This window comes from Triturus cristatus, chromosome 2_1 (assembly GCF_964204655.1).
Source record: "Triturus cristatus chromosome 2_1, aTriCri1.1, whole genome shotgun sequence".
Lineage (NCBI taxonomy): Eukaryota > Metazoa > Chordata > Amphibia > Caudata > Salamandridae > Triturus > Triturus cristatus.
In genome coordinates, this window is record NC_140581.1 from 1083555683 (window position 1) to 1083627771 (window position 72089).

Genomic DNA, 72089 nt, shown 5'->3' on the forward strand with positions numbered 1-72089 from the left:
ACGCTGGAATTAGGAATAGTATTATTTACTATTCCTACTCCAATTTACGAACAGTAGGGAAGGTGTTGGAATTCATTTCCAATACCTTAGCACCCACTACAGCAAGTCGTTCTAATGACTTACGATGTAAATATATTGCGTACTAACAACGCGGTCGTTGTAACAACTGCGTTGTAATAGTACTGTGATGTAATGACAGCGTTTTAAACGCTGTTTCCCCACTTGCACGTATGGGACCTCAGGTACTACTTGAAATTTGTAGCCAGGTGTGGCAGGTCCCCAAAACCATTTGAAATTCCAATACTTCTCTCTCCTGTAGCGCTCATGCACAGTACTAATTAGAGAAATCCAGTAGAAGTGTGTGCGCACAGCCCAACAAAAGTAATCCTGAATATTACTGGCTGCTCTAATAAGTGAGAGTGGAGAAGGGCTCAGAGTTGGTGGACCCCACTTCTATCCTGCTTTAACACCTGACCTTGTTGCTATCTAATTCTTACATGGTGGGAGTTTTGTGGGCTACTGGTGGTGGCAGAGTCAGATAATCATGATCTCGGACTTCTGTCATCTTGGGATAGATGGATGTGGAAAGCTGGGTTTCGCAGAGGGAGGACAGACTCCCGTTCTAAGGTTTACTTTGAGGCTTGAGTATTGTTTCTGCTCTATAGAAACAACTCAGATTCTGTTCTTTTCACACTCCAGGTGGCCATTTGTAGAAATAGACATAGCCCAAGAATCACTGTAACATCAGACTGAAATTTAAGAACTGGTTCTTCCACAATTGCAAAATATTCATAGTTTTGAATAACTGTATAGAAAGTTTCTTTTTCACATAAACAGATATTGCATATATAAAGATCGATCATGTTACTTGTATCATAAATTATATCCTACTTAAAGTATTACAAGCACGCTGGCTTAGAATGTAAATTACCTGCCCAATTTGAAGAATTTGTAAAAGGTGCAGTTCAACATCTTAATATGAGGTAAACAAAAAAGTGATGCATGGGATGCTTGAATTAATCTCAGCCACTGGTAATTACTCAGAGCAGCACCCTTGTCCATTGTTATTTTGCCCATCATGCAACCTTAGATCAGATCCAGATATGAACAAATATAGCCTTGATCCTGCTTGTTAGACCTGGCATCCTTGGCATTGTTTTCTTCATTATTTATTTGCCTTTAGACCTCCTGTTTTGATGACCTTATTTTTGCTGGCTTTAGGACTCTGCACACTTTACCACTGCTAACCAGTGCTAAGGTGCTAAAGAGCGTGTGCTCTCTCCTTAAAGGTATCACTACCGGTGTCCAGGGCATGTACATTACATGCTGCTAGTTGGCTTGCAACCCTGTCTGTGCCACCCACTTGAGCAGCACTGTAAACATGTCTCAGGTCTGCCACTGCAGCCTGTGTGTACAGTTTTAAACTGCCATTTGGACTTGGCAGAAATAACCTTTAGCCAGGGAAAGGCTCTGGACAGCCCAGTGGCCAGGATGCAGGTATTTAAAAGCTGACGCATGTGCTTTTCAGACCTACATGTCCTGGTAGTGAAAACCACTTAAATTCAGTTTTACTACTGTAAGGCCTGCCTCTCTAATAGGAGAACAGTGGAGTTACTGTATTACATCTAGTCAGTGCTAATGTGTAAATGAGTGCAGGTAACCAGTTTATGTTTGGTGTCTTTGGAATTATAATGAAAAATCCTTTCTCATGGTGAAGTCGGATTTTAAATTACAATTTTGAAAATACCACTTTAGAAAAGTTGGCATTTTCCTACCTTAACTATTTAGTGCGTGTAGCCTGTCTCTTGGTCACATGGCTGCATGTAGCTAACAGTTGGGCTTTGTGTATTCCTCCTAGACAGCCTCACACAAGATATAATGTAGTGTGCTTGGGTGGACCATCACTGATAGGATGGAGGAACTGCTGGGTACAGCCCTACTTACACTTGAATAGGTTGTGTCCTACCTCCACACAAAGGGCTGCATACCCCCTGCAGTTAGTCTGGAGCCAGTACCAGGAAGACAGGATGCCCGTGGACTTCAAAGGGAACCTCTAGAAGCTTCTCCCATTTCAAAGAAGGCCTAGATAAAAAAATATTGGACCCCAGACACCAACTCTTCAGTACACTTCTGGACCTGTGGATACTCTACCTGGAAGAAGAACTGCAGTGCAGCTGAAAGTACTGCCACTCTGCTGGACTGCTGCTTTGCAGGACTGCTGATCTTCTGTGCTGACCTGCTGCCTGTTGCCCTCTTGCCTGGGTGAGATGGACTGGACTTGCATCCGATGAGCTCAGGACCCCAGAGTGACTTAAACCTCAGGGACAGAAGGCTCCAAGAACTTGACCCCAGCACCTGGACTCTGCCAACAGTCAGTACTACCCAACCAAGTAGTGTCTCCCCAGTCCTGGACCCTTGGAAGTGGGCCTAAAGGTGCTTTGCCAGCCCATCTGTGGATCCAGCAGAACCGATGCATCTGCTCTGCTGCGCAGCACAACCCCGAACAGAATTGATGCATCACCTCTGCAGCGAGGATTCTCCAGCGACAAGATTCTGCTTCAACCTCACATACTGCATTCAAACCGTAGTTTGTGAAACTTCTCTGTTCCAAGTCCTTGCATCACAAATGTCATGTTGAAGGCAGCCTCGACGATGACACAGGTTTGTGCATCGCAGCCTCACAGCTCTTCAGGATTAATTGATCACCTTGACCTCGCAACACTTCCTGGACATCGAACTTCACACTGCAATCCCTCATCAACACATCCTCGATGACGATGCAGGACCCTGCATCGCAGCTCCTTGAAACTTACACACCTCCTCTGCTGAGTGACAAATCCTTGACGCAGGACCTCGCAACGCTCTGCAACCAGGACTTAAGGGATTCTTGTTCAGCTGGCTTAACTGGGTCCTTGTCGCCGGCCTGTTCTCCATCAAAGTTGGCCTGAACTAGTGACTTTGTACAGGCTCAGTGCGACCAGATATCCACTAAATGGCCTTTGGTGCTTTTTGGTGCTGTATTGAATATAGCATGTTATAACGCATGCTATTACATCACGTACTATTACAACGCGGTCCTTAAAACAACCGCATTGTTAGTATGCAGTACCTTTACATCGCAAGTCATTACAAAGACTTGCTGTAGGGGGTGCACTGGACTTATTCCTACACCAGTTTTTGCAACAGCAGGGAAGGTGTTGGATTTCTTATCCAATACCTTAGCGACCTCTACAGCAAGTTGTTCTAATAACTTGCGATGTAAAGGTACCACGTACTAACAAAGCGGTCGTTGTAATGACCGTGTTGCAAAAGCACTGCGTTGTAACAACAGCGTTGTAAACGCTGTTTCCTGCTATATTTATTGAAATCTTTAAAATTGCTTATCTCCTGTTATCCTGATTGAAATTTTTGTCATTTTGGTCCAAATTCATTTATTAAAATGTACTCTATTCTAAGTTGGTGTGGGATTTCTCATCTGTTGTGTTCCCATAACTGTTTAAAGTGCTGCATTAATACTTTACACATTGCCTCTAAGTTAAGCCTCACAGCTCCGTGCCAAGCTTCCAGAGGGCAGAGCACTGGTTAATTTGGGGTTTGTTTGTGCCTCACCCTGTCAAGGATTGTGGCTGCTGCTTGAGTAGGGTTTTACCCACTCAACCAGTCACCCAATTTCTCACACTGCTCCAATAGGAACAGTCCAGCTCGAACTGCCATGTTCGGTCCTATCTGACCCAGAACTTAGGCAACCCAAGACCAGTTTCACTCTAGCGGGGTCTCTTCAGTCAGGTTCAGTGGTACAGCGAGCACCGGGAGCACAACTGGGCATACCCGTAACACTAACGGTGTCACACTGAAGTAAACAAAAAAGGTGATGGGTGGGATGCTTGAAATAATCTTAGTCACTGGTAATCACTCAGGGCTGCATTCAAATCCATCAAAATGTTGCCCACCATGCCACCTCAGATTAGACCCACCATGTGCAAACCAGACTTGATCCGGCCCCAATAGGAAGGATCCAGCCTGACCAGCCAACCCAGATTCTCTCTAAACCACAACATACGCAGCCCAAAACACCTTTCACACTAGTTGGGGCTCGTCAGTCGGGTGCAGCTTGGTTCCAATAGCATGATGAGCATGGGACCCACATCTGGGCATGTCTGTTGCACTTACGGTGTAACAATGAAGTAAACAAAAAGTGATAAGTGTGATGCTCAAATTAATCTCAACAACTGGTAATAACTTGGGCCATATCCTAGTCCATTGTTTTTGCCCACCATGCCACCTCGGATTAGACCCAGCCATGTGTAAATCAGCCTCGATCTCGATCAGCAAGGGGTAGTATACACTAAAAATTATGGGGCATATTATCAAGCACAGCGTTAACATTATCGCCGTTTTAGCGGCAGAAAACTGCCGCTAAAACGGCGATAATGGGCTTGATAATATGCCCTGGAGAATTCCAATAGAAGCCCATGTTGACACCAGAACATGGGATTCTTTTGGAATTCTCACGGGCATATTATCAAGCCCATTATCGCCGCTTTAGTGGCAGTTTTCTGCCGCTAGAGCGGCGATAAATTTAACGTCGTTTCTTGATAATATGCCCCCATAATAGTTAATCAACTTTACACATTGACAGAATTAGTGGAATCACAATATTGATAATCCGGAGTTGCTCCACATACAGTAAATGAAACATTATGCAGCAATGTGGTCTCGGAGCATGCGCAGAACAGGAGCTCACTTGCCAAATATTTTAAGTAGCAAACAACACTAGAATGATGGCAGCCTGGCCATTTGCTAATGAATACGAGCTGTGGGTGGTTTGAGGCCGTGAAAGACGCTGGTTATCTCTCCGTCAAAATGGCATGTTTTGTGGCCCGAGGCAGAGGTTTTCATCACGAACACCACACAAAGAATCATATCATCGTGCACATGCTCAGCGGTGTCATTTTTCAACTTGCCCTTTATTTACATTTAATATTTTCAAGTGCGCTTAATTTTTGGGCTTTTCCTGACTGGCACGGCAGCCACATATTCTCCAAGCACGCCATGTTGTCTCCTTTTAGAGGACTGCTTGAGTACTGTCCAGCGGTCTGGCATCAAGCTCCACGGCTACCTCATCAAACAATGCAACAAAAAACAAGCTCCATTTCCTCGTTCTTAAACGTCTACCGTTTCCCGCTTCGCGCAGCTGACAATCAGATGTACAAATGGGCTGGCAATTAGTGACCTTGCTAAAGTGTTTTGAAAAACAATGATGGAAACCTGCGTGGGAGTGGGACAATGCATATGGAGATGCTATGGGGCATATTAAAAAGGCGGCGATATGAAATTATCTCCGCTTTTGCGTCCGTTTTCGGGCGAAAAGTGGCGATAATTTCGTCGCCTTATCAGCAAAGACACGCTATCATGTGTCTTGCTGACTTAGCGCCCGTTTCCAGCACGCTTCCGATCGCATCGCTAATGAGATGCAAAGGAGGCGTGCCTGACAAGACTCCCTTGGGAAAATATCGCGAAGGCAGCTTCGCGATATTAACAAGGGAGGGTAGCGATTTTTAAAATCGCATTAAGTATGCCTTAACGCAGGAATTTAACGTCTGTTAAATTCCTGACTAAGGCATACTTCACATGGGGGGTGGATTTTGTGGCTAAGACCACAGGCCCTATCATCTAGGATATCGCCGTTTTCCACCATGGCAAACGGCGATATCCACACTATCTCTGGAATTTTTATCGCCTCGGCGATGCGTGTTGTTAATAACGCGCAAACCGGGCGATAAATTCCAGAGATAGCCAGCGATAAATATGCACGTGCTAAGCGCGCTTTGCGATATTTATCGCCGGACCTTGATAATATGCCCCTAGGTGATAGACCTTGAAAGTCACAGTGACTGCTGCTAACTCAAACACTCTACCAACAATGAGGATAACTCTTCAAACTTTCTGAAAAAGTAATTAAAAAGATAAAATACAAATATGAGAACATGCTCTCTGTATTCAAAAAGATGTTCTACTTATTGAACAATTGTGGTGGTTAACAGGTCACCGTGAAATTGTGATTGGTCTGTTCCTTGACCCCTCATTTGAGTGAGTTTATATCTGATTGTGCAAAAGCCAATCCATTAGCTCTAAAGTATAGAACTGTGATGCACCTAAAGTTGAAAGAATGCCTTATGAAGAATGTCTTATTCTTTTTATTGTTCAATAAATTTTTATTGACTTTTATAATGAAAAGCAGTACAGCGAAAATGAGGAGGCAGAAGAAAAAGATACAATCTCCGACATCTGACAGTTGCACGATGTATACAATAAAGTGGCACTTACAAAGACAGATGATAAAGGCATGAAGTAACAATAGACATAAATCCAGTACATATGAAGCAATAAAAGCAGTTGGTTCCTGGTTCTGTGGATCAAATAGGACTGGAGAAAGTGAACCAGGTGGAACTGTCAGATGTATACCATCCACGAGTGTACCAATGATGACATAAATTAAAAAGAGAGAAGAATGGAAATGATGTGGAGTGGGGGTGAGTAGTAGGGCATGAAGAAGAGGAGAGTCATGTGATAATATGTGCATGGATGCTTGAGTCAAATTATAAGGAGAGGAATGACTAGTGGTCAGTAAGTGATTAAGGGGCTTATCAACAACAACCGGCGATAATTATCGCTAAGCGCACTTAGCGCTAGGATAATTATCGCCGGCTAGCGTTGATTTTTATCGCTGAGATAGCGTGCTATTAGCAACGTTTATCTCAATAGCGATAAAAATCCTCACGCTAAGTGGCTTACGTGAGATTATCGCTGGAAACCCAGCGATAATCTCACGTTAGCTTGTTGATAGGGACAGACAAACTTAGCCATGATATCCTCCTTCCATAGGATATCATAGCTAAGTCAGAAAAATACCAGACGTAAAAAAGCAGCGTTAACCGCGGTTAGCGCTGCTTTTTTTGTCTCTAACAGGGTTAGCGATATTCTTGATAATAGGAGAAATGTCGCTTAGAGACATTTCTCCTATTATTTTACTCTGGAACGCCCCCTTTGCATCTCATTAGAGATGCAAGGGGAAGCGTAGAGTAAAAGGGTGCTAACATGCAAATTTGCATGTTAGCACCCTGTTGTTGATAGAGTGCTAGTTTTATCTCTGCTTTTTTGGCTTTTAAAGCCAAAAAAGCAGAGATAAAGCCCTTGTTGATATGCCCCCATGAGACTTCCCTTTCGGAAGAAGGGTCACGAAAAAAAAGGTCAAGCATATTCCAAATACCCTGCGAGGGGGCCAGGCCACCTCTTGCATGAGATTGGTTATGTGTACTGCGTAGATAAGTTACTGAGGTCCACCAGGTATGATAGGACACATTATTGGAAGATTTCCAGTCAAGTAGTATAACTTTAGTAACAATGGTGAGGAAAAGTTCAAGAAGTGATATATCCATGGCCAGAAGATCAAATGGAGGGTCGGCTATCTGGGGTCCTAGGAGGATGATCGGAAGAGATAGTGGGATAGGCATTCTAAAAATGCTCTGAAGCTGTGAAGACATCTCCCGCAAGTAAGGTTGTAAATTAGTACAGGAGAAGAACATGTGTTCTTCGTCACCTGGGACGAGTCGCAGGCCCAGCATGTATCAGCGTCCATCAACTTTAATCGGAACAATTTTGCCGTTGTCTAATACATGCGTGCACTGCAAAGAGTCTGGTCTGGGTTAGCGATGGGGTCAGATTATTCTGGAGTAGTTGTGAGCCTACCCAGACCATGTGTCCGCATCTGGCGGAAGAAGGTTATTGGAGGGAAAATAAGAGGACCATTTCTGTTGTAGAGGTGCATATCGAGGACATTTTGAGGTAATGAGTAGTTTATAGAATTTTAGAGGCGGTGTGACCTTGTGAAAGAAACAGTTGTAATTACGGAATGAGTAGGGAATTAGAGAGAGGACACATTTTAATGTTCTTTGCCTTAATTTTGAAAACATTGTAAAAGTATAGATTAGACAGATTATGTTTCTGTTGCAAGGGACAAGAAGGGTAGCGAACCAGAGTTATCATATAGGTTAGAAATCGCTGTAATCCCTTTGAAAGTCCAAGCTCATGACAGTTGGGAGTAAATAGTTTCTTATGTTACCATAGGAATGCCATAGTTGAGGTACGGATAGTAGTTTTTAATATCGAGTCAATGGAGAGCATTGAGCTATAGTGTCCCTGAAAATTACATGTGACTGGGAGTAGGTATAGTGCGACATACTCAGGGTGGATGAGAGTGGCAAGGGGTGGCACATAGCGACCTCAACCCGGGCCAAATAGGTTTAAACCATCTTGCGCCATGGGAAGCCAAGTAAGCCATTTGATAAGTGGCCCAATCCGGGACGATGCAACAGCCCACTTTTCTTGGCATTCTCAATTTCTTAAGGCTAATGTGTGGTTTTTTATTGTCTATTGGTATATTGAGCGGTATAAATCACAGTGAAGCCATGATAAGCTCCCTTGGTTGCAGCACTTCCGCGTTCCTAGAGCTTCCCACGTAAACAAAGTCAGACTGACTTTGTTTACGTGGTACGCTTGAGGCCATTCTTGGACCAGGGGTTGTAAAAAATAATCAATGTAGTGATAAAACGGATCAATACCCCGACTAAGCCAGGACACATCGTTTACAAGGGAATGAGCAAATGTCACAACTGCGTCCAATGCAATAATGTCATCATTGGTAACACACTAAACCATCCACTTACTGGAGAAACTATTCAACTTCACCATACTTCTGATTGCAATTCCAACAGACTCATTTATTACATTAAATGCCCATGCGGCAAGTTATATGTAGGAAAAACTGAACGAAAAATAAAAGTGCGGATATCGGAGCACAAGAGCACAATCAGAACATTGAATAAACACAGCAGTTTGGCTACACATTGGAACGAAGAGAAGCACAGTATCGCCCAACTCAACTTCTCTGTGCTGGAAAGAGTTGAACAACGTCCAGATACAGATCTCACCAGGAGTCTCTTACAGAGGGAGACCTATTGGATCAAGCGCTTGGACACTCTGATAGACAAAGGCATCAATGATAAAATAGATTATGCTTGTTATTTATGAAGCATTTAATGTTACAGCTGTTTGTATCAGGATAGAATTGCATGTTCAATGTACGTGATTACCCATTTCCTTTGGGTTTCACTACTATGACCAGAGACCTCACCCATTCACCACTTTTGTTTTTTAACTTTTCTTCGGCGTCCTCTTTAACTTTGGACTCAACACTGTCCTACACTATTCGCCGTAGATTTCACTATCTTGTATCTTTTATTCATTCCGTTCCAGTTCTCTTCCATTCTTTTTTAAGATGGCGGTACTTTATGTATCGCCAAAGTCAGGGTTTACACTCCCAGTTACCCTTCTTCTATTTTTAGTGCAGCTCCGATATACGCGAGAGCTTCTCACTCTCGCCCTCATCAGTTTCCCCTGTTGGTCCTCGAACCAGCAGCCCCGGCAGGTTTTTCCGCCCTTTGGCTTCTAGATTCTTTTCTCGACAAATCGAGCTTGTCAACATCGTTGGTAAGACCTTATCCTTGATCGTTTCTGATAGTTACTTGTATAGATTGTCTTGAGACGACATCTCAATTGGTTCTTTTTTTAGATCGGATTTTCCGTTTTGAAGAGCTCTTTCACATCGTCGAACGCTAAGGTACAGGTTTCAGTTAGCTTCTCCTCTTTTTTTTCTCTGTTTCAACTTTCCACACTTTATTCAGACACTCCGTGGTGTTGGTCACTCCTGGTCATTATTCCATCACTAAACTTACCGACTCAGTCTTGTTTCACTATGTGTTTATTTTTGGAGTTTGACTATGTATTTGCAAATTGACGCTCTAACATCATTGTTATATTCATTCATAAATATATTGTTTATTTACTAGATACCAAGCCCCTGAAGAAGAGCCGTTCGGCTCGAAATGCATTGGGCATTTACAAAGCAAAGTTCTTAAGATTTGGATTTGTATGAAGTAAAGGATGGACACTGAATGAACTCATTTGCAATGAATAAATTGCGATAATTATTGACAGATTGAATTTTCATTTCATTTTTCACCTAAAGTTGTATTGATTTTGTTTAAACAAAGAACAGTCTTGTTCACAACACCTGAATTTTCCTAAAGGTTTTTACCTGTGAGCAAATGTGCGTAGAGACCAGGGCCCCATAAGCCCTACAATTGGACTGTTTGAAGATTGCCCTCAGGAGTGCGTGGGTCTCTGGCTTTTTTCGTAACACAAGAGCTTTTGCTCGAGTGAGTTTTGCATTTTGGGTAGTAGGATGCAGATATACCTAACGGCACCCTGAATAACATACATGAATCAAATTCTCTACTCAAATCTGCACATAACGAAAGAGGTGCGATCAGTACTCCATTACTACCCTGCATCTGTGAATTTTATATTGAGCGGCAATATCTCCATCTTATCCCTATTCAGAGAATAGCCTGATATCTTAGAAAAATATGTTGATACAAGATAGAATGGCGGTGATGGCGGACTCTGGGGACTGAATAAATATTAAAATGCAATCAGAAAGAGCACCTCATTCTTAAGACACTGTCAGTCTACAGGTCAATTAATTTTCCTTTCTCTGTTTGACAGCGCTCAAGTCAACATGTGTGTTAAGTTATGTGTTAGGATGATTTGTATAGCACACTAATCACCTGGGAGGGTATGCAGGCAAAACCTACTTCCGTATCATGTCTAGACTATCAAATTGCTATAATTTTGCGTTATTAGATTTTAGTGAGAGAATATAATAGTCTGTAATGTTTGGTGTAGATAGACTAGTTCATTTCATATCATGACATGCAAAAAACGCAGATGTAGAGGCAATATCGCTAAAACTGCATGCCCACTTAACTAATTTGAAGGCATATATATCTTACATATTTGAATCCACTGAAAAATAACAAAAAGTTACAATATTCATGGGCCAAGTCTCAGCAGACCCTGGCCCCACCTGCGTACCTAAAGAAGAGTCAATACGTTCAGACAAATTGGGCCTAATTCATAAACTGCACTTTGTAGTACATTGTGTCTTACTACAAGGCACAATAGAAACTGTGGGGCAGATTTACAAGCCCCTTGCGAGACATTTACGCCGCCGTTGCACCACTTCTGTGACGCAGCGGCGGCGTAAACCATGCACCATGTCGCACCTTATTTACAACGTGACGCATCTAGGGAGATGCTTCACGTTGTAAAGCCCTGCTCTACATTAAACCTGCGTCAGGTTTAATGTATGCAGGGTGGGCGTTCCGTCGGAAAAAGCCTCGGAAAAGTGACGCAGTGAAATCTACAAGATTTCACTGAGTCACTTTGCGACGCTGCTGCGTCAAAACCCTGCGCCTGCTTGAAGCAGGCGTAAGGCATGACGCAGCATGTTCGGCATGGGCAGCCCCTGAGCATTGCTGGAGTTGCGTCGTGCTTGCGACACGACTCCAGCAATGCACCGCCCTTATGCCACCAGATGCGCCATGCATCTGTTTAACCTAGCGCCATGATGCGCTGCATTGTAAATGCGGTGCATCTGTGGTGGCGCAAGGGTAAACTTGCATGACGCATCTTTCCTGGCGCATCCTTGCTGATTTGCAGGGATGCGCCAGGAAACATAAATCTGCCCCTGTATGTTTTACCCATACTTATGTGTGTGAATTCCTCTGCCCTGACTGCGGATCATTCACACATGTAAGTATAGATTTTTGTAGTAAATGTGGGAGGGACACAGGGAAGTGTACCTAACTTATCTTCAGATTTCATCATCGCGCCCCCCTTACCCCCGACAGCCACCGTAATGGAAAATGTGCAGCCGGCTCCTTTGCTAAAACCCGCCTCTGCACCACCCGTCACAGGATCTTCCAATAGGCAGAATCTATCTGGCACGGCCTCTGGTATTAATCAGGTAAAATCACCAAATGACGTAAGGATTCCCAAAGATAGGCAAGACAGTCAACAAGATAGGCGCAAAGTGGTCAATCTGCCTCCAGAGGCCGCTGCCTATTCGGTTGTCTTGAAGGGAGTACCCCCGGTTGAGGGAACCGTGCTGGAACCATACGATGCTTTACATAACAAGGTTACTAGTTGGCTTAATACCCACAGGTCACTTCCACCCAATACTAGGGGAGAAATTCTCATGGTTAGAAGAGTCCCTTGGATCGGCCACACCGACAAGAAATGTCCTGGTGACTGTATAATTGTAAATTTTAGGAACCCCAAAATTGTGTCCTATATTTGCAATTGGACCGGGAACAAAGGGTCTACATCTATTGAAGTGGTCCCCTTGTCATATTTTTATCCCAATACTTTTAAGCCAATTTTGACCATTGACAATGGTTGGACCCGGGTTGGACCGTCCATGGATGGCTACAGAGTCAGGCCCACCAGTAATGCTTCACGCATGAACCTTGGTAACCTTTTTCATCCCAATAGATACAGCTGTCTTGAACAGACGGATTGACTCTCCGAGGGTCAGGGGCATGGTGTATGCGAAATAGATATCGCCATTCAAGAATATGGCGCCCCCTCACGGGTGATTCTGACATCTATTAACCCCCACGGTGAAGAAACTGAATCATCTAAAACTAAAATTGTCTTGGGTGGTATTAATAATAAGTTAAAATTGCCAGTTCCAACGTTTCATAAATCAGACCCGAAGGAACTATCTACTGTGGAAACATTCCTGCCCAGTCTTACGACTGTACTTTTGGATGTTGCTCCGCCCAAAAGTGCTGGAAGTCTCCCTGACCCGCCTGACATCCCTCTAAAGGTTCTCTCCTGGAATGTCGCTGGCATTGCAAACAAACTTGACACGAGCGACTGGGAGTCCCTGATAGCTAACAGCGACATTTGTCTCTTTCAAGAGACTTGGGCAAGGGAGTCACTATCTAGAGTGGGGTATGCTGTGTTCGAAATCAATGCGACTTGGTCAGGAAGAGGGAGGCCCTCCGGAGGGTTGGCGATCTGGGTGGCTAGTCACATTGGGTGTAATGCGGAGTGTTTACCGACGCACTCGCAGGACATCCAGTGCGTTCTACTCAGGTGGCCTAACGCTTCGAGCTTAGCAATAATCAATGTATACTCCCGTCCCACCAAGCTGGCCATGGAATCTCCCACACTTGACGATCTCACCAGCTTCCTTGCCACCCTCCCTAATGACTCTAAGATAGTCTTGGGAGGCGACTTGAATTGTCATTTCGAGCCTTTAGAAGGCCTTAAGGAAGGAGCCCTTGTTGCGGAAGACGACCTCTGGGGCGTACCGCGATGTCAATCGCCATATGTTAAAATCTGGTCGCCCCTTGTAGTACAAATTCTGTCCTTAACGCTAAATTTTTCTTTAAGGGCATGCAATGGCCGCAGTACCTCAGATACACCCTCTGCATGTACTTTTAACAGGGTGAACCAAGAATCCAGGTTAGACTACATCTTTGTTGATATCAGTCTCTGGCCCACGGTTCAGGATTTTAGAATAATACCAAGAACGGACAGTGATCATAACGCACTCGTAATGTTTATGGCGCACCCTAAAGGTGCTGATCGATCACTCGCCGTTAAGCCCAGCAAAGACCCCGGGAACTTGATAATTAGTTCCAATAGACGCAGGATCAAATGGGGGAAATTGGCGAGCTCCGAAGAGTCCCTAAGCAAGATTTTCCGGCTAGCACTCCCGAAGCTAATAGAAACGGACAATCTAATTTCACAGCCAAGAAATTTGGAATTCAACAAGAAATTAGCCCACATACATGAGGAACTGGTGGCCCTTTTAGGTGAGGTCTTTTACCCAGTGTTACCCCCAAGGAAAAATATAACTCGAACTTCAACCTGGTATAATGCATCTTGTAAAAAGGCCAAGTCTGAACTCCTGAAGGGCGTCAAAAAAGGTTCAGACAAGAGCAAACTCGCTGAGCTAAGACAAATTTACAAGAAAACAATGGCAGCGGCCCGAGCCGAATGGGACTGGAATAAATGGCAGGATCTAACATCAGCACTGGAAGCGAAAGATCTGAGGAAATTTTGGTCCCTGGTAAATACTGGTATGCCAGACCCCAAAGCTGCAATTGAGCCAAATATTGCAGCATCTATATGGGAGGCCCATTTCGGCCAATTATACCAGGATCCACCCCTAACCGATGGTGGGAGGGACATGGTCTCCACTGTTGCTCCTGCCTTAGTACCAGCCCTAGAATTTACTCTTCCCGAGGTGGTAAATGTCATTCTAGCCCTTTCGAGGGGGAAGGCCCCTGGTCTTGACAGGTTGCCCGGCGATCTTTTTCGCTCATACACAGATATATGGGGTCCCTATCTCCTTACACTCTTTAATGCCATTCTGGGTGGGATGGAGATTCCTTGTACTTGGCTGGGGGCTGAGATAGTGCCCATTTTCAAAAAGGGTTCGCCTCTGCTCCCAGCCAACTACAGGCCAATAAGCCTCATAGACGTCCCCCAGAAAATATACTCGCGCCTTCTCCTAAACCACCTTATGGAGTGGATGGAGGAAAATAAAATTCTCAGCCCCCTACAAGCTGGCTTCCGGAAAAACACGTCCACCATGGATCAGATCTTCCGCCTCGTACTCCTATACTGGAAAACTGTCACCATTGAGAGGGGAAGGCTGTACATGGTGTTCGTGGACCTGAAGTCAGCTTTTGACCTGGTCCCCAGGAAGAAACTATGGGAGACATTAATGGGGCTGGGAGTTCCACCCCATCTTTTAAATGCCATTACTAGGCTCCATGAAAACAACTTTGCACAGGTCAGGTATGGAAGGACGGGTGCGCTGACATCCAAATTCCCAGTTCGTAGAGGGGTCAGACAGGGTTGTGTCCTTGCCCCGACCCTGTTCTGCCTCTACGTTAACAATGTAATTGCTTATCTTGACAAGGTTCAAGATAATGACGCCCCGTCCTTGGCCGGCAGGAGGGTACCGGCCATTATGTTTGCGGACGATACCCTCCTGCTGTCCAAATCCCCGATGGGGATACAACGGATTTTGGATGGCTTTGGTCTTTTCTGTAGCCAATATGGCTTGGAAATAAATACAGGGAAGACCAAATTTATGATATTCAACCCCTCAGCCAAAACCAGACCTAATCCATCCCTGAGTTCAGTTACACTGGAGAGAGTAAAAACCTTTCAGTACCTAGGGGTAACGCTGCATGAGAACCTATCATGGGAACCTCACGTAGCAATCAGTCGTATGAAACTCGCACAACTGTCTGGGGGAATTTTGAAGGTAGCAAATTCCTCCACCTACAAACCAATTAGCCCGGCAGTTGTAATGTACAAGTCACAAGCTAAAGCAGCCGCATCCTATGGTGGAGAACTCTGGGGCTACAAGGCGGGTACAGGAATTATTAATGCAGAAAACAATTTTTTAAGGCGTCTCCTGGCCCTCCCCCGAGGCACACCCCTCCTTCCCCTAAGAATGGATATGGGTTTACCCTCTATAAAAGAGGACCTGGAACTTATGCCACTAAGGTTCTGGCATAGGCTCTGGTCCACTGTTGAGCTTCTACACTATAGGCAAGAGCTTGCACATGTCATGAATCTGAACTCCTGCGACAAAATTACCTGGCTAGCCTCGATAAAGAAAGAACTCTATAGGTTGGGACTCCACGAACTATGGGACTCGCCAGAGCAAGGTTGTCTTGGGGTCTCCCGCAAACGTCTTGTGGGTATATACAGGGAACAATGTTATGCCTCCCTGGTCTCGGCATCTAACAAAGGGTCCTTGACTGACCGATTTCTGACTTTCAAGGACCATTATCAGTTTGAGGGATTTATGGACATTATTTTTCCCATTCTATCTAGAAAATTGTTTATACAATGGAGGCTAGGGACTCTCCCTATTAAAACTTTTACCCACAACTGGACAACAAAGAACGATAAAATTTGTCCAGGGTGCTGCAACCATGATGAGGTAGAAACCCACATTCTGTTCTTTTGCCCAGCATACAATAGACCAAGAAGATATTGGCTAGTCCCACTATGCAGAAATCTGGGCATTAGGAGTCATCAGCAGGTATACAGAATACTGAAAACGAACAGTGATCAGCATATAGTATTTGCAGTTGCAAAATTTCTAACGGCTATGTGGCATATAAGGTCTAACATAAATAAGAACTGTGTCGTTTAATGAATTCCATTTTCTAGATGCCCGTAACATTTGTACATTGATTTTACTGTTTTTATCATGTTTGCATTTTTCGTGATGTTTTAAATGTCTCGTGTGATTCTATCTTTTATGGCCTAATTGGCCGAAATAAAGAAATTTTGGATTGGATTGGAAAAGAAAAGGAGCAGGATTATCCCTAAAGAGAGGGATGAGACTAGGGAGGAGTAAGAGCTGTTTAAGGAGGGCAAGGGAGGAGCTTATGGAGGGACAACAACCCCCTATTGTTGTACTCCGGCCTTGGAGATACGTCAATTACACTTTTTGTAATAAGGTAGTAAGTTTACACTCAGGCTGTGAATTTAGAAAGTAGTAAACTTAATCCAAAGTGTGAACTTAACTCAAAATTGTAAGTTACCTCTGTGAATCATGCCCTCGGTGCTTTTTTTGCATTTCTAAGAATCAAGTGAAACTTAGATTCATCATGGAATACAAAAAATCACATGGCACCATAAAAAAATCTTATGACAAAACCGGAAAGTGCAGAAAACACATGAACATTTAAGAACCATTATTAGTGAGGGACTCTCAATAACGTGCAAAAAACAGCCTCAAATGGCAACACTATTACAGGCAGGCCTTTTACAGGAAGGAAATGTCAGAGAGAAGGCACTTGGGGGCCATTAACGGGAAGAGGCTTCAAAAAATGTGCGAAATTTAAAGAGTGCTGACATGGAAATAACATGATAGAGTGCAAAGCATGGCATGGCCGATCAATCAACACGGAAGAAAGTATATACGCTGCCAGACGGATCATGTAATATATGTACTAGAATGCACATGCCGAAGGAAGCACAACAAATAAAGTGGAACTGAGGATATTGCAGCATGTAAGAGCAGTAAAAAACCAGGATCACAGATATCTGATAGTGAAGCACTCCACGGAGAAGCATGCAGGAAAGGTTAATGAACTGATGTGTTATGATATCGAGCATGGCGACATATATGAAAGAAGAGTTTACTTAGAGTTCTCTTTATCTGAGGAAGTCTACCCTACAATGCAGAATAAGACTAGAGTTTGGCATCTAATCTTTTGATGCACTAGAAAGCAGTGTTTCCAACAATTACTTCATCAATTGCCTAAAAGTGCAAGAAAATACACTTAAGTGTTAAGTGGCGGAAGAAGCGGCTCAACAAGGGAAAAAAAGATATTTTAAACATGCTGCACACTATTAAGAATCGTTTCTATAAGTATAAATTGCCTGCCTTAAATTATAGTGACTATGGGGCATATTATCAAGACAGGCGATAAAATTATCGCCGCTAAAACGGCGATAATGGGCTTGATAGTATGCTCTATGGAATTCCAATTGAAGCTCAGGTTAGACGTCCTTCACATTTAACATGGGCTTCAATTGGCATTCCATAGAGCATATTATCAAGCTCATTATCTCCGCTATAGCGGCAGTTTTCTGCCGCTAAAGCAGCGATAATTTTATCGCCTGTCTTGATAATATGCACCTATGAAAGGGAGCACGGAAACAGCTGATAAAAAATGAAATTAAAGCATCAAGTAATATGGCTGACGTAGCAAAGGCTGCCACATACAGTAATTCCAAAGACACCATGGAAACGTTCACCGTGCAGCGGCAGGTTTATGTGAATTTTAACATGAAGCCTGCAACAAAAAAGTAATTTCTGCTCCTTATATGTACCATTTCACCATTTTGGAGCATTTTCTTTGTTTATGTCCAACTTCATATGAGTTTTGAAAAATGTCCTTAAGGCCAACGTGGAATTGGAAGGAATAAGAACGATACAACAGGCAACCCTTTTGTGGTTCAAAGGCTTCACCCCTAAACATGTTGGGATGAACAATAGGGGGCATTTTATCAAGCACAGCGTTAAAATTATCGCCGCTTTAGCGGCAGAAAACTGCAGCTAAAGCGGCGATAATGGGCTTGATAATATGCCGCAGAGAATTCCAATAGAAGCCCATGTTCACACCAGAACATGGGCTTCTATTGGAATTCTCTGCGGCATATTATCAAGCCCATTATCGCCGATTGGTTCAAAAAATGTGGGGGGGGGGCTGCCGGTCACTAAGTGGCTCTCATCCTGTTGTTCTGTTTTCTATAGTTATGTTCTGCCATTTTGCCATTTTTGTATTTTTATATTGTATTGAATATTTTAAGTATTTTTGAGGTAGGATAGAATTTGAATGAATGTTTGTTTAGCCTTTTATTGTATATGGTTTTAATATATACTTATGCAATAAATTATTACTACTACTAATAATAATAGTGTGTGCTCAAGCAATGAAGAGCAGAATCAAGATTGAAAAGACTTCTGGGTGCAGAAATCCCAAGAAGGAATAATTTGGAGGCTGAATTGTATCTGCACCTATATGTGATCCGGCAACGCCCGATGATTCAAATTAATAGTTAACAAAGGAATATTTAAAGTATATGGGGTGGAGAGAGCAGAAGATTGTATATACACACATCCGAATTAAACAAAAGCAGAACAATACTGCATGCTGAATTTGGAAACTGCAAAGTACCTAGAAATGGATTTTTTAGATGGCTCACAAGGAGAGGTGTGCACATGGCAGGAAAAGTCAGGACCTGAAGTTAAGGTTTGAATCAGTGCAACAATTAGGAGAGGTGCGAATGAAGCAACCATGAGCAGAGCTTACGTCAAGATGAGTACAGATCTATGGCAAGAGACATTTACATCCACATATGTGTGTGCTGCCTGTTTTGTTTTCCAAATGAAATTGAGCAAACAAGTTTTAAAGAATGCTCAAATGTTTTCGCACAAGGGAAAGGGGTTCAGTTTTGGAGTTATGTTTTTTGACTCTGTGCTCTTCAGTGGTTCGTGCTTCAGTGGCGTAACGAAAATTGAGGGTGCCCGCCACTTGAGGCTGTTGTTCGTCCATTCTCTTACTTGTGTATTAGTCACGGACTCTGAACGATTCAGTCAGCGTGCTTACATTTCCAAGGGCCATATTATCAAGGAACGGCGATAACATTATCGCCGCTTTAGCAGCAGGAAACTGCCGCTAAGCGGCGATAATGGCCTTGATAATATGCCCTTGTGAATTCCCATAGAAGCCCAGGTACTGGTGTGAACATGGGCTTCTATGGGAATTCAAAGCTAGCTTGGACAGGAAACCACAAAGAACAAAATGGGAAACCCTAAGTAACTGTACCTACTATATTATATAGAGGTGCAATGTCAAGACCTAGAGGTGTTAGATGCGTTGCATGTGGCTCCTGGAGACAGATTTAGTCCCAGTCATAATAAATGATCAAAGGAAATTCTTTTATACTCGACAAGATGGCGGCCGCTACTGTGGCCGAGTAAGCCGGTGTTGGCGTTCTCTCCCTCCCCTAGGAGTAATCTTTCTGTCTGACTACATGCTGTGAACTGATACCTGTTTTGACGGATGTTGCTGTGGCGGCTCTGGAGTCTGAATCACGGCTCTCGCTCTCGGACTTTGGTCAGTCGCATCCTTGGTGCGGGTCCACCTTCAAGTTGCTTCGTGTGGGCTCTCTCCTTACGTGAGTCTGTGATATCGTCTGGGATGCCGCCTAAGAGCCACACACGGGGACCGGCCCGGGGCGCTGCGAAGCTTGCAGCAGGAGATCAGCTGGCGGCCCCGGCCCGGCGTTTACCTTTGAAGTCGGCATCAGCGTCGGCGGTGTCAGCTGCTGCCGGGCCTCTGATAGCTACCTCATCCCCTGGCAGTGTCTCAAGATCCCAAGCATCGGTGTCGGCTTGTTTAAGCCTTGGAAAAGTATAGCAGGCGGGAGTCCTCCAGCCGTCGCCCCTGCCGATCCTGTTTCTGCTCTCCAAGTGCTCGGAGCCCAGGTGGTAGTTGTGGTTAATGATGCCTTTTCTTCTCCTGCTGCGATGTCTGGGAGTATTGTAGAGGGGCCTTCTGGAGGGAATCAGCCAGTTGCAGTACCAGTTCCTGGTTCAGATTCTACCCAGGGCTTAGTTCAGACACAACAGGGCATGCTGGGAGATTTAGTTGTTTCTGCCCAGTTCCCTAATTTGCAACAGGCTACTCCCTTAGCTGACCCTCTTACTCCTCGTTCTGCTCCTACAAATTCCCGCTGTCCCTCTAGTCCAGTGGTTCCCAAACTTTTGACTCCTGAGGACCCCCTTTGAGTCACCACTGGAAGCCGGGGACCCCCAAGCAATTTGTAGGATTTAAATTTCAAACATTAAAACAGTAATTTGAAAAAATTAACACGTGTGCACACAAAACAAATACTCAAATTACTAAGGATTTTAGGGGCATATTTACAAGTTTCTATTGCCATGGGAACGTCACTTTTTGCGATGTTCCTGTGGCAATAGGGGCTTATCCTTATTTACAAGGCAGCGTTAAGCCACTTATTGTGGCTTAACGCTGCCTTGTAAATAAGGCCCCCTTTCGTGCAATGCTTAGCGTGAAAAAGGTGGGCAGTGGCCGTTTCACTCCAACAACCATTGATTTTGACGCTGCCCTCTATTTACAAGGTCAGCTTAAATAGGAGACAGCACCAAAATTAAGACCATGAAAAACCTGGTCTTAACTTTTCAAAATGAGGAGAAATGCCTTATTTCTCCTCGTTTTTGCTTTTTCCAACGGAAAAAGCAAAACACCTTTGATTGTTTATGTTCAGGAAGGTGACCCTTCCTGCACATAAACAATCTTTAATAAAAATGACAATTTGTAACTTCCATGTGTGCTGCATTAGAAGCACACATAGAAGTGACAAAACGGCATTACAAAATTGTTCATGTGCAGGAAGTGGGAAGATAGCAGCATCAGGATAATGATAGACTGGGAATAAACATATGATGCTAACTTTTACCATGCAGTTTGCAAGCAGCTCTTTGATGACAGTTTATAGGACACTGCTAAATTACGATAGTCCCTTATGAATTGCACAGTGACAAAAGAATCTCTGTGACAAAATCAGTAACCCACTGACCTATGCACATAAAATACTGTTTTTTAAAATGCATTGTACACGTTCTTTGCAGTAGGCATATTAACCCTCTGTGTTGCATAAGATAAGTCAAGGCTGCCACTGGACAAAACAGTCATCTCTCTCCAGCAGGTAAATTAATCACTGGCATTTTCTTGACACGTTTATAGTTGCTCGAAAAACTGCTACTTTTACAAGGAACTTTGCAGTGCTTTTAAAACTGCTGCCTGGGGACTCCCTGGGAATGAGCCACGGACCCCTGGGGGTCCTCGGACCCCAGTTTGGGAATCACTGCTCTAGTCGTTGAGGTTGAAACAGATGTGGATAATTGTTTTTCACTTTCAGAACACACTGGTTCATCGGGAGAGGATTGGTGGATTGGATAAGGACTGGACAGAGGATGAGGGTAGTGACACTGGTGATTGGTGAGCCAATGATGTCCTGAATTCCGTGGGCGCTTCTAGTGGTCCTCCTACAGTTCGCAAGGCTCCTACGGATCTTGCCTCAGATACTGGATCACTGGCATGGGATTATTCTTTCTCGGCACAAGCTCCCCTTCAAAGTATTTCTCAAAATCCAGTGTCTTACCCTCAGGAATCTGAATCAGGCCCCCCCTCGGGGGAAATTTCACTAGCTACAATCTACCAAATAATTATGGCACATAGAGAGGAGACGCGACAGGAGAGCGCTGGTGCACAGGGGGTATGCCGTAGGGTTCAAAACTCTCTGCGTAGAGTTATGAAGATTTGCACGGACATTGCTTCCAGGGTTACGGAAGCTGAGTCTCGGATCTCTACTCTCAAGGACGATTTAGTTACTCATAAAGCCACCGTTGATTCAATTCAGTGACATCGAAGGGAAATTGATTGACATGGAGAATCGGGCACGGAGGAATAACCTTAGAGCGCTGGGGGTTCCTGAAGGTTTGGAGGGTCAAGATACATGCCAGTTCGTTATAGATTTATTTACGGAAGCATTTCCAGAGTTGAAGGAGTGGGACTGGCGGCTGGAGATTCAGCGCGCCCATCGCTTTTCCTTTAAAGTAAAACATCGCTCTGGTCAGGTAGGTAATAAACCATGTGCTATTTTAATATGTTTGCATAATTTTCTGGCACGAGAAAGGATTTTTGATGTGGCCAGGCCTGACAGGCAAAGATCTGGGAAGGGATGTCAGTTTTTTGTTAGGCCGTACTTTTGTCCAGCGACAGTGGAGCGGAGGTGGCAGCTCCGCCAACTGATCGCCCCTTTTCAGTTAAAAGGAGCACAAGTTTTTTTGCTGTTTCCCTCCAAACTTAAAGTAATTTTTCATGGCCAAACAAAATTTTTTGAGGCTGAGGTACAGGCTAAGGTTTACCTGGACACGTTATAATGACTGCTTAATGTATGCGGAAGTATTTTGAATTTTTGCAATAATAGCAGGTCCTGTTGTTTCTAGCTCCTTGGTGTCCTTTTTGCTTTGTATAGTGACTCTTGGGGGGGGGTCTCTGTCTATACCGGCTTCTACATCATCAGGACGTTGTTCCCTGTCCCGTCTGGGGGGAGGTTAGGGTTTGGGTGGGGGAGGTTAGGGTTTGGGTGGGGGGGGTGGGTTAGCAGGGGTGAGGGGTCGGAGGGTGGATGGGGGTTGGGTGCACGGAAAAAATAAGCTTGACGCTCATCTCTTGCTTTATGATAATCTTGGTTTAAATCAACAAAATAAAAGTATTTTTTCTTTAGGTATTCTTATGTCAAAGGATAATGGGTAAAATCTCTATTGCCTCATGGAATGTTTGTGGTCTCAACAACGCGAGGAAGCGTGCTTTATTTACACAGGTTATTTGATCCTTTCAGTTAGAGGTACTATGTCTGCAGGAAACCCATGTTCCTTGGAACAATAGAGAGTGTCTTAAAATCCCAGGGTTTGACCTGATAGTATGCTCTCGGCAGACTTCCATGACAAAGGGGGTGGCTATATTAATAAAGTGCGGGATAGGAGCATGCTTGAGACATAGTCAGGATGTGGGAGGTCGCTGGGCAATTGCGCAGCTTTTGATTAATGACTTAACCCTGACAGTGTGCACCGTGTACAATTCAAACTTTGATGATCCTGATTTATTAGACTTCTTAAATGTCGAGTTGGCTATGTGGCCCCAACCTATTTGTCTTTGCGGGGACTTTAATATTAATATGCCAGGAAACTTTAATATATTAGGAGGGCAGATTTATTTTGGTCAAAAACTTAGAGTTTATAGATCCTTACAAGCCCTTGTCCAAGAACATTTCATGACTGATTTATGGTTCTATCACTGCAAAGATAAGGAGGGGACCACCTATTTCTCTGCCCCCCACAAAAAAACGGTCCGACTAGATTATTTTTTTGTCTCGGATCAGTTAGTATCCTCTGCTTCAATTTCAATTCTTCCTAGAATATTGTCAGATCATAACCCTTTGGTTATTAAATGTAACATATCAGCAGATAGGAGTACTTTAAGGCCTTGGACTTTTGAGCGGAAGCTATTTTTGGATTCTAAATATATTGATCATATGAGACCTTGGGCAACTGAATTTTTGAATATCAATAGAGGCTCGGCCTCTATTAGCATACTTTGGGACTCACTCAAAGCTGCCATCCGTGGGGAAACTAAAAGCTTTTCTTTTTTTCGGCAGAAACAAATAAAAGATTAAATTAACCCCTTCAGCGCGGCGCGGATTTCCGCGCCACGCTGAAGATTCCGTGCGCGGGCGGGGCCATGACAGAACTGTTCCGTCATAAGCACAGCCCAACCGACGTGCATGACGGAACCGTTCCGTCAAGCGCGTCGAAGGGGTTAAGGATCGGCTTGAAGAATTACGCAGAGCTGAAATCCTACTTACCACCACAATCAGGGAGGGAGGGGACATTACCACAACTCAAACTCAGGTAGCACGGATTAAAGTGTCAGTGCAGGAGTTTTTTGGGCAGGACCTGATGGCCAAATACTTGCAGTTCCACTCGACAATGTTTGAGTATGGGGAGAAGTCTGGGCGGGTTCTTGCCAAACGACTTCAACAACGTGGGTTAGCCAACCGTATTACTAGGATTCAGGATCCTTTGGGAGTCATTCATGACACCCCTGAAGGGGTCCTATCAGTTTTTTCCGTATTTTATCGCTCCTTATATTCTGAGGATGCTATTTCGCATACACTGGATCGTGAATTTGCCGATTTTATTGAGGGACTGGACACAGTTAACATTTTGGACCATCAGAATATGGTTCTGGCGGCCCCAATCCAATGGGAGGAAGTGGTTTCAGCAATGAATTCACTGGCCAGTGGGAAGGCCGCGGGACCTGACCTTATCCCTTTGGAATTTTATTGCACATTTCGATCAGAAATACAGGAGGATTTTTTACGGGTTTTGAGAGATGCCCAATGAGGGATTATCCCAGATTTTTGGCGTTTCACTTCTATCATTCTGTTAAAGAAAAAGGATAAACCCGAGCTGAACCCCGCCTCTTTTCGTCCGATTTCACTAATAAATATGGACAGTAAAATCTATTCAAAGATTCTGGCGGCTAGATGGCTTTGGTCATAACCCCCTTGGTCTCTATTCGCCAGCATGGATTTATTCCCGGAAGGGACATGGCGGATCATGTCCGCCGTGTCATTGCCCTTCTGGATTGGGCCCAGGTTACCCATTCCCCTCTTGCAGCAATCCTGTTGGACGCCGAAAAGGCGTTCGACAGGGTAGCTTGGGAATTTCTATGGAGGGTTCTCCGGTGGAAGGGCTTCTCCCCGAATTTTGTTCAGGCTCTCCAATCACTCTATATTGCTCCTCAAGCATGTCTGTCAATTTCAGGGAACCTTTCAAGACCATTTGCAATAAACAGAGGCACTAGACAGGGTTGTCCCTGTTCACCTCCGTTATTTGCTCTATATATTGATCCTTTTTTGAGTACAATAGAGCTCTCTAGTAGGATCTTACCCTTCGAGATCAATGCGGTTGATTTTAAGGCATTAGCTTATGCTGATGATATTATAATCATAACAAGGGACGTGACATCGGCATTCTCCGCTATTAAGAATCTAGCGCAGACTTTTGGACGGCTCACAGGTTACAAACTTAACGTCCAGAAGACTCAGATTATCCAGTCATCATCTATGACACCTACGGAAATTCCGGTGGTACAAACTGCAACATATCTGGGGGTCAAAATTTCGGCAGCAGTAGAACAAATACCAGACATGAATATTCTACCTATTATTGATGCTGCTAATTTTACTTTACGCAGGTTAGATAACCTTCATCTTTCCTTATTTGGTAGAAGGAATGTGTTGAGCTTGCCGAAATTTTTATATATCTTTAGGACTATACCCCTGGAATTCTCACAGGCTAGCCTTAATGGCGCAGAAAGATGCTGCAATAGATTTATGTGGAGCTATCATTTGCCTCGAAGAGCCGCTAAATGGATGGTTCTTTCATTTGACAGAGGAGGATGGTCAGTCCCTAGTCTTTCTTTATTTTATTGGGCTGCCTTACTTCAACATCTGGCTTCCCCACTATTCGGTCTTCGCGGCTCATTTCCTTTATCCTGTAGTCCTTCTATTTTTGAGATTAGTCTAGGACAAGAGGCTAAGGGGCTGCTCCTCAAGGTCCTTGAGCTGAGCTATTATAAGAAAACTAAATTTAAGGTCATTATAGCAATGCATTCAGTTTGGAGGAAGATCTGTCGAAAATGGTCAATACCTAAAATAAATTTTTACACTCCACTGACTGCTGCTAGGCTGATACCATCAATCTTCCAAGACTCAGTTACAATTAGGTGGGGATCTCAAGGTATTCTTATGCTGGGGGGTTTACTCTATGAGGGTAAAATGGCCTCCTTTGCATTTCTAAAAGATAAATATGCTTTGGCTTCATGCGATTTCTTTAAGTATTTACAGTTACGTAGTTATATAGACCGTCTTGTTATCAATTCCCCTAACGCATTAAGTAAGAACTCTCTTATGGAGTTAATCTTAAGGAGGGCCCGTCTGAGCATTCTTTATCAAACTCTTTTAAAAGGTCTCCCTGACGATCTTTCTTCTCAGACGGTTAAACTAGAAGGTAAATTTGGAAAGGCAGATATAGATATCATCCATGCGCTGGACCTGTCTAATTCTGTATTAATTTCTGGTAGTTTACGTTCACAAAGCTACATGGCTATGTTTGATTTATATTTTACCCCAGCCAAGATTTCTAAATGGGGAGGAGGTGGCGTTCAGGGGTGTCCTAGATGTGGTCTGGCGGCAGCCAATGATGTTCATATGTTTTTTTCATGTGCTAAACTGCATAATTTTCTTTATGATATTCAAGTGTTTATTAATAATTCACTTAATATTCAGATAGAACTCTCCCCTGAATTAGTAATTATGGGGTGTGTGACGGATCCAAGCTTGGATAGATAAATTTTTGAATCTGCTTTTCTTTGTATTACAATGTCTGTAGATTTATTTTATGCATAACTTCCGAATGGATTAACCATTCACCCCCGTCTTTTTTGAATTGGAGGGCGAGAATTCTTGCCCTTTATAACTTGGAATCAGCAGTGTTCTTAAAAAGCGGGAGAAGGAGGCGGGATAAGGGTTTAAAGATCTGGGCCCCTTTTTCGGCTTGGTACAACAAGTAATATCGTTTGGGCCAGCTGTCATTTTTTGGTTGAGACTATTTGTAATTGTGCTTTTGACTGTAAATTCCTATTCTGTATTGATAGCCATGATTGTCTAAAGTTATGTGTTTCTCTTTTTGCTTTTTGTTATGTCAAGCGGAAATAAAACATTTTTTTTTTTTAAAAAAAAGGAAATTCTTTTATACTCATATACAGAAGCTATCACTAAATAGTAAGCATAGACAGGTGAATTTGTAATTGTTGCTTGCATGTAGCATAAACTGGATATACATCAGGCGACAGGGCTCACTGTGCCATAAGATCAAAAGTAGAGCTCACTGACAAGTCCTATGAATGCCAAAGCAGGTCTGGGATATTTTTTAAATATTTTTTGCAGAGTTTTATATAGCGCGAACTTGACCCGAATCCAATCAGGTATCAGAGCGCTTTACATAGCACCAGTTATGTTACATGAGGACACACATTCATTTTTTTGTTAGGCTCGGGAGATTAAGTGATTTGCACAGAATAACAGGAGGTTCGGCGTCACTACCGAGACTCTAAACCAGTTCCCCAGGTTCGAGGTCGAGCGCCCTAGCCATTAGGCCAACTCCTCTCCTGTGTGTTGCCTGCTGGATGGAACCTCCTCTCGCCGTTCAGGATGAACTATTACGATGCGGAGCAGAGTCAGTGCTGATTTATAAGGAGGGCCTTTGTCTACAGTGGCACAATAGCTGAAAACAAATGGGTTGAAATGTTACCAGAGTGATTGCCAGTGGCAAGCATTCCTCCCATCACCTTCTGTGTGACTGGTGGGGCATAAGTCTGCTGCCCCGCCATCCAATGCACAATGGAGAGAAGAATTCCTCCACTTTACATGAGATTGTGTGTAATTTCCAACTTACTGAGTAAAGGTATTCATAGAACGAAATGAAATGACTAATATAGAACTGACATCCTCATTATTCATGGCCTTGCTGGTTTACGTTAAAGATATATCAGCATCAGTGAGGCATTACACAGCATTGACCCTTCTGCTGGTGAAACGGATGATAGCAAAGGTCTGGGGTCGGGGACCTGGACCCATGGTAAAACTATGGATCAGGGATCTGATCTATTGCAATGATGCCGCAGGTGCCTACTCTGCAATAGAACCTGGTCCCTTCAGAGACCCCTCGGGGGTATATTGTCAAGAACATGTGATAACCATCGCAAAAGTAACTTAACGCAACTCTCAACATCGCAGCCTATTGCTGGAAAATTACTCCGTGTTAACTAAGTATTCACAACACGGCGGTACCATGCGATAGTCACCAGACAACACGTCAAATCGCCGTGATGAAATCAACGCCACGCCACAAAAATGCGAAACACGAATGCAAAAAAAGCTGCAATGAGGCCAATCGCGATACAAAAAGCTGCGAAAACCAGCAGCAGGCCTGCAAATCCCATGCATCTGGTGGGAAAATGCACTATAAATGCTACAAAAACAACACACCAGAAACAATCCAAAGTCTTTAGCAACATGTATGCACCCTGACCACGCACAGAGGCCAACGCGAACCCCACAAGCCCCACAGACCACCTGCAAGGAACAACGGGCTCGGGGAAGGCCAAGGGGAAGAGGAAGACGGGGTGCAGTCCGCAGCAAAACCAGATCAGCGTCACAGAGGTCACAGAACACAACCATCAACTGACCCACAATCAGACCACCGGGAATGCAGTCAGAGTATCGAGTAGGCCAATGGAGGAGGCCAAGAGGCGCTGGAATGGTGTGAAAATCTAAACCAGGCACAAAGCCGCTGCCAACAGGAAGGCAGCAACGACAACAGAAGGTGGGAGTCCTGCACCACAGGAGGAGCTGGAGGAAACGGAGGCCACAGTCAATAGTGTGGAGATGGTGCAAGGAGTCGGGAGTGCGGACACAGCTCAGGAGGACCTGACACAACATCAACAGGGTGAGTAAAGACCAGGGACTCAGGGGACGGGAGGAGATGGGCATAATGACACACATGCACAAGGATGTGTAGCACACTGCACACCCACAATGACCCTGGATCATGTCCCTCATCCCCATGGCACACTGCAGCACACACACATAGCAATAACAGCAAATCCACATTGATGACAATGTGGTACAATGTGCAACCCTGACACTGCAGAACAGAGGACAAAGCTGGCTCCGCACACGTGCAGAAACAGGCCTACTACATCTGACAGATCTGGAAACTGGGAAATTAAAATGTACACGTACAACCTCACATCCGTCATGTAGTCCAAATGTACACTGTCCGCATCTAAATCCTGCACCTCCGAAACATTCACAATGTACAATGTCATACAGTCTGCATGTAAACAAGAACAATGTGCCAACATACATGTCAACGCAATGTCAACATGCATCTCCCCTTCACGTTGCAGAGGGACACACAACACCTCCAGCAGAGCACAGAAGACCACACATCAGTGATGCCGGAATGGACCACCACACCTTCGACACCGATGCCCTACAACAGCTTATGGACATCCCACACAACCCACCACCAGGACCAAGGCAGCCAAGCTACTTAGAGGAGAACCCAGCCCCTGCAACAGACCACACAGCAAGAAGCACACACAAGCACGGCAGGCTCACAACACTTCACCGATCCACACATGGCACCCCAATGCCGGGTGTTAGAACGCCAAAGGAGGTGGCCGAACAGGTGCGGGTGTGGTCCGAACCCATGGAAGGCAAACTAGATCACAGACATGGGTGTCTATTACCCTTCAGGGACCACCTACACCCCACAAAGGAGACCTACACTGCCATACAGACACATGCAGATGCACATTCCCAGTACAGAACCACACCCAGGAGCATGCACATATCAGTCACACACACACGTTGGCTCTGCGTATGACGGCACAGTCCACTCCCCTTATGAATTGAGTGGGTGACGACAAAGCTACATGTCCGAGCTCTAACCCGCTGCCTGCGGTGACATGTCTGCGTCCGCTGTACACAGCGCAATGTAATGTCGTAGGGCCCAGGACCTCATGCATACAAAAAGACCACAGGGACACACGCAGATATTATGTTGAACTGGTTACAGGCACGTGCGCCCGGCCCCTTTATTGGCAGGGCCACATGTGCAGTGGCGCCTGTGCTGGATGTGTGTGAGGTGAGTATAAGCCAGCCTGCACGGAGTGCTTGGTGCTGGCAACAACTTGAACAGTGGACACCAGTGCAATGGAAACAGAAAACACCTGCATAACAGAGTCAACGGCTGAGCAACATGGAGGGAGCCGGAGCAAGTACAGAGGTCACCCAACATACAAACAGAAGTGTCCGTGAGTTTCAGTGCGCTGAGGTTGGGGCACTAGAGCTGAGCGTGCTCATGTGAAGAAAATGTCTAGGATTGTATCCCTTCTGGACATTACTGATGCAGCTGCAGTGGGGGGTGTCACACCTGCATCATCTTCCTTATCATCGTCCCAGGTCTCCCACACTGCCTGAGGTGACATTGCTGCGTGAGCTCTCCACAGCAAATAACCAAAACAGTAATGGACGATGATTTGTGGTGCATTGAGTTAGTGGCACCTGGAGTGCAGAGCAGGGGATCAGGCAAAAGATGGCATCCACGACAGGTGCGAGCAACTCTGTCAGTCTGCCAGTATGACAGTTTCAACACTGGCAGTTGGCCATTGGAGTTGGTCCTGGCGGTGGTGGCGTGTGCCTCCTGCGGTGATGTGATGTCCGGGCTGGTCAGGACACGATTTGATGTGTGATCCCTGGTGGCTGCAGTTGAGGCCGGCGGTAGCGGACAGAGCAGGGCCACAGACACATAGCATTGATGACCCCAAGGCCATCGCCTCCGAGGCCATCCAATGTCTCAGAAGAAGGGGTCCCGGAACTAACCAGCACAGAATTAGTGGCCCGGGATGCACAGCAGCCGGCACAGGCACACCACCACGGGAGGGCGACTTGCGGTCCACTGAAGTAGGGCCATGCAGACTGAGCAGGTCCTCATTGGAGGTGAATGTGGCAGAGGTTTGCGGGGGACAGTGGAAGGTGTCCTCCAGGGCATGATGCACAGGGCAGAAGCTATCCGGAAGCAGCATATGGAGGAGTGGAAAGCGACAGGCTTGTTGCCACCACCAATTCGGGATCAGCTGCATGAGGATGAAAACTACCCCCTAGTCCATAGACTCAGACCCCGCTAATGTACGACCAGAGAGTGTCCATGAATGATGGGGAACAGACTTACAGGCACCGGGGCTGAGAGGGGATGCAGTCTGCGATGATGCCGGTACACTGATATGAACCCTGGCATTGCCAAATCAAGACTCTGTGACCTACTGTACCACAGTGTAGGCCGGAGGCAGCGGGCAGCAGTGGGCCACAGCCACGTGTCATAGGCTTGTGAGTTATTAACACCAGGACAGTTGTCGGTAGTGTTGGATCACCTCCGTAACGATGATCCTTTTTTCCTCCTAAATGCAATGCATCATCCTCTTACGACTCTCCTTGCGTGCAATGATATGTACTCTGCCTTTGAATAATCGATGTTCAGTTCCAATTCTGTGACCTACTCGAGCGCATCATTGGCCGAGAGCAGTAGTCCACGTGGGCACACAGAATCTTGCAGCTGTGATGTACCACTAAGACCTGGTGGCACCACATCGAAGGGTGTATAGTGACTCAGTTCCAAATGTGGGACCTACTTGTCCGCTGTGCATGCCGGTGGAGTACATCAGCGTGAAAGGAGTACTGCAGGCCTTTGATGTGGAGGCCGTGAAGGTCTGACGAGTCTGACGAGGTCACAGGCCTCAGGCTTGGAGATTGCACCGGCACGTGGTGGGCCCTCTTTGACACAACGCCAGTGTCGACAGGTGGGCATTGAGGCCTGTATGTTCAGGGGCGGGCAGGACTGTTTCGGGGACCAATGTCCCGGGCTGCAGTAAGTGCACAGGATCGGTGGCAACACCGCTCACGGCATCAGCCTCATGGCTGGGTGAGAGGTGCTGCCCTGGCAGAAACGCTGGGCATTCCGGAAGAGAACCACACCCAGAGTCACATGCCTTTTATTCACACCCCTACGCTGGCCTGGCGTACACCGGGCCAGCCCACTTCGCTCACGCTTACTGGGGGGATGTAACATGCTACATTTCCACGATCTACCCCATTGGCTGGGGTGACATGGTTGCGTCCACTAGACTCCAGACACCAGCGGTGTGTGTCAGCATGGATGTGTGTGTGGTCTGCATACTGCAGTCTGGCCAGCACATCCACGCCACACTTGGCATTGTGTACAGTCTCATTCATGGGTCACTTGCCTCCTTCGCACATGCCTGGTCCCCACCTCTTCTGACATTCTGCTGTTGTGTGGCTGAGGTGCCATGCCGTTGGTGGCTAATGTACATGGCTGGCCCAGGTTCCCACGGTGGGTTGTGCTGGTATGTCTGGTGGCTGCGCATATTGTATGTGAGCTTGTGACATGTGCATTTGCTGTGTTGTGTGTTGCATGATTGTGGAGTTGAGGTGTGTGGTGTGTGCATTTGGTATTGGCCAACAAGCAGTGCATTTCCGTGGGTGCCATCCTGGTGGCGCAGGTCGTTGATGGACTGTCGGGAGGTGTAGGAATCATGCACACTGCCTGGGTGGTTGGCGGCAGCGTTGGCAGAGGAACCCCCGTGGTCCACTATTGCCTGCACATTGGTGGGATACGTGCACTTTCTGTTGCGCTTATTGTGTGCAGTGTTGCCATGTGCCACTGGTAGGACATGTGTGCAGTCAATTGCCCCCTGAAACGTGAAGGAAGCCAGCTGTGCCAGACACACCTTGCTTTGTCTCTGGTCTGTGGTAAGTATAGATAGTGGGGTACCAAGCAGATGGTGTCATCCATGACCGTTGTGGGGGACTTGGATTGGCTTGGCTGTGTGACTCCTCCGTCTCAGGCGGATGTTGGTTGGAGGGTACCAGAGGCCAACAGGTGCAGCACAGCCAGCAGCTTTGTCTGGGGTGGGATGTTGATTGTCTGCTGTTTTGGTACCATCAGCCTGTGGGCAATGGTGGTCAGGATGCAGAGGAGGATTGTCCCTTTGAGCATGTAGTGGGCAATGAAATTCTCTGGTGTTGGGTCTGTGAGGTTGGTGCATTTTCGGAGGGTCACTGTCTTTGTCTGTGCTGCCTCAGTTCTGGTCCGGGGGGGCTGTGGGTGTCTGAGGGGTTGGGTGTTTCCGGGGAGTGGTGGCGGTGGCTGTTGTGGCCCTTTTGGGTGTCCAGCCTGCATGTTCAGTGGCTCCATGGCATCTGTTGTTCTTCAGGTGTGGCTGTCTGTTGGGCTCCTATTTGTGGTGTAGGCTGCCGTCCGACAATACACCAGGTCAGAGCAGGTGTTAGTTTCCTACAGCTAACGCACCTTATCGCATGTTTCATGGTCTTTTTGCCAATCTGGCTGGTCGTTGAGAATGTTGCGGAGTGGTGTTGTCGTGGCTTTTGGCACAGAAACGCATACTCTGAATCTCATTAGCAATAGTTGCGGGGGTCATCAGTGGCGATGTTGTTTGCAGCTGCTATCGCGGGTAAACTGGTGCTATGGGCTGTTAACAGCAGCTTGTGAATGGGGCGATAAATTTATCACAACTTTGGCTGCAATAAAATGCTGTTAACTCGGTGATAGGTCCTTGAGAGTATGCCCCTGACTTTCTTCATGTTGTCAAGACTCATAAACCCTAGTGCTTGAATCCAATCAATTAAAATTTTATAAAAGGATAAATGTGCACGCTGCTAATTATGTACCTGCATCACATTATATAAGACACACCAATATAGATCAGTTGTAGGATGGGGTCATGGGGTAAACATTTTATAACTTGGTCCCTATCTTCTGCACCACAAGCTAAACATTAGAATCACACCCTAGATGTACACACAGACCTGCCAAAATCATGACAGTAATCAAGCAGTTTTCTGTGAAAGGCCAATTTTTTATTCTTTTTATTATTTTATTGATTTTGTAGATTAATTTCACAAACAAACAAAAAAGTTCAATATCGATTGTCGTTGAAGGATTTAAGGATTGCTATACATCAACATTCAGAAAAACGAAGGATAAAAAGAATGGGGAGGAAAAGAAAATGGGGGAAGGGTGGGTGTTCCACATGTGTATTTCTGTGCATTTGAATCCAGAGGTTACGATAGAGGCACGTTGCTTTATTTCTGAGGCGGATATTGAAGAGATAGGTAGTATTTGGGTAGCAAACATCATATCAAACACAATGGGGAATGTAATACTCTAGTGTGTAGATTGAATGGGCGGGTGTGTAGGAGTTCTGTATACAGGCCCATCTGGGTTAGGTGAGTATGGAGGTGAGCTGGCTGTAGCAGCCTTCTGTATCGGGTGTAGATAGTGGCCATATATATGTCAGATATCTTTAGGTCTGGAAGTTGGTGGCTGAAGTTTTGCATGGGGGGCATATTATCAAGAACAGCGTTAAAATTATCGCCGCTTTAGAGGCAGGAAACTGCCGCTAAAGCAGCGATAATGGGCTTGATAATATGCCACAGAGAATTCCAATCGAAGCCCATGTTCTGGTGTAAACCTGGGTTTCTATTGGAATTCTCAAGGGCATATTATCAAGCCCATTATCGCCGCTTTTACGACAGTTTCCTGCTGATAAAGTGGCGATAATTTTAATGCCGTTCTTGATAATATGCCCCTATATGTCGGTTTGCATATCACAGTATGAAATGCCTAATTATTGTTAACTGATGGTTGGAAGATAATGCTAGTAGTCCAATGATGAAATAAGTATTAGAATAACATTTTAAAAGTGAAGAAATAAATAAATAACCAGTTGATAGGTCCAACCTATTTAGTTATATCGTCCGTCATAAACAGGGCAAAAATATCAACCAGCTACAACCTATTAGTGTCATTTACAGAAAAAAGCCTATATTTGCAAAGATCTTGCCTTAGGTTTGGATCATGTTTTTGCATTCTTCAGCACACACTCACAGAGGAATAGCCTCCCAGGATAGCTTTTGTGCAGGAAGATACCCCTTCCTGCACAAAAGCTATCCTGACCATAATGCAGTAACCCTTACACTATGGTGCAATGGTGCTTCAGTTGGCGCTGGGCAGCAGAAAGGGCTCCAGCACAAGGAGGGATCAGAACCGCACCATTTGTTTGAAGATATGGCACAGTTCTGCTCTCTCCCTTTGTTGTAACGCAGCACAACAACTTTACTTGCTGTGCTGCACTGTGGGAATTCTTTATAAATATACCCAAAGGGTATTACAAAATGTAAAAGGATCTCCTGATGACATAATGTGGTGAAAATGCAAGATGTGCTTTAGAAATAAAAAAATCTTTTGTTCCGAACAGTTATCCCTGGGCACCTCTCTAGTGCTATGATTGATAAATAGATGCTATCACAGTCCATGCCACTCTGTATTAAACAATTATAACCATTGTTGGCTGACAATAGAGACCTGGATTTAGAAACCAATGTTAGACTACATGTAATATAACCAAGAAGAGTGATCAAGTAAGCTCCTGATTATCTAAAGTAATGGCATAGCACCAGCCAGAACAGTCATAAACTCAGTGGATTTAATGCTCTGCACAGTTATAGTTCATGAGGCTGTCCCCTATTCCCCACTGTTAGAAATGGGATTTCTGGTTGGCTAGGGCTTGCGCCAAAGCCAGGCAGAAACCACCACTCTAGTCAGGGCAAGGAAGGTACACGCCAAAGATAACCCCTGCTCACCCCCTTGGTAGCTTGGCACGAGCAGACAGGCTTATCCCTGAGGCGATGTGTAAAGCGTTTGCGCGCGCACCCAGCAACAACACCCAAGGCCCACCACAAAAGAAACTCCACACAAGGTATTATATAAAAATAACCTTTGTATTATACCAAAACACATTAGATAAAAACACACACTTTACAATGTGCCAACAGGCACGGGCAGAATTTACAAGGGATTATATGTACAGGGGACAGGGCCACATGGACCACTGTCAGGAATTAGCACTTTGTAAAAATTACACTTAGAACGTAGGAATAATACTTTAGAACATAGCACATACAATCACTGTAGCACTAAAAATAGAACATGTAGCACACAACCAGTAACTACTGGTATCAGGTAAGTACCACCTACGCAACCCTAACCACCTTAGGAAAATATTGCGCAGGGAACTAGGACCACACTAGCATCACCTGTACTAGGAGAAATCAAACAACCACCTAAGTATCACAATACCTGTAGGGGTCTAAGCACATAAACACATGATGCATAAAATACATTCAGAGGTGTAAACACAATTTAGGAAAGAAAATATCATGAAGGCATTGCGCAGGCGCAAAAAGTACATGTATGAAAATCACCAAGCACCCTAAGGAAGGGCACAACACAGCAAAACTGTCCCCAGGCCAACTGGCCTCTCAGGGGTGCAGAAATGACCAATAGCCAATAATGTCAGGGCGCGACTGCGCAGGCTGCGCAAGCCAGGCGCACAATGCACAACCTAAACGTTGCAGCTGCCCACTAAGTGCTGGGCAGCTGTGGAACTGAACTGGGGCACCACTGTGCCTTGAACCCCAGTATCGCAGTCACGTGGGGCCTCTCGGGACCCTCTAATACAAACAGTGCACCTTTTTGGAGCCTCGGGGCTCTAAACAACACAAGCCCCCTACGCCTCTGTGGCTCTGTAAACTACTGTGGGGCAAGGTGGGAGTGGCCTGCTGCCATCTGGGGCCACTCGAACACGGAAGAAATGCCCCGGTAACGTTAGAGCCCTCTAGGCTCTTAAGCAAATTGCCCCCGTTCGTTGGAGCCTTCACGGCTCTGAACAAAATGCCCCCCGAGTACGTGGGAGCCTCACTGGGCTCAACAAAACACAATCACCACGTTGGAGCGCCTCGCGCTCAGAAACCGAGGAAAATGCCCCCTTAGACGTTGGAGCCTTCCCGGCTCTAAAACAAAATGCACCCCGTTGGAGCAGTCCGCTCTGGAGCGGGGCCGCTCTGCTACCGCCTCTCCCTACCCGGACTCCCTTTAACTCTTACCGGCTGGGGGAGAGGTGGCGAAGGCAGGACTCCGGTCTGCGGGGCTTTCACTCGCTGCACTCGGGGAGGCGGGGTAGGCTCCCGTGCTCTCCCGTCTTCTCTTCTCGGTCCGGGCGCGGACTCTCCTCTCGCGGGGCTTCCCTTTTTGGAAGTCCCGCCCACGGAGTCCCCACCTTCCGGGTCGCGCTAGGCAGCGGCCCGGGGGAATCCAATGCGCGGCTCTGGCCGCGGCGGTGATTTTAACTTCACAAGAGGGGTGGGCTCCCTCGCAATAAGCAATATACGGCGGGGTGGGCACCCGCCGTAGGGAAATAATTAAATAAGCGGGGTAGGCACCCGCAAGCGCACCACAATGCCGGGTGGGCACCGGCCTCCAGAATAAAGCGCTCCTAGCGCTACGGCCAAAGTGAAAGCGCTCTAGAAGCGCTGGGGGCACCAAATAAAGCGCTCCTAGCGCTAAGGCAAATAAGAAGTGCTTCCAGGCGCTTTGAGGACACAAATAAAGCGCTCCCAACGCTTTAGGATAAAAAGAACCACAAAGTCCAGCAAAGTTCTTCCCTGCATGCAGCAGGGCAGGGGTGGGGGGCAAGGCTGGACCAAGAGCCAGCTTACTGGGCCTCCAGGCAGGGAGGTAGTCCAAGTGGCGGTCCTCTGGTCCAGCAGCAGCAGCAGCCCCCCTCAGGTAAGATCCTGGCAGAGAACAACTTCTGTGGGGACACAGCCTCATTTTTATACATCTTTTCCCTTTGTTCTGGGTTCAGGGTGAGGGGGAAAACCAGTCGCAGCTGGTTGGGGAGCACCCTTGATGTGCTCAGCCCCTCACTCTATTCACTGGCAGGGCTAGGGTCATCAGTCGCACCACAGGGGGCGGAGCCAGCATTGTGTGGGGAAAACCCTGCCCTATTCAGGACCCAGGTGTACTCCTCCCACCCATCTAGCTGCTGATCTCCCCATTCACCACTGGGTGACTCATCCTGACTCTGGGGAATCCCTAGCCCGTCACATGACCTCAACCAGCCAATCACGCGACAAGGCACACATTTCACACTGCACACCGAAGTGCCCACTTCTAGAAGTGGCACTTCCACACTAGGTACATGCACGCCGCACACATCATCGCGCAGCATTCAATCACACGAGTCCGCACATACCAAACTCGGGCCTGCACACCCCACGCATCAGGAACTACTAGGGACACATACATTCCCCATGCATTCCTATGGGAGGGCAGGCCTATCTCACCACATGCACTCAGAGTGCGCACGCACTTTACCCTGGGACACAGGGAAAGTGTGCAGAAACGAAAAATCACCACACCAAGTCACCAATAAAAAGCAAAAAAGTTCAGGGGTGAACCTGCCAGAAGGGCCAAGTCCAACACCCACCATATAGAGATTGTATGCCTCAGAGCACCTGTGATTACTCTGCATTCGCATTTCAGGTTATATGCAGAGTTGGGCACCCAAAAAAAAGTGGCCCACATTTGTGGTTCGCAACTTTTCAATAAACCTTCTGTGGTTAGTACCAGATGGCTAACTATGGGTTAGTCCTAATGTAAATAAAGCCTTTTAATAGCTTGTAGTGAATGACATAAGGCAGGACTGAAAACTCCATTATTCCATTGCATCTCATCTCCTCTTCAGGTCCATGATTCTCCCTTTGCCAATGCTCCTCCTCATATTCCAGAGTCCCCTCCTGGCTATTAGTGTCAAAAGTTCCTGCTCATTCAGGGGCTAGAGGAAGAGAATTACTTTGCATCATCTTATCTTTATTGCTCTATATACAAATATAATTCATACACATTTACAACCTTCACAAATGAAATATTTGCATGTTTTTGCATTTTGTTCTATCAAATAACATTTATGAACCCTCATATATGGGAAGTCCGTGAGTAGGAGATTCTCAGCAGGACAGAGAATTGAGACTATTACCCCTTTCCAAAGAGACAAAGAAAATTAACAAAGAACAGGGAAAGAAAATTAATTCAGCTGTAGGTCGACTGAGAAAAAAATCTAAGCAATTGAATACAGATAACATCTTCTTTTTTAGTTTTTTATTTGTACTCTTACTTAACACCAGGAGATACAAACAATATGGCAGATTTATGTTCCCTGGCATATCCCTGCAAATCAGCATGGATGCGCCAGGGAAGATGCGTCACGCAAGTTTACCCTTGCGCCACAATAGATACGCCGCATTTACAATGCAGCGCATCGTGGCAGAAGGATAAACAGATGCGTGACGCATCTGATGGCGGAAGGGCGGTGCATTGCTGGAGTTGCGTCGCAAGCACGACGCAGCTCCAGCAAGGCTCGGGGGTGCCCTATCTCTAACATGCTGCGTCAATCCTTACGCCTGCTTCAAGCAGGCGCAGGGATTTGACGCAGCATGGCCGGAAAAGTGACTGAGTGAAATCTTGTAGATTTCACTGCGCCACTTTTCGGAGGCGTTCCTGCGCCGGAACACCCCCCCTGTGAAGGTACGCCCACATGTGGCGCAAGCTTTACAACGTGACGCATCTCCTTAGATGCGTCACGTTGTAAATCTGCCGCAGCATGGCGCTGGCTTTGCGCCGCCGCTGCATCACAAAAGTGACGCAACGGCGGCGCAAAAGTGATGCACAGGGCTTATAAATCTGCCCCAATATATATCCAATGTAGTGTGTGCGATCCAAAGGGTGACAGCGATATAGCCTTTAATAAATCAAAAAAAGTTAGTGATACCAGCAGCTACCCATCTATCAAATAATGCAATCATCCTCCTCCCCATGTAGGTTCAGCAGGAAGCATCCAATAGCTTAAGTATGTGGGCTATACACATATCTCATGATACTCTTATATTGCTGGCCCATTTTCATCCACAAAGTGCTAGTAACAGCCACTCTAGTGGGGTCAGATCGATTGTGCTGGATTCTGCAGGGTCATCGCTACCCTGGACAGCCTAGTGAGCCTCGGTGCCCTGCATACCCAGGAAGGCATGGAGGGGGCCACAAATGTCCACAGGTCCTAAAGTTACTGGAAGCATCAATGTGTGGGTTTTGGTATGGTCATTGCAAACTGTTAGGTCAAGGAGCCTGTCATTAGTTTGGGTGCATTGTGACTTCCTCAATACAGGGTCAACCCTGTGTTTAGCCAGGAGGACTGCCAGTTCTATAAACTGCCTAACGTTCTCAGGCGCACCAGGTATGTAGCCCAGGAGGGTCATAAATGGATTTGCTTCTGTGTGTTGATCAGTCATCTGCTCTAGCACATTCAACTCAGTATGCCAATAGGCGAGAACAGGGGGGGGCAGTCCCAGGCTAGATGTAGGAAGCCTGCATGTTCAGCCCCACACCTTGTGCATCTTTGGGAGTGAGTGGGAGTGAGTAGGATTAATATGGTGTTGGCGGGCTGGTGTACTGTATGCTCTGAGTAGGTATTTAAAATGCAGAACGTTGTATCATAGGTAAGGGCTATACATCCACTGTGTATGCAACAGTACATCGATTGTGTATCAGACAGGGGGGTGTCACGGTCTGCGTCCCATGCTCGCTATGTGGGATCTGCTCTGTCTACTCGGTTATGTGACTCACATGCATATAAGCGGGATACCCATCACGTTGTGTCAGAGGATGTGAGCATCTGATTCAGTGGGGGGAAATTATCCGGTTCTGCTGGGTGCCCGGGAAATCTATCACATACTGAGTTATGGAGCCTAGCATATGTGAAATATATTCAAGGTTGTAGGGTTTCCTCATGCCTAGATTTGTTGCAAAGTAAGAACTAGGCCTTCTGTATACAGGAGACCAAATTAAGACATGACCATTTTGGTCGACATGTTCTGAACCATCTGTTCTAAAGTGAGGGGTAGTAAGCGGTTGTTTTGGAAGCAGAATACCGATGAATTTAAGAAAGAGCCACCGTTCTGCAGCATAATGTGAACCATGCCCAGCATGTTGTGGCTACGGTTTTTACCTCTCTATGGGGCCAGGGTAGTGCCTGGGGGCGAATCAACGATAGCGGGATATTGCCTATCTGAAACCACTCTGGTATGAGGTAAGGGTGAGGTATGCCTGGGTGGTACCAAGGGACTGCGAAAAGACATTGTGCAGTGTAGTAGTAAAGTTCAAAGTCAGGAACTTTGAAGCCCCTCGTTCATCGAAAAGTATCATTGTATCCCAACTTCTCCTGTTGTGTAATTCTTACTGATCTGTAGGACCTGCACATTTTTTGGACAACATAAACTAAGGGCTTTGTGTCAAGGCTGATTCTGTACAACCCCACAGGATATGTAGTCCTACAGATCAACTAGCTCTCAGTGCCATCATAAGCCCCCATAACCTAACAGGAAGCGAATGGTTTCTGGCAACCACTGAACATGAAACAGTACAGAACATTTCGCTCAGTCACTCGTGCTCACTTGTTCTCAGAAAAATATACAGAGAATACACAGTGGGACGTTTTCAAAAATATTCATTTGCCATTGTTATTCTTGTATAAAATAAGTGTGCTGCGATGATTAGGAGACAGAAGCAGATAAACGTGACTAGAAGCACCAAAAGTGTAAATAGTAGGTAGAGTTCTACCATGGTGCTAAAGCAATCTATATGTGCAGGCATATGAAACAAGGCAGTATTCAGGCGTACTTCTAAGATGTGGACCCTACTCTAAGTTTATCTAGAGAGTGTGTAGGTGTAAAGCCAAGTATCCCCCTAAGGGACGATCCAACCCCATTACCTGATGGAAGAGAGTGAAGGACTTGTCTTGATCTCGAACTGTACTCCCCTCCCGAGATGTCAGACCGCTGCGTGGTGATCTCTCAGCATGCAATGACCCTCTGGGTATCTCCTCTACTAATCTATTGGGATGCCCATCTTTTATAATAAAAAGCGGCCTTGCGATGTACGCATAGATTAGCGATGTTATGGATCTGTAGATAGCCCTGTCGACTCATGGATGAAGAAAGTGATGACAGTTGTACGTAGTAAGGAACGAGACCTTGTACATGATGTTCAGGGCGTTTGTGATAATTTTTAGAGAAGCTAGAGGTAAAACAAGTTTAGTTTCAGAGAAACTAATCTAACATTGTCATGCATGCAAATGTATGCAAAAGGTCAACGCTTAGAAATGTTATTCACGAAGACAATGAAAGAAATAAGTTGCTTTGCTTCATGGGCCTAACCAGAGAATATAACGATCCTAGCAGTGCTGTATGCTCAAGTAGGTGTGATTAGTAAGGATTTAATATTATAACAAAAGCTCTTGATGAATCGGGGTGTTTAAAAATAGATATAAAAATGTAGGTAGAACAGCCATTTTAAGCAGTGCAACCCTGCTAGCTCAAGAGAAAGGTAGCTTGTGCCAAGTGTCTATTTGGCATTGTAGCTGGGTGATAGCAGGACTGTACTAAGCATGTATTATGGCTTCCACATCTCTATGTAGATTAATCCCCAGGTATTTCACAGAGTCTGAGACCCATCTAACTGGGTACTTCAGGGAACATGGCACAGTGCTGTCACTAAGGGGGAATATATCCATTTTTTTCCCTTTAATAGAGATACCTGAGTGGCTACCAAATCTGATGATTTCTCTACTAATGGGGATACATCATTTCTAGGGTGTATCGCAAAGAGCAAAATATTGACCGCATACATGCATATCAATATTTTGTCAGAGCGAAAGGGGAGTCCTCTTTGCATGGAATGTATGACGTTACAACACAAACTATTACAACACGGTTTTCACGACGCAACTTCCACTAAAACGCATCCTATTACAATGCAAGCCATTAGAACGCATGTACCATTACAATGCAAATTACTATTCCAACACCACCGGGTGCTTACCTCAGGGAAGGGGCTGGTCAGTGAGGGGTATGCGTTGTAATGGCATGGGTTGTAATGGAACTTGCATTGTATTGACTGAGTTGTAAAGGCATTTCGTTTTAATGCCAGCATTGTAATGGAGGTTTCCCCTTTGCATTCCTAGAGATGTTGTGTCAAGGGACCCAAGGTTAGGACAAAACGTAAGGGAGATAAACAGCATCCTTGCCGCATGCCTGTTAATTGCGAAGGGGCCCAAAAGTAGAACGTTAACATTGACCCTTGCAATAGGCTGAGAATAGAGCAAACTTGTCAGTGGCAAAATACCCTTCCATGAGAAAGAGCCTTTCCAAGGAATCAAATGCCTTTTTGGCATCAAGTAGGACCACTGCAGCTCTTAGCTGAGGGTTTAATTGGTGCAAGACAGCAAACATCGCACGCAAGTTAATTGATGTAGATCTGTGGGAAACAAAACAAGCTTGCAATGGGGAAACTAGCTTCTCTTGTAGAACCTATAGTCTCTTTGCTATCACTTTGACTAGGATTTTTTTATCACAATTTAGTATCAATAATGGCCCATATGAGGCACGTTTAGTTGCATCTCACCCACCTTTTAGGGAGTACCAAGAGGTCGGCTTCATGCAGCGTCAGAGGAAGCATACTTTCAGTGAGTGCCTCAGCATTTAACTCTAGGGGGTGTGGGGCTGGAATATGTTCATAGGCTTTGTAGGTTATACTGACGGAGCCTGGGGCCTTCCCTCCAGCCAGGGAATTGATGGCTGCCCTTATCGTCTCTCCGGAGATAGGATGATTCCGAAATTGCTGGTGACAGCCCTCCCGCCACACTAGAGCCACTTCCTCTAGATATTTTGGGATGGAGTCGACCAGCTTCATCATTTGGTACTCATATAAACGTGCAAAATAGGAATGGAACTCAGGCAATATATTCTCATTGTCTAGCAGTGATACGCCCAACTGGGTCGTGATTGTGTACATGAAGCCCTGTTGTTGGCCTTGACGTTGGAGCCAGGACAGTGTTTTACACAATCTTTACCCTGCGCCATATGGCGGGGCAAGCACATTCCTACTCAGATAATATACCTGTCTGTCTGCTAGGTCCGTGTAGTCTGGCAATAGCTGGTCCCTGAGGAGCTGGAGTTGTGGGGTGGGCATCATATGACCCTCCAGAGTTTTAAGTGATGTGTGAGTTGTCTGCGTATATCCCGTAGGATCCCTGTGTACTGAGCTAGTGTCACCCCTTTGATATAAGTCTTGAAAGCCTCCCAAAGTGTAGAATACCTTTGTCCAATTGGAAGTATTCTAGAACTGCAGTCCCCCACTCATAATGGAATACCAGGTCTAACACTGAGTTTGATGGGAAATTCCACCATGTGCTGTTCGGTCGGGAGCCAGGGAATGGCATCAGTAGCCTGGGGAATGGTCCGATAAAGTGCGGGATAGGTCAGTGGCGCAAGTAGTCCGAGCCTCTGTGGAAAATCAGTATTCAAATCTGGAGGCGGTCTCATATGGTGAGGAGTAGAACATATACTCCCTGGTCGAATTGTGGGAATATCAACACAGCAGATTAGTAATTTCTCCCAATGTTTTAACCCATTGTGTTTATGAAGAGCACCAGGTACCTGTGCAATATAGGTCAGGGTTCAAAATAAGGTCAAAGTCCCCATTGCATAGCAATGTACCAATCTGTGTGTGTCTTAGGATGGTGAGAATGCTTTGGAAGAACTACAGGGTGTTCACGTTTGGTGTCTGGATGTTTATCAAAGACAGCTTTGTATTTACCAGAGTTCCTATCAACACTATGAAGCGCCCATCCGTGTCTACATATTGGTAATGTAGTCTAAAACCTACATGTTTCTCTATTAGGATGCAGATCCTGCAAGTGTTTGAGCTAAATTAGGAGAAGAATCTATGAAGGCCAACCTTCTGGGCAAATTCAAATATATCTCTAGGGGACAGAGGAATTCCTGTAATAGCACAAGATCAATTGTGTGCCTGTCTAAGTATGCAAGTACCAGTTGTGCTTTACGATTGTCATAAAAAAAAACAGATATTCCAGAAGAGGAAGGAGAAACAAATCCTTGGAGGTGTCATTTGCTGAGGGTGGATTTAGTATGATGGGATTTTGTGTCATGGGTCTAAATCATAATAATATATGGTGGACCGTACATGGGAGAAAAAAGAAATTACTCAAACAGTATTGCAACAACCATAACTTCCACCCACCCTGATGACCTCAAGTTATTCATGCCTCTAATAAGTAACCCAGAGCTATCCTCAACAAATTTAGAACTCGATTGATACAGCCAAAGGGAGAGCATATCAACACATCCAGGTGGTACAGACCATAGGGTATGACAGCACCGGTAGACACACAATCAATCAATCAATCAGTCTTTATTCGATTTAAAAAACAATCATAAAAGACACAAACATAGTACCTAAAACATACATTTCAATAAATACATTAAAATACCTTATTAAAAAACCTTGTTAAAAAAACATTAAACACTTCATTGGACTGACATATAGTAAAAAAGATTTTGGAATTAAAATTGTCCCTAACACAGCATAAAAATAGGGGAAACCCAGACACAGAATTCATTAGAGGCCATCAAGGGTACGCTTGATTGATTTTCTCCGCAATGCCCATGCCCAGCCCAGATATTTTGCCAATGCGACAGAGACTAATGCCAAAGAGCTAGTGCGCAAAATGCGTAATGCTACAGCGCAGCTCCTTGTGCCGAGAGATTTACACATTGGAGTAAGCCAAACACGTCTAGGAATGGAAAATGCCGGGCAAACAAACAAAAAGTGGGGAGATGTTTCAATCGCAGCCCCACATGCAGGGCACTGCAGTTCCGAATTCCTGGCCCACCTTCCAGTCAAAGATCTAAGAGGCAAAGAACCAGCTCTGAACTGGAAGTAGAGTTTTCTGTCACCCACATTAGTCACCACATCCCAGTATTGTTCAAGGCTGGGGAAGTCTTTGAACTCCAGAAAGTTCCCGGACATCCCAGATGCTCTACTCAAAACCTTGGAATCAATTCTTTCCCAGTATGCTATTTTGAGAGAGCTTTTTGATGGAAACTGGGCAGTAGCTGGGTCAGACCACATCCCTTCCATACCCATGTCTTTTAAAGACTCATGCAAGTTCTTTAGCCACTCGATTTTATGAAAGACATCAGATTTTATAATGTCCTTGAGGCCATTGGCATAATAAGAAAGTTCCGGAGTAGTCCAAAGCCTCCGCCAGTATAAAACCGGACGGAGCCTTGCAATATCCTTGATGGACCTCCTGCCCAGATCATACCTAAGTGGGATCAGAGGGGTGCTCTGGGGAAGACCAGTTATACTACGTAGGAATTTGTGCTCCACACTTGTCAAAGTCGCTAGCTGTTCAAAACCCCAGAGCTCCGCCCCGTAGAGGACAGAGTTTAGGGCCTTTGCTTCATAAACTTGCAAAACCGGGCTTATTGGTTTAGTGAATGACCTGCTAAATTCCCTGCTCAGGGCACCAGTTATCTGCTTAAATCGCAGGGAGGCCATTTCAAGATGCCGGCGCCAATTATTACTATTTGAAATTTGCAATCCAAGATACGTAAAATTGGTTACTAATTCCATGGGTTGCCCATTCATGAACACTCTTTTCCCTTGGAAGCTGCTGTGAGGGTTAAAGGCCATAGACTTCGTTTTTGCCACATTAACCTCTAGACCATGGTCAAGGCAAAACTCGTCAAACAGGCGAAGGGCTTTTTGCAGACCATTAGATGTTCTAGATACGATTAGCGTATCGTCTGCAAACAATAGTATGGGGATGGAAACACCAGCCAACCTTGGAGCGTCCGTATTAACAGAAAGCATGAGTTCAACTATCCCATTGATATAAAGTGAGAAGAGCGTGGGTGCCATAGTACAACCTTGCCTCACACCACGCTCGACCGGGAACTCTGATGTAACCTCTCCCGCCCCACCCCACTGAATCCTAGCATAGTTAGACTCGTGGAGACGCATCACCATTGTCAAAATTTCTTTGGGGATACCTAGTCTCTCAAGGACTGCCCACAACCGATGGCGTGGAACAAGATCGAAGGCAGCCCTTAAGTCTACAAAAGCTACATAAAGACTGCCGTTCCCCAATGTCACCACCTTCCAAAGGAGCTGGACAAAGTAAAAGACTTGGTCCACCGTGCTGGTTAATTTCCGAAAACCAGCTTGGAAGGGTGACAAAATGTTATTATCATCGATCCAATCTTGCATTTGGTTCAGGACCATCCTCCCTACCACCTTCTGAATGGAGTCGATGAGGCTAATTGGCCTATAGTTTCCCGGGAGCGTCCTGTCGCCTTTCTTATATACAGGTATAATAACTGCCCCCCTCCATGATTTTGGGACTGGCGCGCCTACAGCCACAGCGTTAGCCAATAGGGTAATATACTTGCTCCAGTTATCCTTATTGTGAAGAAAAACGTCCGAAGGAACCCTGTCCTGGCCAGGGGCGCGTCCACTGGTAACTGAGCGTAGGGCTCTACTGGCATCTTGGATGCAAAAGGGACCCTGAGAGAAGAAGACATAATTTGGCACCCATGCAAAATTAAACAAGATGTTACAAGCATATTGAGGTTTGAAATATTGAACCCACTCTGCCTGTGAAACGTAATTAGAGGGACTATCAGGCCGCCCACCACTGCCCCACTTAAGAATGTTCCAAAATAACCGGGAATCTCGGGTGTGGCAGGCGCTTTTTAAATCAAGCCAGCGTTGCTCATCCCAGTTTTTTTTGGCCGTTCTTACAGCTTTTTTATACGCTAGTCTGGCGAAACGGATACACGCTTTCACCAGGTTGGTCCTAGCTTCTCTACAAGCTCCATCATACCATCTATTTTTCTTAATTGGGGCCTTATTCATGTTCCTCAAGGGCTTCATAAAATAGGAACCTATTTCAGCAAACAACTTGTCATGACATGCAGTGACTTCAATGTTGCCGGGGTCATGGATTAGCATACCCTCAAGCTCAACAATAGAATCAACTAATTTGCTATCTATATCGGTAATGGCCAGGATGTTATGCTCGAGCTCCCCCCACTTAAGTCTACGCATATTAGTAGATAGAGTTACCTCAGACAGGCACGGGACCATTTCACTAGCTATTAAACGATTACTAGACCACCATCTGTGAGCTACACAGATAGGGTTATGGTCACTCTCAATTCTAACCTCAACAACCATGTCTAAAACTGGTTGCCATAGTTGGAAGCTACATAAAACATAATCAATCCTACACACAATTGATGAGTAGGAATACAAGTGTTTATTAGGCAGTAAGCTGGCCCCATCCACGGTGACCATAATGGACACCCCCAGGCAATGTATGCATAGGAGTTTCCAACCTGTCCTTCATGCCCCCTCCATGCCATTTAAGTGTGTTCCATGTAGGAGACGTGGGCCCTTGTTCATGATTGTGGAACATCCAAATAAAATTCCTCTTCTCTCATTCATCAATGAGAGATACGGGCAGTGAGAATGGTATTTTGTGGGCTCCTGAGCTGATGTGAAAAAATGAGACCTCTAGGCCCATCTTCAGCCGAGTGAGGCTCAGCATAGCATACTTAACATTCTGACCACTTAGTGTGCGTTTGACCTCAGCAAACCTCTGCCACACTCCTTGCACTGCCACAGTAAAGTATCGTAATATGGAGATTGAGGGTTCTGGCTTTTTCAGAGGCCCCCTGCTCCCTAGCTAGTCGACAGATGGTATTACAGTTTTGGAAATTCAATACTTTTGTGTAAGTTTAGGATTTTTTGCAATTCTAAGAGCAATTTTACGAGTAGTATCTTTACGACTGCCTACCTTTTTATGTGTGGAGTCTCCCCACAAGTGTGGAGAATCCATAGTTTTTTAGAGACTGCTCATAAAATTCCTATCTGAATTGCAATAGAAATTCCCTCATTGGACAAACTGCCCTGGCCACAGAGAGTGACCAGCATTTTCTCAACAAAAAGGTCTATCGCAAAGGTATTTGTAGATTCCACAGTGCCTACAATGTATATATTGTTTCGCTGCGACTTCTTCTCCAAGTCTGAATACTTTATTGCTACTGCAAGAGATCTCTTCTCCATTTCCGGCAATTTGGTTTTGGTTTCTGTGAGGTCATCTTCCAAGGGAGAAAATGTTAATATTGGAAAATATGATATCAATCCATGTCACCATATATGCATCTATAATGACAAACTAGCATCACAATTTTTAAAATCACCCGATGTGACCTTCCCTTTCAACCCTGGGTTACAAGTACGTGGTCAGGCATGTCCTTCCGAATAGGCCTGAAGCAAATGATTGACAGATCACAGGTGAGGTAACACATAACCCTTAGACAAATCCATGAACAGGAAAACCCAGATTCATCCCACTGATAGGCAGCAACACCACAATGGTTTCAGGAGATTGGCCGCCAATAACACACGTTTTGCCACCAATAACACACGTGTGGCCACCAATAACACACGTTTGGCCGGAGGGGCGCGCATTCCCAAAACACAATAAAATCAGATGCCACACTTAGTTAGGAACACTCATCCAATCAGAACACATCATGCACACTACACGCAGTAATCACGTGCTTCCCATATCTGACATCTGGACACGTACCCACTAGATCAACTTTGTGTCCAAGAAGGGTCGAGACCCACCTGCGCTTCTTATCACATTACCAGATTTATAGGCCCATGACTAGGCCCAGATTCCTATTCTATAAAGAATGCTCAAATCACTTTATTGCACCTTGTGAAATGTACAAATCACAAAAGAAAAAAGGTACCACCTAGTTGCTTTAAGGTCCAAAAGGAGGGAGAAACAACAAATATAGAGAAGAAAACCTCTATACTGACCTATATTACTTTTTAGTATGGCCGTCTGAGGCTCATTAGCAACACAACCCCAATATCAGTGTCATACAACAAAGTTAATTAAAAAAATATGTATTTTTATTGTTGTTTTCTTCGTATAAAAATATGTTATGCTTTTTTAATATATTTTATAATTGTACTTCTATACATTACTTAAAAAAGAAATTCATCATTGTCTACACGTACATATAAAAATAAGAAAAATAGACAGTTACCAAGATGCCAACAAAGCCTCTAATATTTCAGTGTGCAATAATCCTCCAGCTTTTCAAACATTTTTATATCAACACTTGAACAGTGAATTGACACTTGAGCAGTGGGTTTGACTGACATTGCTGCAGATTCTAACAATTTCTTCATCTGTAACAGTTTTGAGGGCTAGGTAACCAACATTTCAACTCCACACTCAACCATCAATACTTCATTCTCACCTATCAAACAATCGCATTCACACTAACACTCATACACAAGAGATTCAATCATGTTGGAGATCCTGAACAGCTTAACAGAGACAGACTATGTCATTCTTTTTGATGTGAGTATCACCCATCAGATTCCTCTGTTGTATATGTCTCTGAGAGGACTCCCCACATGGATAATAATGGTCAAAGCACGTTTCAGTGGGTCATCATTTAAACCACCTTCTTCAGGACCAAAATTGAATCAGCTAAATCTCAAAGAAAGTGGACGGGGTTACCGTAAGATAATTTCTTTAAATTAAGCCGTGATTCCTTTCAATTAACAGAACATGGCCACAAAACCATTGAGGAACCTGTATTGATGCTACTGTCAAGTTAGCTGTCGGTTCATTCCTTTTTGCAAAAAAATGTTTTTGTCATTGACTGCAGCAGTTATCCGAGGTATAAGGCGTATTCTATTTGAGTAATTTGCACAGATTAGTTGGACTTCGTAGATCCAAGCATAGGATGGCCCGGTATGCGTATTTGATCCGGCCCGAGTTGCCGTTTTTTTCCCTCAGTCTCCATTGTGTCCACGAAGGGTCGAGACCCACCTGCGCTTCTTATCACATGACGAGATTTATGAGTCCATGACTAGACCCAGATTTCTATTCTAAAAAGAATGCACATATCACTTTATTGCACCTTGTGAAATTTATCAAATGATGGCCAGAACCAATGTACTTTGAGACAGCCTTCAGACCCCGACTCTGTTGCCTGCGTTCCTGGCCGCTGTGTTAAATTAAAACAACTGTTCCTGTTTTGCCAAACGTCTCTTGTCTTTCATTATTTTCAAGGTAAATTCATATTCGAGCAACAAACTCCTTTGTTCAGTGCCATCTATTCTGACCGAGTGCCTATCAGGCCACACTATCAGGTGGTCCAGCCGAGTCACCATAGCATCCATCTTGGTATCAATGGACTGAAGATTGTTTTTCAGGTGCAGGAGCATGGCAGCCACTGGGGTTCGGACCATCCTGTGTGTAATCTTGGTCCTCCTCAGGCATGGACTACACAGGCCAAGGGTTTTTCCTGGCATCAAAGGACAGTTTGCCTTTTCTAGGTGTTTCTTCTCCCCATGGCGCTGGTGCAGGGGAGGGCAAGGACCCGCTCTCGTTAGCTGTCCCCATTTCAGCATTATCAGGCAGTCTCCCAGGATGTCCCCACTCCATCAGATGGCACACTGTTGGATGATTGTATCCACAGTCCTGCAAGTTTAGGGCGGTGGGGGGAGAGGTGATGTGGGAAGGGCTATAGGGTGTCTCATTACAGTAAAAAGGATCCTCAGAAAACATTCCCCCCTCTTTCATGTTGGAGGTGTGTGTGGCCCTCACCCCCAGCCAGACATGCAAGTGGTGCATAAAGCTGTTTCTCATGTCAGGTTCCCCTCACCAAGTCCTCCCAAGGCATTTTGAAAGTTAAGGGGGGCGCACCGATGTCGGATGTTTACCCACTCATGTCTGTGCCTTGGTGGACCAGGGTACTTAAGGAAGGCAGAAGAGACACAGCCATGCCGGACAACACAGACTTATGTTCCAAGCTGGTGAGGCACATCAACGACAGCCGCACTTCAAAAGCAGCAGCTTTACCCAGCGAGCACCGCACAGCTGAGGAAGGAACGCCAACATCAATCACGGCAGGCAGGGAAGGATCACCGGCCTTAGGGTCACTGGTAGCTTTTCTGCTGCTGGCCCTTGGGGACAGCCTCTCCTCTAAGCTGCAGTCTTTGCTCACTTTTGCCCCCAATCCAACAGCACAGCCAAACCCCCACATGGCATTGCCCAGTCACTGGGCGCCCACCGCCTCAATAGGTTTATGGTCAATATGTGGTGACTCAATCTCACGATGATGAGATTCTTTAACCGGTGCCCCCGCCATGTACACTTTCCTCATCAATAATTTAATTGCAAATGCTGCAGTGATATGATCAATAATGTCATAAAAGATATCATGAGTGATTCAATATGTCAGGTAATTAACAGTGCACGGTGCGAGTTATAGTTATCTCACGGCATGAGTTATAGTTACTTTAGATAACTATAACTGGTAAATTTCTGTTGTTTTGTACGTTTAAAATTGTCTGTTTTACCTCACATGTTCACTTAACTATAACGGCAATCAAACCGTTGGTATTTCAGTGAATTTCTAGAGTTTTGTTTTCAACATAAAGTAATGTTTGTTATTTTTGTTATTTATGAAGTTTTATAAAGTGAGAACATGGCCCAAAATGTTGCTGTCAGAGCACTGTACAACCTAATGAGGAGCATCAAATATACAAGGGGCAAAAAATAGAATATACAGCATGAAAAGAGAATACAAAGAGACATAGTGAAAACACCAGCAAATAAATCAAATTGGCATGGATGGTCACCTCAGATAGGAAGTAGATTATTGAGTAGTCTCGTTTTTGCTTCATTTTTTTAAAAGAGCGAATAAAGGGTATGGTCCTGATCTCTGGGGATAGAGAGTTTCAAATTCTTAGGGCAATTCCAGAGAAAGATCTCTGATAGGTTTTCTTTTTGTGAAATTGTTGGGGTTTCAGCAGTAGAGAGCATGTACTACGAGAAGCTCTATTCCTTCCGTATAGAACCAGTTTCTGAGCCAGGACATGAGGAGTGTTGTGGTGGATAGCTTTGTACTTCATGCATGCTATTTTTAGCTGGATCCTAGATTCATAAAGTAGCCAGTTTAGAGAGTGGAGGGCTGGGGTGATGTGATCATTTTTCGATAAGTCTGTGATGAGCTGTGCAGCTGCAATGAGGGTAGCCCCCAGGAGGCTAGTTTTATTTTTGGTAGGCCAACAATGGTAGCATTCCCATAGTCAAGTTTGGAGATCACAAGAGCCTCAACTGCCATCTTGAGATCTACATTGGGCAGGAAAAGCTTTATTTTTCTTAAAGCGTGGAGATGGAAATTGGCTCCTCTGATTGTGGAGCTGATGTGGTTCAGCTTGGAGAGGTTGTTGTCTAGTGTTATTCCTAGGGATTTTGCTGCATCAACGACATGTGGGGAACAGTTCAAGGTGGTGAGTAGTGGGAGCCAGCCTTTGATGTTAAAGGTGGGGTTAGGAGGCGAGATTAATAGGAATTCGGTATTGAGGGCGTTAAGTTTGAGGTGAATAAGTGTTAACCAGTGTTGAGTTTTGTTCAAGATGTTATCGAGAGTGCTGATGTCGTTTGAGGAGGTAATCTTCATGTACAATTGCGTATCATCAGCAAACATATGGTAGGAGATGTTGGAGTGTTTGAGAATTTCAGTCAGGGGTTCCATGTAAAGATTAATATTTTATTAACATACATAAAGCCAACCCACCAAAGGCCGTATTCAGCGGAGGGCTGGATGCCGAGCCAGACCTGCGGCTAGGCACTGCAGCCTATCCCATGCAAGCAGCCAACCCCCTGCAGGAAAAAACTAAATGGGTGTCACTGTCAATAAAAAATGGTTTTGTGCCAGGCAGGAAATGTAAACCATGTAAATATGGTGTTCTGTCAAAATGCTCTTTTCTCATTCATTTTTCCATAGGAACTTTAAACACAGCGACAGACCAAAGGTTTGAATGGATTCACACAAAATTTGGAAGAGACTAGACGTTGGCCCAGAAAGACTGCTGTTTGTGGTTTGGTGTAAATGTGTTCACTAGTTTTTGCAGCCATCGTAGGACTCAGGATTCAGTCACAAGTCCTAGAACAAAGGTTAAAAAAGTATAAGAGGGCAAGGTAGTGTTTCCCTGACCCGCTAAGCCCTCTGAGACAGTCGCCCCCGGGCCAAAAGAGTGACCTAAGGCCCCGGGGTCTGACTCACTGAGTGCCCCAGGAAGCACCCCCCGGGACACCGCTTGTTATAATCGGTAAACAACTTAACCTGTGGAATGCTGCTTTTTAGCCTGTCTCAATCGGTACTCCTCCCCAGGCCAAAAATTCCGTCAAATGTCTCAGAGTTGTGACTGACTCCAAGTTGTTAATGAAACCCCAAGTGGGGGCCATTGTCTCTGCCTGCTATTTCCAACTCCTCAAAATCAGAACGATTGGCAGACTTCTTTCATTTGAGGGTCTAAAATAATTCATTATCTCAGTGTTCATTTCCAGAGTTGACTATGCTAACTCGCTCTACTTGGGCCTCCCTAAGGGCCTAGTTGACGGGCTCCAACTCATTCAAAATCAGGCTGCTAGGTTTTTTTAGCAATTACCCTGGAGATGTCACATTTCACCTCGGCTGTGGGAACTGCATTAGTTACCAGTTGAGCAACGCTCATTCTTCAAGGTCTGCCGCATTATTTATAAATCTTTATAGGGTTGCAGCCTGGGCTTTATTTTACCTCGTATTCACAAATCTATACCTGGTCCGAATCTAAGATCTTCCCACTCTAATCTTTTGACTATTCCTTCTTTTAAGAATAAGATGTTGGGTGGCTCCAGTTTCTTTACACTTGCCTCACGTATCTTGAATACTCTACCTTCCGATATCAGGTCTGTCACTTGTTATTCCAAATTTAGGAAAAGTTTTGAAGACTCAGCTTTTCAGGGTGGCATACAATTAATATGTCAGAGCGCATAACTGTAGTATTGCTTCTATAGTTCTAGCAACAAGAGAACTTTTGGTGGATCTACGCCCTATAAACACCTGGTAACATAACAGAATCGTTTCCCTACCTGCAGGAGCATGAGCAGTGAAAGCAAGTGTGCTCCCACTTGGCGGGTGCTTTGAAATGTTTCCCACCGGGTGGGAGCAAAAGTTTGGATACCAGCCTATTTTCCTGCAGGCACTAACACTCAGATTGCTCCCAATTGAAGGGCCCCTGTCCCCGGTGGGCCACTGCTAAGTGGCTGGGGGGCATATGTGGGGCCTCTCCAAACATCCATGTACCGTGTGCCTGGCACATGGTGTATGGATGTTTGAAAAATGACTTTTTCTACTGCAGCTTATGCAACCCTTTTCCGGGCTGCAGCACAAGCCGCACTAGAAAAAGGCAGTTTCTGACTGCCTACACAGCGGTCTGGTCAAAATATGGTGGCTGGAACTGTCAACTCCTTGTCGGCCAGTCTCAATTCCACGTCGATGGCAGTCTACGCTCATCCGACCGCCATCGTAATGAGCCCCTAAGTTATAATTTGGTATGCTAAACTCCAAAATTCAAACTTTATATTCAACTTGGTCTCTTTTGTTTCTAACCTGGTGGGGTTGACTTCATACTATCAAAATGATGACTGTTTCTCATATCCTTTACACTATTTCCATGCTACCCTTCAAAATCCATAATCATTTTTTAAACAGCTTGACTCTATTTGCATAAATGTTTATGAAATAATAAAACGTCACATATTACTCTTTCTAAGTTCAAATGTCCCAAACTTGAAGAAGATTTTCGATTCCCTGACCTTAAGTTATATCACTCGTCTTTTGTAATAGGAAAATGTTATGCCATGATGTATGACATTCAAAATCAACCTATGCCAATGCGAATTATTTTTGAGCATTCTTTACTATTTGACTTTTTTTTTACAGATATTATTCATATATCAAAGTGTACCTTTATATCCAAACTTCCCACTTTTTAAATATGTGCACTATTTATTACATAGATTATTTTTTGATGCATTTACTTTCCAACAATGCTTTCTATATTTCTCTCTTTGGTTTATTAAGTTTCTTAAGAGTATGCAGTAAATCTTTTTACTGCAAGCAATTGAAAGAAAACTATTTTACCTATGTTCACCAATTTATATGTGATCATTCTAGTGCTACTTTTGATTGTCTGCAAACACAATACAAACTTTTTAGGAAAATATAAATCCATTTCCTCTTTTATACAATGTTTTTCTTCCAAGTACCACATGACTCCTCATTCACTATTATCAGTACCCGTTATATCTCTAGAGCAAAAGATACCGATAAATCATCTTCCCTTAGCAGTTCCAGAGAACTTTGGGGCATATTATCAAGCACAGCGTTAAAATTATCGCCACTTTAGCGGCAGAAAACAGATGCTAAAGCGGCGATAATGGGCTTGACAATATGACCTTGAGAATTCCCATAGAAGCCCATGTTCTGGTGTTAACATGGGCTTCTATGGGAATTCTCTGCGGCATATTATCAAGCCCATTATCGCCACTTTAGCGGCAGTTTTCAGCCGCTAAAGCGGCAATAATTTTAGCGCTGTGCTTGATAATATGCCCCAAAGTTCTCTGGAACTGCTAAGGGAAGATGATTTATCGGTATATTTTGCTCCCGAATTTTGGGCTAAAGTATGGATTAAATTATTTACAACCTCTAACGCCACCTATATTACCCAATAACTCTTTTTTATATATATATCATAGAGCGGTTATTACACCAGATCAGGTTGCTAAATTTGTTTCTATTCTATGCTGGTACTGCTCTAAACATAATGGCTATTTACTTCATATGTTTTACCATTATTGACATGCTCAAACGTTTTGGTCTTTAGTATGGTCTAAGTGTTTAAAAATACTTCAATGTAATATTCAGTTTACATTGCACAATGATTTCTTGGCTCTTTATAACCTAATATTGCCCATTTATCTCCAAGACCTCAGCTGCTGGACTTTCTCATTTCAATTGCCTTTAAAGCAATATTTTCTTGTTGGAAAGACTTTTCTAAGTTATCTGTCCTTACATTGTGGGATTTTGTTTGTGAAGAACATAGAATAATCACAGTATCATCTTCTGCCTTATCTAAAAAATGTAAATCTGATTCATACTGTTTGCCTCTTACTACTTTTCTCTGTTTGCACTCCTCAATCTCTTAATCTATTTTCCCTATTCTCCTTTTTTTCTTCTTTTTTTCCTCGATCTAGTCTTATTCTTGATCCTTTTCCTGGATATTTTTAAATTATGAAACATCATTTTTTTTTTATAGCATATCTCTTTTACATTTTAAAGTGGCAGCTCCACAACAAGAACGCTGCTTATCACTGCCCTCTAATGAAGTTGTGACTTCGGCCTATTTTTTGTCAAAGTCCCAATTTCATTAAATGAAGCCTTTTGCATCTTCCTTTCCACAATATGTGTATTGAACTGGGAACCAGCTTGTTATAACACTGAATGATTTTGGGTATGGACATATTTATCTTAGCTTTTAGTGATTTAATTTGGATATTTCTGCAACATAACACCAGAAGATAAGCGGTTCAATTAATTCAGCGGACAATTACAACCAAACGACATTAGCAACTATCTGAGATCCAGAGTCCTCTGCTAAATTACATCACCAGTCATTGAAAAGGCCGTTTTATTGAGCAAAACTTAATTAACGCTGTTACACTAGGTTGTTGGTAAATTTAACAGAGGGTCACGAAATTAAATGATAAACAGCGTAAAGTTCCACTTCATGCACAAGAAGATGTTGAACCAGACCTGGACTGAATCAATGAGTGGAGCAATTGAACGTTGAAACATGAAAAATGCATTGTGACAGGGATTGTAAAACTAAGGCAGCTCAAGAGGCTTCCTGTCATACCTTCACCATCAGTCAATGGACCTTAGTCAAGGTCTCTGCCATTACCCGGGTTGAAATATCTTGCAGAAATGACTGATTTCGACAATGGGGTGTGCAAAATTCATGTAATTTTCTTTTGCATAATTAGAAGATTTTTCTTTTAATGGTAATTATGCAAATGCAAGTCCATAATTTAGGCTATATTTTAGCAAGAAATGAGTCATTGTGTCAATTGTTGACAATAGGATGCATTTTGTGGTAAAGAAAATACCCCAAAAACACAAGTGGCTTGAGCAACAGCTGCTTGCATTCTGGCCATTTGAGCACAATCGTGGTAACATCACATGACGCAAATTCTGGAATTTCTTGTAACAAGCGTAATGCAAAATTATGTGAATTATACCAGCATCATTTACACTTCATCTACACCTAGTTTCAGCCTCAGCTACATGATGGGTGGATTAACAGACCAACTACATTCATATACTTTAAGTGACAAAATAAAGTATACTACACTGCAATGTGTTACCAAAGGTGAAAAACAGGGGCCCATATTTACTTTGATTTTGAATCGAGGTTGTTCCACTTTTGGGGCACAGACCCAAAATAAAATGTTTTTTGACATTTACTAAGCCACGCAAAAAGAATTTGGTCCTGATTATGAGTTTGGCGGTCAGACCACCTGAACAGTGCAGCCGCTAGAAGACAGCAGCACTGGCGGTCTTCAGACTGCCACATTACAAGTTGACCTTGGGGCCCTTTGTATGGCTGCGGCGGTCGTTTCGCAATAGCAATGGTTTTCCATATCCATTGATGTCTGCGTGTACATTTTGACTGCACATGTGGGGAATGTACACATATGAATGATACATGTGGAAAAAGACCACCTACCCATTGTCGGGTCTGGGCAATTTGTGGCCAGTCCATGCAATGGGTATAAGGTACAGAAAGGATTTATCTGTAGATTGCCTCAAACAGAGTTGTATTCCTCTGTGTAAAGATACTGCTATGAAGAGGGGACCTAGAGAAAGGGATTTACATTGAAATCTGACGGGTAGAACAGGAGAGGTTTGAGTATGCACCCCAAATCCTTTATTTTTGCCGACTCGAAGCTGGCGTTCGGCACATTGGAAAACCAACTTGTAATATGTACAGCGGTGGAACTCCTCTGTACCGCCCTATGGTAGATGCCTTTCCCTGACCACGACCCCGGCGGTCTGCAGTGTGCTGGCAGTGTCAACGGTTCAGCCGCGGTCTTTGCAATAGCAATCCGCGCATCTCATAATATGGTGGTCGGACTGCAGGGATCTCTGCGGTCGGATGTTTGGCCTTGAGTTGTTTAGAAATACATAGCAACATAACCCAGCGCTCAGTTGGGTAGATGTTACATGGGTGAGACATGGGCGTTCCCATGCATTTTCTGATGTGTTTCGATGCAAACTCAGATTTACACAAACTTGTAAACCTTGATTTGCACCAAAATGCTACACCTACCGGACAGAAGCAAAACTAGTGGAAATATCTTTATTTCTCCTTCGTTGCTCCTTCATTGCTTCCTCTTTCAATGTGTGCTGTATTCTGCAGCACACATAGAATGAGAACCACGCCTCTAAGGATTTTTTGCGTGCAGAAAGGTGTTCCTTCTTGCATAAAAACAATCCTGCCCATAAAGTAGGCACTCTTTCACTATGGTGCAAGCGTGCCTGCATTGGTGGTAGGCAACACATAGTGCAACAGCACAAAAAGAAAGCATGAATGCTCCATTTCTATGCAACATATAGCATTTCTGCTCCCTTTCATGCAGTGTGCACAGCGAATTCCCTTGCTGCACAGCGTTGCGTGAAATATTATTAATAATAATAAATATGCCTTAAGATGTCTATCTTCTTAAAGGACATAAACCGCTCCAGGTGTACTTAGGGCATCACAACACCACTCTAGACATCAGAGATATGGACAACTCTTCTCCGAATGGGAAAGGCGATCACAAAGTAATCTTTTGTGAAATATGAAAGAAGAGCAATGCTATGGGAGGACATTTCAGGTCCAGCATCTGGCCTCACCAAAGAAAAAGGTTCCCTTCCAGACAAGTGAATCCAACTCACCCAGATGCATAGCCTCGGTAATGGTCACAAAGAGAAAAGGTTGAGGGACAAGAATTACAAGTCAAATAAGTACAGATGTCAGAAAAGAGGTGACTAGAAGCCTTTGAGCTCTATTGGCAAATACCAGGGGAAAAATAAATAACATTGAGAAGGAAAAAAGCATTAAAAGCCTAAGGTTCAACAGTGGCTTTTTTCAGCTCTCATTTCACAGGTTGACAGAATACTTTATTGGTGGGGCAATCAGACGTAAGGCATAAAAACAAGAAATAAAGAAACCATTGTGAAGGAATTCTACCACAATGGGGAACTCCCAAAGAGGCTGAAATCCCCTGTCTGCTCAACAAGCCTGAAAAGAGCCCCAGGGCCTGACTTAACCCTGTTTAGAGTGTTGGGCCGACGTCACTCAAGTCCAGGAAAGACTTCTGGCCGTTCACCTTCCAACCGGATAACATTAGCATCAGAAACACATGGCCTAATCTGGGAGAATGCTGGAAGGAGATTCATGGAAAGAAATTGCTGCCTCCAACTGGGACTTTAGTTAACCCCTTGAATGTCCATGACGAGCTGGACTCGTCATGGCACACAGTTCTCGTGTGCCCATGATGAGTCCAGCTCGTCATGAGGCATTCCCTTGGAAATCCCTCTGGTGCGGGCACCAGAGGGATACCCTTTCACTAAAAATAGCCTCGGGAACTGTGGAAGAGCTTCCCCAGCTCCCGAGGCCCCCACCCCTGCTTTCAGTGTAATGACGATCGGCGCGCACGTCGCGCCGACGTCATTACACTGAAACTGAAACTGAAATGAGCCAAGAGGCTCATTATAGTTTCACTTTCTACGTGCTCAGGGGTTTATCTCAGCCCCCTGAGCACGTAGAAAGACAGGAGAGGTATCGTTGGAAAGGGGAGAATTTCCCCTTTCCAATGGTACCCCTCCCCAGTGGATCCCTTCTTGGGGATCGCCACAGGAGGGCGATCCCCAAGCAGGGATCCACCCACTAGACACCAGGGAGGGGGGAGCGGCCCCTTGGGCAAGGGCCTTTGCTCCCCCCTGATTACTTTGGCACGATTTAGTCTTTTTGCCACCCCTGGGGGGCAGATGGGGGCAGTAGCCCCCAATATTCCCCCCCGGGGGGCAAAAAGCCCACTAGACACCAGGGAATTTAAAAAAAAGAGAAATAGGGGTGGGGGCTGCCCAAAACGGGCAGGCCCATGCCCCCACCCCCCAATTATCACAGTCTTTCTGCCCCCCCCCAGGGGGCAGATGGGGCATTGGCCCCTAATCTGCCCCTTCGGGGGGGGCAGAAAGCCCACTATACACCAGGGATTTGTTTCAAGTTTTTATTTAAGGTGGGGGCTGCCCGAAACAAGCAAGCCAATGCCCCCACCCACCCGCCACCATTACAGCCTTTCTGCCCCCCCTGAAGGGCAGATGGGGCATTGGCCCCCAATCTGCCCCCCCGCGGGGGCAAAAACACCACTAGACACCAGGGAATTAAAACAAATAAATAAATAGGGGTGCGTCTGCCCAAAATGGGCATGCGCATGCCCCCATCCCATCCCCCAATTATTACAGTATTTCTGCACCCCCGGGGGGCAGATGAGGCATTGGCCCCTAATCTGCCCCTTCGTGGGGCAGAAAGCCCACTAAACACCAGGGATTTATTTTTAGTTTTTTTTAGGGTGGGGGCTGCCCGAAACGGGCTCGCTAATGACCCCACCCAACCGCCATCATTACAGCCTTTCTATCCCCCCCTGGGGGGCAGATGGGGCATTGGCCCCTAATCTGCCCCTTCGGGGGGCAGAAAGCCCACTAGAAACCAGGGATTGTTTTAGAGAGTAAAAATAAGGGTGGGGCTGCCCAAAACAGGCATGCCCATGCCCCCACCCCCCGCAATCAATAGTCTTTCTGCCCCTTCTGGGGGGCAGATTGGGCATTTGCCCCTAATCTGCCCCTTCGGGGGGAAGAAAGCCCACTAAACACCAGGGATTTGTTTTTAGAAGGATCTTTTTAGGGTGGAGGCTGCCCAAAACGGGCACACCAATGCCCCCACCCACCCGCCACCATTACAGCCTTTCTGCCCCCCGGGGGGCAGATGGGGCATTGGCCCCTAATCTGCCCCTTCGGGGGGTGCAAAGCCCACTTGACGCCAGGGATTTTTTTCGCGCAATTTTATTTAGGGTGATGGATTTTATTTAGGGTGGAGGCTGCCCGAAACGGGCACACCAATGCCCCCACCCCCCGCCACCATTACGGCCTTTCTGCCCACTATCCACCAGGGATTTTTTTTGCGCAATTGTTTTTAGGGTGTGGGCTGCCCGAAACGGGCACGCCAATGCCCCCACCCTCCCCCCCACAAAAATGACAGTCTTTCTGCCCCCCAGGAGGCAGATGGGAGCTGTAGCCCCCAATCTGGCCCCCCTGGGGGATGCAGAATGCCCACTAGAAACCATGGATTTTTTTGTTTTATTAGTGTAGGGGTAGGGGCTCCCCAAAATGGGCATGACAATATCCCACCCCACCTCCAGAGAAGTTCCAGTCGTTCTGCCCCCCCCCCCCCCCCGGGAGGGCAGATGGTGGCAGAAGCCCCTGATCTGCCCCCTCGGGGGGCAGAAAGCCAACTAGGCGCCAGCGAGTATGCAGGCTTTTTATATGCGTGGGGGCTGCCCAAAATGGTCATACCAATGCCCCCACCCCCACAAAAAATAGCCACAGTCTTTCTGCCCCTTTAGGGGCATATCGGGATGAAACCCCCATCCCCGATTCCCCCCCAGGGTGGCAGAAAGCCCACCGGGCTCCGAATTCTTTTTAGCAATGTGCGTACCTGTGGATTTTGGGCCCTAGCACAGTTGGCACATAGGCAAACCTAGCAAACCTGTACATTTTTGAAAACTAGACACCGAGAGGAATCCAGGATGGGGTGACTTCACTGGCTCTCACCAGGTTCTGTTACCCAGAATCCATTGCAAACCTAAAAATGTGTCCAAAATAACACATTTTCCTCACATTTCTGTGGTGGAAAGTTCTGGACTCTGCGTGGGTCCACAAAATTCCACCCACCCTGCATTCCCCAAAGTCTTCAGAGAAAAATGGTACCTCACTTGCATGGTTAGGCCTAGTGCCTGCATCAGGCAAGGTCCCAAAACCTATTGAGGAGACATCAAAATTACCTATAACAAAACAACCTGGTTTTGCAAAGGGGGTCCCATGAGTTTTTGGCCCCGGGCTTGGCGGCCATCCAAGGAATCCTACCAAACCCACACATTTCTGAAAACTAGACACCCGGGGGATTCCAGGGAGGTATGGCTTGCGTGGATCCCCCAACGTTTCCTTACCCAGAACGCCCTGCAAACCTCAAATTTAGCTGAAAAAATCACCTTTTTCACACATTTTCGTGTGGGAAAGTTGTGGCATCACCGGGCTGACACAAATGTCCTACCACCCAGCGTACCCCCGGGTCTCCCGATAAAAACGGTGCCTCACTCGTGTGGGAGGCCCAAGTACCCGCGACAGGCAAGGGCCCACAACGTAGTGAGGCGACATGAAAATTGCCTATCTCAAAACGACCTGGTTTTGCAAGGGGGGTCACTTGGGTTTTTGGCCCGGTGCTCGGTGGCCACCTAGGGGAGCCTACCAAACCCACATATTTCTGAAAACTAGATACCCGCGCGATTCCAGGGAGGTATGGCTTGCGTGGATCCCCCAACGTTTCCTTACCCAGAATGCCCTGCAAACCTCAAATTTAGCTGAAAAAATCACCTTTTTCACTCATTTTTGTGTGGGAAAGTTGTGGCATCACCGGGCTGACACAAATTTCCTACCACCCAGCGCTCCCCCGGGTCTCCCGATAAAAACGGTGCCTCACTCGTCTGGGAGGCCCAAGTACCCGTGACAGGCAAGGGCCCAAAACGTAGTGAGGAGACATGAAAATTGCCTATCTCAAAACGACCTGGTTTTGCAAGGGGGGTCACTTGGGTTTTTGGCCCGGTGCTCGGCGGCCACCTAGGGAAACCTACCAAACCCACAAATTTCTGAAAACTAGACACCCGGGGGTTTCCAGGGAGCTACGGCTTGTGTGGATCCCCCAACGTTTCCTTACCCAGAATGCCCTGCAAACCTCAAATTTAGCTGAAAAAATCACCTTTTTCACACATTTTCGTGCGGGAGAGTTGTGGCATCACTGGGCTGACACAAATTTCCTACCACTCAGTGTTCCCCCAGGTCTCCTGATAAAAATGGTGCCTCACTCGTGTGGGAGGCCCAAGTACCCGCGACAGGCAAGGGCCCACAATGTAGTGAGGCGACATGAAAATTGCCTATCTCATAATGACCTGGTTTTGCAAGGGGGGTCACCTGGGTTTTTGGCCCGGTGTCCGGCGGCTGCTTAGGGGAACCTACCAAACCCACACATTTCTGACAGCTAGACACCCGGGGGATTCCAGGGAGGTATGGCTTGCGTGGATCCCCCAACGTTTCCTTCCCGGAATGCCCTGCAAACCTCAAATTTAGCTGAAAAAATCACCTTTTTCACACAGTTTTGTGTGGGAAAGTTGTGGCATCACCGGGCTGACACAAATTTCCTACCACCCAGCGTTCCCCCGGGTCTCCCGATAGAAACGGTGCCTCACTCATGTGGGAGATCCAAGTACCTGCGACAGGCAAGGGCCCAAAACGTAGTGAGGCGACATGAAAATTGCCTATCTCAAAACAACCTGGTTTTGCAAGGGGGTCACCTGGGTTTTTGGCCCCGTGTCCGGCGGCCGCCTTGGGGAACCTACCAAACCCACACATTTCTGAAAACTAGACAACCGGGGGATTCCAGGGAGGTATGGCTTGCGTGGATCCCCAAACGTTTCCTTACCCAGAATGCCCTGCAAACCTCAAATTTAGCTGAAAAAATCACCTTTTTCACACATTTTCGTGTGGGAAAGTTGTGGCATCACCGGGCTGACACAAAGTTCCTACCACCCAGCGTTCCCCCGGGTCTCCTGATAAAAACGGTGCCTCACTCGTGTGGTAGGCCCAAGTACGCGCGATAGGCAAGGGCCCACAACATAGTGAGGCGACATGAAAATTGCCTACCTCATAACGACCTGGTTTTGCAAGGGGGGTCACCTGGGTTTTTGGCCCGGTGTCCGGCGTCCGCCTAGGGGAACCTACCAAACCCACGCATTTATGAAAACTAGACACCCGGGGGATTCCAGGGAGGTACTTGAAAAGGACCCACAAAATGAGGTTGAAATGTACGATTCCCTTTCAGGCGCATAATTCGGGTCCAAATCCACACCTTGTCACCTGGTTCATAAATGGGACTAGCACGTCTCTTCTAATCAGCTTGTTTCTTATAGGAACTCTTAGCCTTGATCAAATTGTCTGTAGCTACCTTATAAGCCTCTTGTAACTCCTGTACTACCTCTTCAACTGCTGGGACCTCACTCATCTGTTTTCCCACTAAGGTGTTTGGATGTCTCCCAGAATTTAAGTTGTTGTAAGCGAATTCAGCCACCCAAATTAGACTCGGCCATTCACCCTCGTGATCCATCAAAAACAAGCGCAATTATTGCTCCATTTCCTGATTTACTCTTTCTGTCAGCCCATCGGTCTCGGGATGAAAACTGGTAGACAAACGTAAATCAATCTCGAGTCTCTTAAGAAAGGCTCTCCAAAAATGAGAAACAAACTGAGGACCCCTGTCCGAAATAACCACCCTGGGAATTCCATGTGCCCTGACTACATGCTGTGTGAACAAGACAGATAATTGAGGGGCTGTTGGAATAGATTTCAATGGGACAAAGTGACTCATCTTTGTGAAATGATCAACCACCATCCAAATAGTTGAGTAGCCCTGACTAGAGGGAAGATCCACAATGAAATCTATGGAAATGGTATGCCATGGATAGGGAGCTGGAGGCAAGGGTTGCATCAACCCTTGTGGGACCGATCTAGAAGGCTTCCCTTTCATGCATTGCTCCCAGGCCGCCACATATTGTCTCACCTGAGCCTCCATGGTGGGCCACCAAAATACACGCTGAATTAATTATAAAGTTTTCGTGGCTCCCTTATGACCAGCCATCTGACTCTTTCACTCCTGACATAGGCAATTTTCATGTTGCCTCAATACGTTTGGGCCCTTGCCTGTCACGGGTACTTGGGCCTCCCACACAAGTGAGGCGCCGTTTCTATCGGGAGACCCGGGGGAAAGCTGGGTGGTAGGAAATTTGTGTCAGCCCGGTGATGCCACAACTTTCCCACACAAAAATGTGTGAAAAAGGGGATTTTTTCAGCTAAATTTGAGGTTTGCAGGGCATTCTGGGTAAGGAAACGTTGGGGGATCCACACAAGCCATACCTCCCTGGAATCCCACGGGTATCTAGTTTTCAGAAATATGTGGGTTTGGTAGGCTCCCCTAGGTGGCCACCGAGCACCGGGCCAAAAATCCAGGTGACCCCCCTTGCAAAACCAGGTCGTTTTGAGATAGGCAATTTTCATGTCGCCTCAATACATTTTGGGCCCTTGCCTGTCGCGGGTACTTGGGCCTCCCACACCAGTGAGGCACCATTTTTATCAGGAGACCCGGGGGAATGCTGGGTGGTAGGAAATTTGTGTCAGCCCGGCAACTTTCCCACACAAAAATGTGTGAAAAAGGTGATTTTTTTAGCTAAATTTGAGGTTTGCAGGGCATTCTGGGTAAGGAAACTTTGGGGGATCTACGCAAGCCACACCTCCCTGGAATCCCCAGGGTGTCTAGTTTTCAGAAATGTGTGGGTTTGGTTGGTTTCCCTAGGTGGCCGCCGAGCACCGGGCCAAAAACCCAAGTGACCCCCCTTGCAAAACCAGGTCATTTTGAGATAGGCAATTTTCATGTCGCCTCACTATGTTGTGGGCCCTTGCCTGTTGCAGGTACTTGGGCCTCCCACACGTGTGAGGCACAGATTTTATCAGGAGACCTGGGGGAACGCTGGGTGGTAGGAAATTTGTGTCAGCCCGGTGATGCCACAAATTTCCCACACAAAAATGTGTGAAAAAGGAGAATTTTTCAGCTAAATTTGAGGTTTGCAGGGCATTCTGGGTAAGGAAACGTTGGGAGATCCATGCAAGCCATACCTCACTGGAATCCCCCGAGTGTCTAGTTTTCATAAATATTTGGGTTTGGTAGGCTCCCCTAGGTGGCCACCGAGCACCGTGCTAAAAACCCAGGTGACCCCCCTTGCAAAACCAGGTCGTTTTGAGATAGGCAATTTTCATGTCGCCTCAATACATTTTGGGCCCTTGCCTGTCGCGGGTACTTGGGCCTCCCACACCAGTGAGGCACCATTTTTATCGGGAGACCCGGGGGAACACTGGGTGGTAGGAAATTTGTGTCAGCCCGGTGATGCCACAACTTTCCCACACAAAAATGTGTGAAAAAGGTGATTTTTTCAGCTAAATTTGAGGTTTGCAGGGCATTCTGGGTAAGGAAACTTTGGGGGATCTACTTAAGCCACACCTCCCTGGAACCCCCAGGGTGTCTAGTTTTCAGAAATGTGTGGGTTTGGTTGGTTTCCCTAGGTGGCCGCCGAGCACCGGGCCAAAAACCCAAGTGACCCCCCTTGCAAAACCAGGTCATTTTGAGATAGGCAATTTTCATGTCGCCTCACTATGTTGTGGGCCCTTGCCTGTCGCAGGTTCTTGGGCCTCCCACACGAGTGAGGAACAGATTTCATCGGGAGACCTGGGGGAACGCTGGGTGGTAGGAAATTTGTGTCAGCCCGGTGATGCCACAAATTTCCCACACAAAAATGTGTGAAAAAGGTGAATTTTTCAGCTAAATTTGAGGTTTGCAGGGCATTCTGGGTAAGGAAACTTTGGGGGATCCATGCAAGCCATACCTCACTGGAATCCCCCGAGTGTCTAGTTTTCAGAAATGTGTGGGTTTGGTAGGTTCCCCTAGGTGCCGCTGAGCACCGGGCCAATAACCCAGGTGACCCCCTTGCAAAACCAGGTCGTTTTGAGGTAGGCAATTTCCATGTCACCTCAATACGTTTTGGGCCCTTGCCTGTCACGGGTACTTGGGCCTCCTACACGAGTGAGGCACCGTTTTAATCGGGAGACCCGGGGGAACGCTGGGTGGTTGGAAATTTGTATCAGCCCGGTGATGCCACAACTTTTCCACACAAAAATGTGTGAAAAAGGTGATTTTATTCAGCTAAATTTGAGGTTTGCAGGGCATTCTGGGTAAGGAAACGTTGGGGAATCCACGCAAGCCATACCTCCCTCGAATCACCCGGGTGTCTAGTTTTCAGATATGTGTGGGTTTGGTAGGTTTCCCTGGGTGGCCGCCGAGCACCGGGCCAAAAACCCAAGTGACCCCCCTTGCAAAACCAGGTCGTTTTGAGATAGGCAATTTTCATGTCGCCTCACTACGTTGTGGGCCCTTGCCTGTCGCGGGTACTTGGGCCTCCCACACGAGTGAGGCACAGTTTTTATCGGGAGACCTGGTGGAACGCTGGGTGGTAGGAAATTTGTGTCAGCCCGGGGATGTAACAACTTTCCCACACAAAAATGTGTGAAAAATGTGAATTTTTCAGCTAAATTTGAGGTTTGGAGGGCATTCTGGGTAAGGAAACGATGGGGGATCCACGCAAGCCACACCTCCCTGGAATCCCCCGGGGGTCTAGTTTTCAGAAATGTGTGGGTTTGGTAGGTTCCCCTAGGTGGCGGCCGAGCAACGGGCCAAAAACCCAGGTGACCCCCCTTGCAAAACCAGGTCGTTTTGAGGTAGGCAATTTTCATGTCGTCTCAATACGTTTTGGGCCCTGGCCTGTCGCGGGTACTTGGGCCTCCCACACGAGTGAGGCACTGTTTTTATCGGGAGAGGCGGGGGAACGCTGGGGGGTAGGAAATTTGTGTCAGTCCGGTGATGCCACAACTTTCCCACTCAAAAATGTGTGAAAAAGGTGAATTTTTCAGCTAAATTTGAGGTTTGCAGGGCATTCTGGGTAAGAAAACGATGGGGGATCAACGCAAGCCATACCTCCCTGGAATCGCCCGCGTGTCTAGTTTTCAGAAATTTGTGGGTTTGGTAGGTTACCGTAGCTGGCCGCCGAGCACCGGGCCAAAAACCCAGGTGACCCCCTTTGCAAAACCAGTTCGTTTTGAGGTAGGCAATTTTCATGTCGCCTCAATACGTTTTGGGCCCTTGCCTGTCGCGGGTACTTGGGCCTCCCACACGAGGTAGGCCCCGTTTTTATCTGGAGACCCGGGGGAATGCTGGGTGGTAGGAAATTTGTGTCAGCCCGGTGGTGCCACAACTTTCCCACACAAAAATGTGTATAAAAGGTGATTTTTTTCAGCTAAATTTGAGGTTTGCATGGCATTCTGGGTAAGGAAACGTTGGGGGATCAACGCAAGCCATACCTCCCTCGAATCACCCGGGTGTCTAGTTTTCAGAAATGTGTGGGTTTGGTAGGTTTCCCTAGGTGGCCGCCGAGCACCGGGCCAAAAACCCAAGTGACCCCCCTTGCAAAACCAGGTCGTTTTGAGATAGGCAATTTTCATGTCGCCTCACTACGTTGTGGGCCGTTGCCTGTCGCGGGTACTTGGGCCTCCCACACGAGTGAGGCACAGTTTTTATCGGGAGACCTGGTGGAACGCTGGGTGGTAGGAAATTTGTGTCAGCCCGGTGATGCCACAACTTTCCCACACAAAAATGTGAATTTTTCAGCTAAATTTGAGGTTTGCAGGGCATTCTGGGTAAGGAAACGATGGGGGATCCACGCAAGCCATACCTCCCTGGAATCCCCCGGGTGTCTAGTTTTCAGAAATGTGTGGGTTTGGTAGGTTCCCTTAGGTGGCGGCCGATCACCGTGCCAAAAACCCAGGTGACCCCCCTTGCAAAACCAGGTTGTTTTGAGGTAGGCAATTTTCATGTCGTCTCAATACGTTTTGGGCCCTGGCCTGTCGCGGGTACTGGGCCTCCCACACGAGTGAGGCACCGTTTTTATCGGGAGACGCGGGGGAACGCTGGGGGGTAGGAAATTTGTGTCAGTCCGGTGATGCCACAACTTTCCCACACAAAAATGTGTGAAAAAGGTGAATTTTTCAGCTAAATTTGAGGTTTGCAGGGCATACTGGGTAAGAAAACGATGGGGGATCAACGCAAGCCATACCTCCCTGGAATCGCCCGCGTGTCTAGTTTTCTGAAATTTGTGGGTTTGGTAGGTTTCCCTAGGTGGCCGCCGAGCACCGGGCCAAAAACCCAAGTGACCCCCCTTGGAAAACCAGGTCGTTTTGAGATAGGCAATTTTCATGTCGCCTCACTACGTTGTGGGCCCTTGCCTGTCGCGGGTACTTGGGCCTCCCACACGAGTGAGGCACCGTTTTTATCGGGAGACCCGGGGGAACGCTGGGTGGTAGGAAATTTGTGTCAGCCCGGTGATGCCACAACTTTCCCACTCAAAAATGTGTGAAAAAGTTGATTTGTTTCAGCTAAATTAGAGATTTGCAGGACATTCTGGGTAAGGAAACGTTGGGGGATGCACGCAAGCCATACCTCCCTGGAATCCCCCGGGTGTCTAGTTTTCAGAAATGTGTGGGTTTGGTAGGTTCCCCTAGGTGCCGCTGAGCACCGAGCCAATAACCCAGGTGACACCCTTGCAAAACAAGGTCGTTTTGAGGTAGGTAATTTCCATATCACCTCAATAAGTTTTGGGCCCTTGCCTGTCGTGGGTACTTGGGCCTCCTACACGAGTGAGGCACCGTTTTTATCGGGAGACCCGGGGGAACGCTGGGTGGTTGGAAATTTGTATCAGCCCGGTGATGCCACAACTTTTCCACACAAAAATGTGTGAAAAAGGTGATTTTTTTCAGCTAAATTTGAGGTTTGCAGGGCATTCTGGGTAAGGAAACGTTGGGGGATCCACGCAAGCCATACCTCCCTCGAATCACCCGGGTGTCTAGTTTTCAGAAATGTGTGGGTTTGGTAGGTTTCCCTAGGTGGCCGCCGAGCACCGGGCCAAAAACCCAGGTGACCCCCTTGCAAAACCAGGTTGTTTTGAGATAGGCAATTTTCATGTCGCCTCACTACGTTGTGGGCCCTTGCCTGTCGCGGGTACTTGGGCCTCCCACACGAGTGAGGCACAGTTTTTATCGGGAGACCTGGTGGAACGCTGGGTGGTAGGAAATTTGTGTCAGCCCGGTGATGTAACAACTTTCCCACACAAAAATGTGTGAAAAATGTGAATTTTTCAGCTAAATTTGAGGTTTGCAGGGCATTCTGGGTAAGGAAACGATGGGGGATCCACGCAAGCCATACCTCCCTGGAATCCCCCGGGTGTCTAGTTTTCAGAAATGTGTGGGTTTGGTAGGTTCCCCTAGGTGGCGGCCGAGCAACGGGCCAAAAACCCAGGTGACCCCCCTTGCAAAACCAGGTCGTTTTGAGGTAGGCAATTTTCATGTCGTCTCAATACGTTTTGGGCCCTGGCCTGTCGCGGGTACTTGGGCCTCCCACACGAGTGAGGCACTGTTTTTATCGGGAGACGCGGGGGAACGCTGGGGGTAGGAAATGTGTGTCAGTCCGGTGATGCCACAACTTTCCCACTCAAAAATGTGTGAAAAAGGTGAATTTTTCAGCTAAATTTGAGGTTTGCAGGGCATTCTGGGTAAGAAAACGATGGGGGATCAACGCAAGCCATACCTCCCTGGAATCGCCCGCGTGTCTAGTTTTCAGAAATTTGTGGGTTTGGTAGGTTACCATAGGTGGCCGCCGAGCACCGGGCCAAAAACCCAGGTGACCCCCTTTGCAAAACCAGTTCATTTTGAGGTAGGCAATTTTCATGGCGCCTCAATACGTTTTGGGCCCTTGCCTGTCGCGGGTACTTGGGCCTCCCACACGAGTGAGGCCCTGTTTTTATCTGGAGACCCGGGGGAACGCTGGGTGGTAGGAAATTTGTGTCAGCCCAGTGGTGCCACAACTTTCCCACACAAAAATGTGTATAAAAGGTGATTTTTTTCAGCTAAATATGAGGTTTGCAGGGCATTCTGGGTAAGGAAACGTTGGGGGATCAACGCAAGCCATACCTCCCTCGAATCACCCGGGTGTCTAGTTTACAGAAATGTGTGGGTTTGGTAGGTTTCCCTAGGTGGCCGCCGAGCACCGGGCCAAAAACCCAAGTGACCCCCCTTGCAAAACCAGGTCGTTTTGAGATAGGCAATTTTCATGTCGCCTCACTACGTTGTGGGCCCTTGCCTGTCGTGGGTACTTGGGCCTCCCACACAAGTGAGGCACAGTTTTTATCGGGAGACCTGGTGGAACGCTGGGTGGTAGGAAATTTGTGTCAGCCCGGTGATGCCACAACTTTCCCACACAAAAATGTGAATTTGTTTAGCTAAATTTGAGGTTTGCAGGGCATTCTGGGTAAGGAAACGATGGGGGATCCACGCAAGCCATACCTCCCTGGAATCCCCCGGGTGTCTAGTTTTCAGAAATGTGTGGGTTTGGTAGGTTCCCCTAGGTGGCGGCCGATCACCGGGCCAAAAACCCAGGTGACCCCCCCTTGCAAAACCAGGTCGTTTTGAGG